The sequence below is a fragment of the Puma concolor genome, chromosome C1 (genome assembly GCF_028749965.1).
Source record: "Puma concolor isolate L17-30 chromosome C1, mPumCon1.1.hap2, whole genome shotgun sequence".
NCBI lineage: Eukaryota > Metazoa > Chordata > Mammalia > Carnivora > Felidae > Puma > Puma concolor.
The window spans coordinates 14,291,567-14,361,671 of NC_141674.1; the positions used below are offsets into that span (position 1 = coordinate 14,291,567).

Here is a 70,105-nt window from a genome sequence, read left to right on the forward strand (position 1 = left end):
GGGCGCCTGGGTGGCGCAGTCGGTTAAGCGTCCGACTTCAGCCAGGTCACGATCTCGCGGTCCGGGAGTTCGAGCCCCGCCTCGGGCTCTGGGCTGATGGCTCAGAGCCTGGAGCCTGTTTCCGATTCTGTGTCTCCCTCTCTCTCTCTGCCCCTCCCCCGTTCATGCTCTGTCTCTCTCTGTCCCAAAAATAAATAATCGTTGAAAAAAAAAAATTAAAAAAAAAAAAACAGCACTTTATTCTCAGTGCTAGAGGCTAGAAGTCCAAAATCAAGGTGTCTGCAGGGTTGGCTTCTTCTTGGTGGCTCAGAGGGAGAAGATTCCATGCCTGTCTTCCAGTTTCCAGTGATGGCTAGCAGTCCTTGGCGTCCCTTGGCTTGCTGCCACATAAGTCCAATCTCTGCCTTCATCATCACTCGGCCATCGTCCCCGTGTCTGTTTGTGTCCGTATTTCTTCTCCTCTTTTCTTGTTTTTAATGTTTATTTATTTCTGAGAGAGAGAGAGAGAGAGAGAAAGAGAGCGCAAGTGTGGGAGAGGCCGAGAGACAGAGGGAGACACAGAATCCGAAGCAGGCTCCAGGCTCTGAGCTGTCAGCACAGAGCCTGATGCGGGGGCTCTAACCCATGAACTTCGAGATCATGGCCTGAGCTGAAGTCAGACGCTTAACTGACTGAGCCACCTAGTCAGCCCCATATTTCTTCTCCTCTTATGAGGACACTAGTCATTTTGGATTTAGGGTTCCCTTTATGATCTAATCTTAACTAGTAACATCTTCAGTGACCCTATTTCCAAATAAGGTCGTATCCTGAGGTTTCAGGAAGGACATGAATTTGGGGGGACGGTACAGTACACCTGCTTCTTTCTTCTTTTTCTTTTTTAAAAAGTTTATTTAAAACTTTAAAACTAAAAGCTGCCTGACCTGGGGCTCGAACACATGAACCATGAGATCATGACCTGAGCCCAAACCCAGAGTTGGATGCTTAATGGCCCGAGCCACTGGGACACCCCACCTGCTTCTTTGCAAAGCATTAAGTTTGCAAAATGTCTTTGTCATCTTCTCCTCTTTCTGGGACCCTTTCATGCCGTTTGAACCCCCCACTCCTGCTATAGTATGTGTTCAGAACACATGATTGAGTAGCTTCATCACTTGAAGAAGCAAGGATTGTCCCAGTGAGATGTCGCTGCACACCTACAAGATGGGCAACAATTTTAGAGTGTAATCACAAATCAACTTTTGGGGAGGATGGAAACCGGTGCGATCACTTTGGGATAAAGGTGTCAGTGTCTCATAAAGCTGGAGATAAGCACACTCTACTGCCCTCCTTGGTTACATGTGCTACAAAAATATGACAGTGCGCATCAGGACACATGTGCAAGAATAAGATGCTTTTTTGGTAATAATCCCCAAGTGGAAACAACTAACTATCCATGGAGCTGCTTTTGCTGTATCTCAAAGGGGTTGGACTATCGTGTTTTCCGTAGAATATAATGGAATACTGTATAGTAATGAATCAATTATGTACACACAATACAGATGAATCTCAGGGCGCCTGGGTGGCTCAGTTGGTTGGGTGTCCGACTTCGACTCAGGTCATGATCTCGCGGTCCGTGAGTTTGAGCCCTGCGTGGGGCTCTGGGCTGACAGCTCAGAGCCTGGAGCCTGTTTCGGATTCTGTGTCTCCCTCTCTCTCTGACCCTCCCCTGCTCATGCTCTGTCTCTCTCTGTCCCCAAAATAAATAAACGTTAAAAAAAAAAAACCACAGATGAATCTTAAAGCATACTAATGAACAAAAGAAGCCAATACCATAAAGCAAGATTCCGTTTATATCAAGTTCCAAACTAGGCAAAATTAAACCGTGTGTTTTAAGGATGTAGGATCAGATGACAACACTTAAAGAAAAGCAAGGAAATGAAATACGTACAAGTGAGGATAGTCCTATGGTTGCAGGGAGGTAAGGGATGTGATCTGGCAAAGGGCTCACCCAGGAGTTGGCTTCTGAGGTGCTAGAATGTTCCTTTTACAACAGTTTATTTGTTACATGGCATTTATGCTTTCAGCACTTTTCTGTGTGCTTGTTACATTCCACACAAACACATGTAAAATATGGGGGAAGAGCTCCTGGGCTTTGGAACTAGACAAAGAAGCTACTTAGTAGCTGTGCTGTTGAGCTCTGGACACATCACCTTTTAAAGGGGCAAAACCAACCCCTCTTGGAGAGGGGAGACTTGAAACAAAAGCGTGTGAATCTCCTTGTAAGAAAGTTCACTTTTAATTACAGGGGAATTGAAAAAAACCTACTGGAATCTAAAAAGGACCTTTATTTATGCAGGTGCTGTGCTGTAAAATATTCTAATCCGCGTTGTTAATGAAGCTGGATTTACAACCTAGTAAACTAAACAAAGAGCTTATGTTTAGTTGAGTAACCAGTTGAGGGTGAAATCTAGTGTGCCTAAGTGACAGTTTTCGCTTTTTTTATTTGTCTTCTATTCAGTGTAAAAAGATGCTGACTCTCTTGCTGTGAAATCACTTTATTCTAAGACACTGTCTTTACCCATCTGAAGTACAAACTTCATCTTTGGGAAACTTGTTTCATATGGTTGGGAGGAGTCCTAGCCGAGTGCCCGTTAGGAACCAAGCACTTGTAGTTTGTAGTTATTAAAACATTTTGTCATGACGTTGTTACCCTTTGAAGACCTCCTTACTTTGTGTTTGTGAAACAAGATGTTGTTCCAGGATCATCTCATATTTTCCCTGCTCCAGCCCTGGAGTCTTAGTTTTCTAAGGAGTCCTAGGTCCCTTAAGTACAGAATGGTATTTATTTGTTTGTTTGTTTGTTTGTTTGTTTTCCCAAGCAGGCTCTGTGCTGTCAGTGCAGAGCCTGAAGTGGGGCTTGAACCCATGAACGAAGAGCTCATGATCTGAGCCGAAATCCAGAGCATGATGCTTAACTGACTGAGCCACCCAGGTGTCCCGAGAATGGTATTTAGAAGCCAAGAGCTAGGCTTGCTTATTGCTACTGATGTGTGCTGTTGCTTTTAGGCTCTCTCAGCAGACAAGATCAGGAAACACACACACACACACACACACACACACACACACACACACACACACACACACATTTATATCTTTCTCTATTAAATTAAACATGAGTTCATTCTGACACATTCAATTCTAATCCAATAGCAAAGAGTTCTTGCAAGGGTTATCCTGTTCCATGTTTGTACCCCCCTTCTCCAGCATTGGGAAATTTATTTTTTTTTAATGTTTATTTATTTATTTTGGGAGAGAGAGGGGGTGGGACAGAGAGAGAATCCCAGCAGGCTCCTCACGGTCAGCTCAGAGCCCGATGCGGGACTCCGTCTCACGGACTGTGAGATCACGACCTGAGCTGAAACCAAGAGTTGGACATTTAACCGACTGAGCCACCTAGGCTCATTTCACCCAGGGAATCTACTTTTAATCATTTCAAATATGCTCGCTTATAATGAATGTATTGCTTTTTTAAAAAATATGTATGTTCCACACTTGTATTGGTCTTTGTTCTCCAAGAGCTATAAAAACTCCAGACTTTTTATTTATTTTATTCATTCAACCAACATGTATTTATCAAGCAAATGTGTCAGATAATGTTCTAGGGGTGGGGCTACAGCAGTGAACGAAATATTGTGTTGGTAAAGGAACCGTGGAAAGAGAGAGTAATGGATAGAAGGCTAGGAAACGGCAAAGCTGGGATCTGAACTCAGACAGCCTGACTCCAGAATTCAGGCTATACCATCTGCCTCTGATTGCTTTTGTAAGTTGCTCTCTGCCTTCTACAAAAGTTTACAACTCTCTTGAATCCAATAAAAATGCCTCTGTCAGTTTCTAAATGTACACAATGCACAGCCTTGTGAATCTCCCACATTTCTTCTCTGAGACTCAGTTTCCAAATTTGGGAAAATGAAGGTAGTCATTTCGACCTGCTGTGAGGATAAATGAAATTATATGAGATGCCTGGTGCTATTTGTGACAGATCATAGGTATTTAGTGAAGTTAATTTTTTTTTTCTTTTTCAACACGAATGCTATACTATAAAATTTCCCCGGAACAGAGAGGGTTTTTTGGTTTTGTTTTTTATTGTTTGTTTGTTTGGTTAACTAGGCTCCACACCCAATGTTGGGACCTGAACTCATGATCCTGAGATCAAGACTTGTAGGCTTGATTGACTGAGCCAGCCAGGTGCCGCAAGAGTTTTTTACTCTAATTCATTCAATCAATCAATCAATCAGTCATTCATTTATACATTTATTCATTCTTACATCCATTCAAAAAGCATTTATTGAGAATGCAATATATATCAGGCCCTCTGCTAGGCATTGTGGATACAGAAATGACACAGCCCTCTTTCCCAAACATTAAAAAAAAATAAATTTCCCAATGCTGGAGAAGGGGGGTACAAACATGGAACAGGATAACCCTTGCAAGCTCACAGTCAAGAGATAAACAAAGAATTGCAACACAATCTGATATGTAGCTCGGATGAGAGTTAGAGAAGTGGTCATGGAGGAAGGCTTCCTGAAGGAAGGGGCTTTGTCACAGCAATGACTGGTACAGCAGTTCTGCTGTTAAAGTTGCCAAGAATAAATGAATAAATTAATGGGTGAATGAATTCAATTCAGTTTACCAAGCACTTCATAGAAGATCCTACTGCCCATGGCATTGTGCTCTGAACAGGGAGTGTGCAGATGGAGAGGGGCAGCTCAGGCCCTTAATGAGCTTCTAGTTTTACTGGCAGACACAAACATCTATAAAGAGATGTTTTGGGGCACCTGGGTGGCTCAGTCAGTGAAGTGTCCTGCTCTTCATTTTGGCTCAGGTCATGATCTCACAGTTCGTGGCATTGAGCCCCGAGTGGGGCTCCATGCTGACAGCTGCAGTCTGTTTGGGATTCATTCTCTCTCTCTCTCTCTCCCTCTGCCCCTCCCCAGCTTGCACTCCTTCTCAAAATAAACTCAAAAAAAAAAAAGAGAGAGAGAGAGAGAGAGAGAGAGGATGTTTCAATAGCATGTAGAGAATTCTATAGGGTAGGCAAGCTGCTTTGATAATAAGAAAACAGAGGGGGTTCTAAGCTCTATTAGTAGATGAAGGGTGACTCTAAGGTTTTAATGTAGGCTTCCTAGAATGAACTTCTTGAGTCTTGGATATATTCAGCAGGTGAATAGAAGTCATTGACAGCTTCGAATCAGAGGACTAATATGGTCAAATTTGTATTTGTGGTAGGATAGGGGGTGCAAAAGGGAAAGAAAGTCTAAAACCAACGACACCAGCAAGGAGGCTGAATTATGAAAAGGAGGCTTGTGGTGGACGTTTGATCCGGAAACAGAATTTGACAGTGGTTGCAATTCTCAGGGAGAGTATGTAGACATCAAGGTTGACGGATGTGCTTCTTGGAACCAACACTCTTTAAGCAGCTGGCAGAGAAAAAGCTGGAAGGACACCTAAAGAGGAGAGTCCGGAGCAGAACCTGGGAGTCCGAATGAATAAGGAGAAGACGCAGACAAGGAGGACCAGGAAGGAGGGCGCAGTTGTGCCCAGTGCTGTATAGAGAAAGGTTCCAAAGCATCCGTTCGATCTGGCCTAGGTGACCTATGCCAGAACAGTCTCCGTGTTAGTGGTGCAGGCGGGAGTCCCACTGCAATAAACAGTGAATGAGGGAGTAGAAAAAGTGAATGAAGAAACCAAGCGCTGTGCCCTCACTTGCCCTGGGAAATTCCAGGGCAGACGTCGGGAGCTGGTGCGGAGGAAGGGCCTTCCCGACAGGGCTCGGGATGCAGCCTGGGAAGCCTGTCAGCCTCCCAGCCCTCAGGTAGGCGCGGCTCCAAGGTCAGGGTCACCTCGGGCCTCCAGGCAACCCGTCACCTTGACGACCAACTGGAAAAAAAAAAAAAAAAAAAACAACAACCCGGAAGGGGCGGAAGCATTCAGGTTATCTCGCGATATGTGGCAGGCCGGGGCCGGCCTTCCGGGCCTGGAGGCCGAGGCCGGCTCTCGCGAGACTTGCCTGGAATCGAAGCGCGGGGCCCGACCTTAAGGAAAGTGGGAGCTGCGGGTGGGGAACATGTCGGACTCCGAGCTCGGCAGGAAGTGGGACCGGTGCATGGCGGATGCGGTCGTGAAGATAGGTGAGAAGCCTCTCGCCCCTGCAGGCCCCTCCCGGAGCGGAGCGGCCGGCTCCAGGCCCCGCTGACCAGGAGAGCGGGAGGGAAGCCCCTGGGGAGGTCAGGCCGACCGGCCTGGTCCAGCCCCTCCGGCCAAGGCGAGCTGCCCGAGCCGGGCGGGGGGTCACTCGGGCGGCGGGGTCCCCGGCAGGAGGACCCTGGGCGTCCGCGCGAGGTGGGAGGGGAGGAGTCTCAGCCCCGAGGGAATAGGGGACGGTCGGGCTGGCAGGTGGCAGGAGAGGTGCAGAGCTCATCGAGTAAAAAGCGGTCTGCAGGGCACAACCTCTTGCCAGAGGCTGGAAATTCTCCTCGGGGGCCGCATCTCCCGCACAGGGAGTGGAGCCGGGTCAGGGTCACAATGCTGTCCTGCCGAGACAAGTGCCTTCTAAAGAAGGTCATGGGGAGCGTTTTATAGACACCGACAGGCCCTCACGGGAGTTGCTGTCATTCCCGAGTTGTATTTATTTGATTATCTGATTTATTGGCATCAGAGTAGTCTGCGCCCTGAAATTGGAGACATAGTGATCTGGAATGAGAATAGCCCAGGGAAATAAGAGATTGGACACTTCTTGGTTCTCGATGTAACTACGCGGAGCCTGTTAACATGTGCTCAGTGACGACACAGATTATGAAGTCACTGCATGGAGGGGAGGGGAAAGACGGAAGCTAATTTATTGAGCGTGTACTAAGTGCCAGGCACTGCGCTCGGTGCGCAACTTAATACATTATCTCACACCGGTAGTGAAACGGGGAGGCAGGTGAATGAATTGGTCCAGGGTCTAATAAATGACGAAGTTTCTAATAAGTAGCAAAGTTGGAAACTTAACTCAGGTTTTCTGGCTTCAAGCCCCATGCTCGCTCTTTGATACTAATTCTTATTATCCAGATTTGATATTTTTGTATGGAAAATTTAAGAGGATTTAAGATTGTGCCCATTGAATGAAAATGTTGAAAGAGATTTAAGATGGTAAGCACCATGAGAACAGAGATGCTTTCTGGTTTATTCATTGCTGTATCTCCTGCCCCTTTCTGGGTTTTCCAGTGCTTAATAAAAATTGTTGAGAATAAGTTAATAAGTGGAGTACTACTTACTAGATCAAAGCTGTCACTTCACCCTTGAATTTACTTACCAGCTGTGTGATTTGGGGCAAGTTGTTTAACCCTCTCGCCCTCTTGTTTCCTCATTTGTAAATGGACAATAGTAATTATTACTATCTCACAGAGTTATTTAAATTTTTTTTTTAACGTTTATTTATTTTTGAGATAGAGAGAGACAGAGCATGAATGGGGGAGGGTCAGAGAGAGGGAGACACAGAATCTGAAACAGGCTCCAGGCTCTGAGCTGTCAGCACAGAGCCCGACGCGGGGCTCGAACTCACGGACCGGGAGATCATGACCTGAGCCGAAGTCGACTGCCCAACCGACTGAGCCACCCAGGCGCCCCTCACAGAGTTATTAAGACTGCGAGTTAGTCTAAGTAAAGGCTTGAGTATGAACCAGTGAAGAATGAGTTATTCTGTAAGTGAGCCAAGAAATACAGTTTTTGTGATTGTAAACAGCTCACATTTAGGGGCGAAGATGTAACCGTGGGTATCATATGGCCACAATACGGGAGGTGCGTGGGTGGCTTAGTGGGTTACGTGTCCAATTCTTGATCTCAGCTCAGGTGATGATCTCCCAGTTCACGGGATCGAGCCCTGAGTTGGGCTCTGTGCAGACAGCATGGAGCCTGCTTGGAATTCTCTCTCTCCCTCTCTCTCTGCCCCTCCCCAGCTTAGATGCGCTCTCTCTCTCTCTCTCTCTTCCTCTAAATAAATAAATAAATAAGAACCAAGCCACAGGAAGTATTACACAGTATGATGGCAGTAGTTAAGAGGGGGAGGCAGACAGCTGAGTTGGAAATTACCAACTCTCGCCCTTCACCCCCATCCTCTACTTTTGTAGCTTTGGGTAGGCTCGCTTCCTTCACTATGAAATGGAGATTAAAAAAAAAAAAAACCCAAAACAGATTTACCTAAAAGGATTAGGAAGATTGAAGGATAGTGAAGTAATAAGATACTTAGCCCGGTGCCTGGCACTTCCACAGTCAGCAGACGGTAGTCGTAATCACTGTTGGTATTGATATTGTTGTGCTGCTCAGGATCACCTGAGGCGGTGAGTAGCGTCACTGTCATTCATGAGGTGGGACACTGGTGGGGGGTGGGGGATACAGGGGTGAAACAGTTAAATGGGGGCACAGTGATACACGATTACAGATAAAAGTTAAAATGAGTGACTCAGGCTCCTTCTGCTGTCGAGCTGTTATAAAGCAAGTAAGTGCCGTGATGGGCTGAGGTCATCCAGCGAGAGTTTGCAAGGAAAATGGGCTTTCACCTGACCTTTGGAGAATGACCTGGACTTGGATAGGCTGGGAGGGTGGGGGAATTTGAACAGAGGCCCAGTTGAACTTTTGTAGAGCAGGACACTGAAGCGTGGAGAGGTTAAGAAGCTAGGTGTGGAGGAGCAGGGGTTAGAACGCAGCTATTCTGAAGTCAGCATCCCTCCTCCCTGAAGAAGGGTGGTTCAGGTGGAGTCAGAATTGTGAAATGTCTTAGAGAAATTCCGCTTTGTCTTAAAGGCTTTTGAGTTGCCTTTGGCTTTTTCACATGCATTCTGCATATTCCACACAGGCTGTCTTAAAAATCTTGTTACTTTCTGCCTCTAGGGCTCATTAGTTCTAGGTTGGTGTAGAATCATGGGATGGTTTTAAGCAACAAATATTTACTGGGTTCTGGGCCAGTCAGTGGGCAAATGGAGAAGCAGAAGGCATTTCATTTGCCTCAACAGGGAACTGATGTGATATCAATGGAATTTTGGTATGATTGTTCTGGCAGTGTTTTATAAAGAACAGATCAGGAGTTGAGGAAGCCAACGGTACTGTGAGTGTGGAGCAGTGAACGCCTGCACTGTTAGACCAGAAAGGAATGAGTATATTTGAGAAACTTCAGACTTTGTTCCCCATTTATAAAATGGAGACAGTAATTCCCACCTCCTCTAGGCTAGAACAGTGCCAGATTTATAGTAGGAGCCCAGTAAATGCTGTTTTCTTCATCTTTCTCTCCAAATGGTTAACTTTGCCTTATTCCATTTCTTGCAAAGAGGACTCCAAGGTTAGAATGTGGTTAAGGGGTGATTCATTGATCAGAACTTGGAAGTAAAAAGTAACAGGACTCATAACTGATCACGGGGGTGGCAGGAGAGAGACCAATGAGAGCAAAGATCGTGATTTTGGTTGCTTTTCTGCTTACATGGTTGAATTGTTTGAGAATGATCATGCAGTTGAGAAGGAGGCTTTAATTTTGCAGAAGAAACTGAGTTCAGATCTGCAGGGCACAGTCCCTTTAGCAGGGGGACTTAGAGATAGGGCGTAAGAGGGATGAAGCACCAAAGCACTTGGGGAGGCTTTAGTCTGAGAGATCTTTGAGACGGTGCAGATGCACACACTCTGTCGTGAGTGTCGGTTCCTATTCCTGTAGGCAGTGAGGTTATGGAACTCTGAACCTCTTTGGCTGCTTGCTTCCTGGTCCTGCAGAACAGAGGTGGAGACTCAGAGCGGCGGCCTGCGGTAAGATAGGTTTTATAGCAGATGCAGGCAGGGAAGAAGGGCCAACAGTGGGCTTTCAGCTGGATCTTGGTAATGTCATGCTCTGGCTTGACCGAGACGGAAGGGAAGCCAGGGTGAATGGACAGCTCCCTTTGTGAGCTCTTCTCTGGCTGCCTTAGACCTGAAGTGTTTTTGTTCTCTTCTCACTGGTTTGCTAAAGAATGAGTATTTTCATTGCTCGTGTTTAGCTTAGAGGTAATACGTCTGAGTTAAAGAGCACATAAGCTTGTACTTTAGACAGTTCTTAAAACAAAACAAAACAAAAAAAAAACCCCCAAACTGCCCTTCAAGGATCTCTTACTCTGAAGCTTGGGCAGTGCCTCAACAGAAAAGTCTCCTATGATTTCGTCCTGTAGGAAGAGCTATATTTACTTACGAATACCTTTCCCCTACCCTTCGCAGTTTTATTTTCCCTGTTAATTTTGGTTTTAAAATATCTATTTTGTGTGCGCGGTAGGATAGGTGGTTTCTAATATGGTTTGATCTAATATATTGAACCCATGAATCAAACAAAACAAAACAAAACACATGCTTCCCTGTAATAGGCACAATAGGCCATTGTTCCTGACACATCTGTTTCTCTCTTTCAGCTCTTGTTCCTTTCTTTTCCTTTCTCCCCCTCACATTTTTACCCTTCTCTTTGGCCTCTGTTCTTATTCCTGCCACTCATATGCATTGCCTAGTTCCTCCATAAAGTTTGAAATTAATGTATCTTTTTTTTTTTTTTAAATAAACTTGTTCGCATTGAATAAGTGCCCTGTTTGTTCTCCTTCACAGCACTGATTTTTCTTAATAGCACATATCACCATCTGAAATTTGCGATTTGTTTCTTTACTTGAATGTGAACTCATGAGACTCAGAGACTTTTTTTTTTTGTTCACTGTTGATCCCCTAACCCCTGGCCTAGAGGAGGCATACAATAATTACTGTTAAATGAATGACATGTATTGCTGAGAATTTTGCAGACTACATTCTCTGCCCATATTTGCTCCTCCTCAGTGTGTTTATTAACTGAATGAATTAGCATTTAAATTAAAAAGCCGGAGTAGATTTCACGTGAATTTCTGCCAGTTCACATCTTTGATCATGTGTCCCTGTGATCTTGGGACTTTTACCAACTTTTTATTTCATCTGGGGATATAAATGATTGTCAGTAGATCTTAATAATAAACTAGTATTAGAGATGCCTGGGAGTTTGTATTTGAACAAGTAGAGGGTGATGTTGGTTTAAGTCGTAGTGCCAAAGCCTTATTGCAGGAAATTAAAAAGGAGTGAAGAATATTACATTTTATGAATGGCATGTTCCATTAGGTGTTTTTTTTTAAGTTTATTTCTTTATTTTGAGAGAGACAGAGCTCAAGCTGGGGCAAGGGCAGAGAGAGAGGGAGAATCTTAAGCAGGCTGCGGTGGTCAGCACAGAGCCCAGTGTGGGGCTTGAACCCATGAAACCGTGAGATCATGACCTGAGCCAAAATCAAGAGTCGGATGCCCAACTGACTGAGCCACCCAGGTGGCCCATATTCCGTTAGTTTTTATATAAATGCATCGTTAATGGTTTTTTGCTAATTTTATGGATTTATTGTGTGTGTTTTTTTTTTTAAGTTTATTTATTTTGAGAGAGAGAGAGAGGGAGAGAGAATATCCCAAGCAGGCTCTGTGCTGTCAGCGCAGAGCCCATCTCAGGGCTCGATCCTATGAACTGCAAGATCATGACCTGAGCTGAAACCAAGAGTCAGACGCTTCACAGACTGAGCCACCCAGGCGCCCCTTATGGATATATTTTTAAGTTTTATCAGATTTCTTGAATGCTCTGGTTTTCTTTCTCCACTCTGTTCACGGGCTGTGGTGTTTGTTTTCCTTGTACGTACTGAGTAATTTGTCTTGTGTGTACCCACATGAATAAATCACACATTCTTGTTAACAAGAATAGAAAGCATTGTGTCCTGCCGAAATAGAGGGCTTAAAAGCTCTGGGACAAGCTGGTGCCCTCAGCTTGTGCTCGTCACTCTGGACTGGACGGGCAGTTGTATGTTTTCTGTTTCCCTGGGAAAATAAGATTCCAGATGAGAAAATCCCAGCTATGAGACTTAGGGAGGTACTTCCCTGTGACTTGAGAATTTCTAAGCCCTGCAAGTGTGGGTCATGGAAGCACTGCCACTGCCCCCAGAGCCTTGTTATAATTCACTCAAGTGCTAGGTCTGTGCCAGGCTATGACCTCACACCAAGCTGATGTCTGTGTGAGTGGCCAGGGTTGCAGATTTGCCTGAGGAAGCTTTGAAGAACATCTGATTCTGGTACTTCCCGGGTTCACATGGGGGTCCTGGCATCCCTAGTGTGACTTGAAAAGTTCTAAAATTGACTGTATCCCTTTTCCCCATGTTTTGTTCCCACTGTGAGGCCAGAGTATGGAATATCTAGTCTTCTAACCTGTGAATTGGTGGGGAGATCTCAAAGAGATCTTAGTTTTCTTAGTAGCAAGGAAAAGTGCAAGCCATGGACATTTGCAAGCACCCTTAGAATGTATTCCATTCAGTGGACTATGGCGGCATTCGCATTTGTGTACTTTTCCTTTCCTTGATTTTTCTTCATTAGAAATAAATATACCAAAAAACAAAACAAAACAAAAAAAAAAGAAAACAATATACTAAGGGGTGTGCACCTGGCTCAGTCAGTAAAGTGTGTGACTCTTGATCTCAGGGGCCTGAGTTTGAGCCCCACGTTGGGTGTAGAATTTACTTGAAGGAAGGAAGGAAGAAGGGAAGGAAGGAAGGAAGAAGGGAAGGAAGGAAGAAGGGAAGGAAGGAAGAAGGGAAGGAAGGAAGGAAGAAGGGAAGGAAGGAAGGAAGGAGGGAAGAAAAGAAAGAAAGAAAGAAAGAAAGAAAGAAAGAAAGAAAGAAAGAAAGAAAAAGAAAGAAAGAAAGAAAGAAACAAGTAAGTACCTATCTGTGCCTCAGTTTCTTCATCTATAGAATGGTAGTACCTTCCTCAGAGGGTTGTTATGAGTAGGGATAAAATGAAATACTCTCTATAGAGCCGATTAAGATATCACCTGTATTTGAAAAATATTAGCTCCAAGCATGTAAATGAAGGTTAGCAGTCATAAGTTAAAATAGGTAACACGTTTGCTTTTATTTTGCTATTGTGGGTAGTACTGAAGCCTAATGATCAGTATTGCAGCTTATATATATACTAGCAATCATTCATGTATATGTCCCCAAACAATTTCATACCAGGCCTTGTGGAAAGCCTGGGGGGTGAAGTGCACAGGTGGTAGGCACTGGCCTTACCCTGGCTCACCTTCTGGAAGAAGGAGTTCCATCTTGGAGAATATGTTGGCATTTAGTAGGTGGACTGGGTGGACAGTTGAATTCTAGGCCTTGGAAACTGTCCAGGCGGTGTCCCAGAGGACAGAGAGGCTTTGACTTCTTCAGGGAATGATGATAATGGCTACCATTTATTGGACACTGTGCCAGATTCTGGCATCTTACGTTACATTTTACATACATTATCTCAATTCTTTAAAAAAAAGTTTTGTTTTTTAATGTTTATTTTAGGGAGATGGAGAGAGAGAGAGAGACAGAGACGGAGACAGAGCATGAGCCGGGGAGGGGCAGAGAGAGGGGGAGACAGAATCCGAAGCAGGCTCCGGGCTCCTAGCTGTCAGCATAGAGCCCGATGCGGGGCTCGAACTCCTGAATCGTGAGATCATGACCTGAACCAAAGTCGGACACTTAACTGACTGAGCCACTCAGGTGCCCCTATCTCATTTAATTCTTATACCCTTATGGGTACTCTCCCCTTTTTTCCCGATTTTTTTTATTGTGATGAAATATACCATCTGAGCCACTTAAAATGTATAATTAAATGATATTCAATACGTTCATAATGTTGTGCGGTTATTGCCACCATCCATCTCCATAACTCTTCATTTTGTAAAACTGTAACTCCTTTTACCCATTTAACAACAACTCCCTCCAGCCCCTGGCAACCTCCATTCTTTCTGTCTCTGATTTTGTCTGCTCTAAGTACTTCGTATACATCGAATCATACAGCCCTTGTCTTTTTGAGACTGGTCTCTTTCACTTTGTGTGATGCCCTCAAGGTTCATCCGTGTTGTAGGATATATCAGAATTTCCTTCCTTTTTAGGTCTGAATAAGATTCCACTGTGTGTGTGTGTGTGTGTGTGTGTGTGTGTGTGTGTGTGTGTGACATTTTGCTTATTCACCTGTCGATGGGCACTGTTGTGAATAACGCTGCTATGAACATGGGTATACAGCTGACTTTGCTTTCAGTTCTCTTGGGTATGTACCCGGAAGTGGAATTGTTGGATCATATTGTAATTCTCTTTTTTACCATTTTGAGGATCTGCCCTCCTGTTTTCCACAGCAGCTGTACCATTTTACATTCCCACCTGTACTGCACAAGAGTCCCAATTACTTCACATCCTCACTGACACTTGTTATTTCCTTCCTTCCTTTCTTTTTATTTTAAAGTTTATTTATTTATTTTGAGGGAGAGAGCGCACGCACACCCTGCTCATGAATGAGATCATGACCTGAGCTGAAATCAAGAGTTGGATGCTCAACAGACTGAGCCCCCAGGCACCCCCCATTTCTTCTTCTTCTTTTTTTTTTTTAATATTTATTTTTGAAAGAGAGAAAACGAGCACCTGGGGGAAGGGCAGAGAGAGAAGGAGACACAGACTCTGAAGCAGGCTCTAGGCTCTGAGCTGTCAGCACAGAGCCCAACGCGGGGCTCGACCTCAGGAGCTGTGGGATCATGACCTGAGCCGAAGTCGGATGCCCAACCCACTGAACCACTCAGGCTCCCCCCCCCCCCTTTTCATTTTTTAATAGTAACCATCCTAATGGGTGTAAGCTAGTATCTCATTGTAGTTTTGATTTTCATTTCCCTGATGATTAGTGATGTTGAGCATCTTTTCATGTGATTACTGGTCATTTGTATGTCCTTGAAAATGTCTGTTCAGGTCCTTTGTCCATTTTTGAATTGGTTTATTGTTGTGTTTTAGGAGCTCTCTATATATTCTGGATATTAACTCCCTATCAGATAGATGATTGGTATATATTTTCTCCCATTCTGCGGATGTCTTTTAACTCTGTTAATGTTGTCTTTTGAATCACACAGTTTAAACATTTTTGTGAAGTCCAGTTTGTCTGCTTTTCCCCTTGTTGCCTGTGCCTTTGGTGTCCGAATGGGAAAAACTCCATTTCTTCTTTATTCCCACACTCGGAGTACATCTGGCACCTGACGTGTGGGTTTTCCACAGCAAGTGGCTCCCTGACCCCGGCTGAGTGTCTTATAATTCAGTTCAATTCTGACACTCACTGGACCCCATGGGTTAGGGCTCAGTCACGTAAGACCGCCCCCGCCTCAGATGCCTGTCACAAGTCCACGCTGTTGCCCGTGCTTCTGGCTGGCTGGCTATGAATCACAATTCCCATGACCCCCTCCTAGGGATTGATAATTTGCTACAATGGCTGGCAGAACTCAAGGAAACAGTTTACTTACTAGATTACCAGTTTATTACCAAGGATATTAAAGACCATGAATGGACAGCCAGATGAAGAGACACACAGACTGGGGACCTGAGGTCCAAAGTGCAGGAGCTTCTGCTTCTGTGGAATTGGGGTGTGCCACCCTCCTGGCACGTAGATATGTTCACTGACCTAGAAGTTCTCAGAACCCATACTTTGGGGATTTTTATAGAAGCTTCACCGTGAAGGCCTCATCAGTCATTAACTCACTTTCCAGTCCCTCTTCCCTTCTGAGAGGATGCAGGGTGGGGCTGCAAATTCCAGGCTTGGCTTGGTCTTTCCCGTGACCAGCTCCCACCCTGAAGCTATCCAGGAGCTCCGAGATTTGCCTCATTGGAACAGACACTCCTATCACCCAGGAAATTCTGAGGGATTTAGGAGCTCTGCCAGGAATTGGGGGCAGAGACTAATATATGTGTTTTTTGTTATTTCAGTGTCGTATCCAAGAAATCATTGCCAAACCCAATATTGTGAAGCTTTTGCCCTGACTTTTCTCTAAGGGTTTTTTAGTTTTTACATTTAGGTCTTTGATCTGTATTGAGTTAATTTTTGCATATAGTGTCAGATAAGGAAGGATCCAGTGTCATTCTTTTGCATGTGGATCTCCAGTTTTCTCTGCACCGTTTGTTGAAAAGACTGCTGTTCCCTACTGAATGATCTTGGCACCCTAGTGAAAAGTGATTTGACCATGTATGCAAGAGTATATTTCTGTGCTCATTATTTTATCCCATTGAGCTGTATGTCTGTCTTTATGCCAGTACCACATGGTTTTGATTCCTGTAGCTTTGTAGTACGTTTTGAAATTAGGAAGTGTGGGCCCTGCAGGTTTGTTCTTTCTCAAGATTATTTTGGCTATTCAGGGTCCCTTGAGAGTCCGTGTGCATTTTAGATCGGTTGTTCTACTTCTGCAGAAAACTTCTTAGGATTTTGATTAAGGATTGCATTGAATTTTAGATTTAGAATTTTAGATTGAATCTAAATTTGTTTCTAGTTAACAAATTGAATACTGCTTATTAGTATTCAATACTATTTATATCTATAATATTTATAGTATTATAATAATACTATTAGTATTAACACCATTTATTCTGTTATAGAATACTATGGTATGGATATACCACATTTTGGTTATCCATTGCCAGTTTATGGACATTTACGTTGTTGATACTTTTTGGCTATTATGGATAATGCTGCTGTGATCAAGTGTACAAGTTCTTACCTGAATGTATGTTTTCATTTCTCTTGGGTGTGTATGTATCTAGGAGTGGAATTGTTGGGTTGTGTGGCAACTCTTTGCGTAGCATTGAGAAAAACCATGGAATGTGGGGCTGAAGACTGACATGGTTGGATTTCTGATTTCAGAAAGATGAATGAGGTAGAAAGGACCAAGGTGAAGGCAAGGAGATCGGTTAGTATATTACTGCAAGTTCATGCCAAAGATGAGGTGGTCCAATTAGAGGAAATCAAAACCAAGATGGGGCCAGAGGAGTGGAACGGAGACAGATGTCACAGATGTCACGGTGTCATGCATTGGTCATATTTATGGAACCTGAAATGCTCATGAGCAGGAGGAGTCAGGGTGATGCCAAGCTTATGTAAGTGGAGAATGGCTTTGCCCTTGACAGGTGGGGAGCCCAAGCAACATTTTACAGTTTATTAATTTCTGGTATGTCTGGAGATGGGTCTCTGGTGATATGCAGCTCAGTCAACAGAGATGAAATTGCTTTTGCCCTGCAGTAATCTTCATGAAAAGAAAGGGTTTGGCTTTATTTCTTCCTTGTTAAGAAAGTAGGACAGAAATGACTTAGCAGCTGACTTGCCTTTGAATTAGCCAGCAGATTTTGTGTATTCCTCCAATAATCGATCAAGTGTAGTGAAATTAATTGTTAAGGCTATTTTTTTAAGGCCACTTTCATGTTTAAAAAAATGCTGTACCGAAAGAGGCCATTGAGTAAGGTCATGGAAAAAGGAGCAAATTATTGTTTGTCTTTAAATATCAGTTCATCTGATAAATGTGGGTTACCACAAAGTATTGGTGGTTCACCAAAAATTGCCTTTTGGTAGCCTGTGTTTGGAAACTGATACGTTTCCATTTCATGGAGTGATATCACTTAGGCTAAACTAAAATACTTCAAAGGTTTTTGGTTGTTTGTAGGTTTGGGTTTCAAATTAGTACATGTTAATTGTTGAATCGGTCACCATATTTTGTTTGCTATATGTATTTCTAAACAGTTTTTGAGAGCAAAAATACTTTTTCCATTTGCGACAGCAATATGGATAATGGAACATTGTGATCTTGCTAGAGGAGAATTTTCTGTTAGTATTATAGAATAATGTAATTAGGCACTGTATGGAACTTGAAAACATATTTAAATTTTTGTTCTGGCTGTGGTTTTATGCTTTCCTAAAATGTGGCCTGAAACCGTTTATTAGTAAATATGCTGAATTGCTTTCTCTGGCAAGTGCATTTCAGTGTTGAATCCAAGTGAAAATACAAATATTTACTTATAAAAGTCTTTTGGTGTGGTAATATTTTTACTACAGCCATTGACCCACTAGTAAAATGTTAGGGCATTGCTAGATTGGATCCTGTTTATTTAAAGGCCAAGAGAGGGAAAGAGAGCGGAAGCTAACATTAAGTGAATGCCTGTTATGTGTCACCGTATTTGTTACACTAACATATTATCCCTTTTCTACCCTCCTAGCAACTCAGTGAGGAAGTTTATATTCTCTCTCTTTTTCTAGCAAGAAAAACAATGCTCAAAGATTTTTATAGAAATTGAGAAGCTGATTTTTAAATCTAAATTAAAATGTAAACAATCCAAAGTAGCCAGGGCAATTTTTAAAAAGAAAAGCAAAGTTGGAAAATTAACATTACCTGACATCAAGACTTACTACAAAGCTACAGTAAACAAAGTGTGGTATTGGAGAAGGGAAACACATCTAGATCAGTGTCCAGAAATAGACCCGTAAATATATGGTCAATTAAAGATGATGCCAAGGCAGTTTAATGGGAAAAAGAAAATCTTTTCAACAGATGTGCTAGAATAACTGGATATCCATATCCAGAGAAAAAAACAAACCTCATTATTGTGCATAAAAATTAACTCGAAAGGATCACAGGCCTAAATGTAAAATGTAAAACTATAAAACCTCCGGAAGAAAACATAGGGGAAAAATCTCTGTGACCTTGAGTTTGGAAAAGATTTCTTAGGTCATGAAAGCAAAAGTCACTAAGAAAAAAAAATGATATGTGGCATTTGGTCAAAATCTAAAACTTTTGCTCTTTGTTTTGTTTTTTTTTTTTTTTAATTTTTTATGTTTATTTATTTTTGAGAGAGAAAGAGAGAGCACGGCAGGGGAGGGGCAGAGAGAGAGGGAGACACAATCCAAAGCAGGCTCCAGGCTGTGAGCTGTCAGCACAGAACCTGACACGGGGCTCGAACTCCCGAATGGTGAGATCGTGACCTGAGCCGAAGTTGGGCACTCAACCGACTGAGCCACCCAGGCGCCCCAAACTTTTGCTCTTTGAAAGACGGCATGAAGAGAACAAAAAGGCAAGCCACAGAATCGGAGAAAATATTTGCAATACATTATATCTGATAAAGGGCCTGTTTCCATAATAAAGAAAGAACTCTTAAAATTCAATACCAAGAAGACAGCCCATTTAAGAAAATGGGTAAAAGGGGCGCCTGGTGGCTCAGTCGGTTAAGTGTCCGACTTCGGCTCAGGTCACAACTTCATGGTTTGTGGGTTCAAGGCCCACGTTGGACTCTGCTGACAGCTCAAAGCCTGGAGCCTGCTTTGGATTCTGTGTCCCTGTCGCCCCCCCCCCCCCCACCTTCCACACTCCTGTTCTGTCTGTCTCTCTCAAAAACAAACATTAAACATTTTAAAAATGGGTGCAGTGTTTGAAAAGAATCTTCACAAATTATTATGCTAATGGCAAGTAAGCACATGATAGGATATTCAACTTCATTGGTCATTGGGGAAATGCAAATTAAAATCGTGAGGAGATAGATCAGCCTCCACACCCGTTAAAATAGTTAAAAAGACTGACAACACCCCCTAAAATTTGACTGGGATGTGGAGCAGCTGGAGTTGTGCACAGTTGATGGGGTTGTATGTTGGTGCATCCACTTTGTAAAACCGTCTGGTGGTTTCTTATAAACATACCATCTAGTCATTGTACTCCTAGGTATTTACCCAAGAGAAACGAAAACGTTTGCTCACACAAAGTGTGAATGTATGTGACTGTATGAATATGCGTAGCAGCTTTATTCATGGGGCCCCCAAACTGGGAAGGACCCATATGTCCATCAGCAGGTGAATGGGTAAACAAAATCCAGACTATCCATAAAGTGGACTATTCGGTAGTAAAAGGAACAAGTACTAATACATCCAGCAAGATGTATACCTTTCAGAATCATTCTGTTGGAGCTAGACACAGAAGACTGTGTGCTGTATTCCATTTACCTGCTTCCATTTGCACATACACTTCTAGAAAACGCAAACCAATCTGTGATGACAAAGCAGATAAGCGTTTGCCTAGGGCAGAGGGTGGAGGGAAGGGTGGACTGCAGAGGGGCACCGGGAAACTTCCAGGGGTGGCAGCACTGTTCGGTTTCACAGACGTAGATGCTTGTCAAACTCATACGCTTTAAATAGGTGCGGTATATTCTGCATAAATTATACTTCGAAAAGTAATTTAAGACCAACAAGATGAAAATGAAAAGTACTCCGTGTTGGTGAGGATGGAAACAAGCAGGACCCTCAGACTCTGATCGGTGAACCTCTTGGGAAAACTGCAGTACCTGCTGAGGGACCGTGTGTCTGCCCTGTGACACAACAGTTTCACGCCGCGGTGTCCACCCGACAAACATGCGTGCGCGTGTTCACCAGACGTCTTATACCAGAATGTTCGTAGAACACTGTTCATAATAGCACTGACTGGAAACTACCCAAATGCCCATCACTGGAATGCATAAGTAAATTGTGGTATATTGATGTGATGGAATACTCTATGGCAACGATAATGAACGACCCACAGCTGTTCGCAAATGTCAGACTAAAGTACTTACTGTGTGATTCCATTTATGTAAGTTTAAAACCAGGCAAAACTACTCTATCCTATTAGAAGTCAGAATATGATTACCCTTGGATAGAGAGCTTTGGATAAGGGAGAACCAGGCAGGCTTCTGAAGATGTTGGTAATTTGCTTTGCTTTGCTCTGGCTGCTGGTGACTTGGGTGTGTTTAGTCTAGAAATCTATCAAATGGTGTCCTTAATTGTGCAGTTTCTATATGTATGTTGTATTTCTTTTTTTTTTTTTTTTTTTTTTTTATTTTATTTTTGGGACAGAGAGAGACAGAGCATGAACGGGGGAGGGGCAGAGAGAGAGGGAGACACAGAATTGGAAACAGGCTCCAGGCTCCGAGCCATCTGCCCAGAGCCTGACGCGGGGCTCGAACTCACGGACCGCGAGATCGCGACCTGGCTGAAGTCGGACGCTTAACCGACTGCGCCACCCAGGCGCCCTGTATGTTGTATTTCAATTAAAAGTTTCTGAAAGACGTGCTGTCACAGAAAGGTGTCCTTGGTAATTATAAAGTGAGAAAAGCAAGTTGTAAAACATCATGCATGATATATGATCCTATTTATATAAATGGAATGATAAACAATAAACTTAATCCAAAATATCTCTCCAGAATGATGATGATGCTAGGTGGGGAGGATCATTAATTTTGCTGTTTTTTTTTTTTTTTTAATATGGAATGCTTCATGAATTTGCATATGTCATCCTTGCACAGGGGCCTTGCTAATCTCTGTATCATTCCAATTTTAGTATTATGTGCTGCCAAAGTGAGCACAATTTTGCTGTTTTTATAACGTAAGTAAATAAATGAGAACAGTTTCTGTTAAAAAAAAAAAAAAAAAAAAAAGCGGGGCTCCTGGGTGGCTCAGCCAGTTTAACATCTGACTGTTGATTTCAGCTCAGGTCATGATCCCGGGGTCGTGGGATTGAGCCTTGAGTTGGGCTCTCTGCTGAACGTGGAGCTTGCTTAGGAGTCTCTCTCTCTCTCTCTCTCTCTCTCTCTCTCTCTCTCTCCCTCCCTCCCTCCCCCCCCCCCTCTCCCTCCCTCTCCCCAACTCACATTCTCTCTCTCAAAAAAAAAAAAGTTATTTAGGGCTACCTGCCTGACTCAGTTGGTAGAGCATGAGACTCTTGATCTCGGGAATGTAAATTTGAGCCCCATGTTGGATGTAGAGATTACTTAAAATCTTAAAAAAAAATTTTTTTTTAAAGCTACTTTACTGAACTAGTAACTAAAGTCACTTCATTTGGGTCCTATAATTGAGAATGATGAATAATCTTTACATGAATATGTGAAGTCTAGTTTTGATATTTAATAGGTTGGTCCTTCAAAGTGAAAATCTGTTTAAGCTTTTCACCAACTTTGAAATTATATTGGTATCTATTTTTTGTTAATTTTTATTATTTTTTTTGTTTTTAAAAATTCCATCAAAATTAGCATATAATGCAACAATTATTTCAGGAGTAGATTCCTTAGTGCCCCTTACCCATTTAGCCCGTCCCCCCTCCCACAACCCCTCCAGCAACCCTCTGTTTGTTCTCCATATTTACGAGTCTCTTCTGTTTTGTCCCCCTCCCTGTTTTTATATTCTTTTTGTTTCCCTTCCTTTATGTTCATCTGTTTTGTCTCTTAAAGTCCTCATATGAGTGAAGTCGTATGATTTTTGTCTTTCTCTGACTGACTAATTTCACTTAGCATAATGCCCTCCAGTTCCATCCACGTAGTTGCAAATGGCAAGATTTCATTCTTTCTGATTGCCGAGTAATACTCCATTGTATATGGATACCACATCTTCTTTTTCCATTCATCCATCGATGGATGTTTGGGCTCTTTCCATACTTTGGCTATTGTTGATAGTGCTGCTATAAACATGGGGGTGCATGTGCCCCTTTGGAACAGCACCCCTGTGTCCCGTGGATAAATGCCTAGTAGTGCAATTGCTGGGTGGTAGGGTAGTTCTATTTTTAGTTTTTTGAGGAACCTCCATACTGTTTTCCAGAGTGGCTGCACCAGCTTGCATTCCCATGTTAATTTTTTTTAATGTTCATTTTTAAGAGAGAGAGAGAGAGCGAGAGACAGAGTACAAGTGGGGGAGGGACAGAGAGTGAGGGAGACAGAATCTGAAGCAGGCTCCAGACTCTGAGCTGTCAGCACGGAGCCTGATGCCTGGCTTGAACTCACAAACCATGAGATCATGACCTGAGATGAAGTTGGGCGCTTAACCGACTGAGCCACCCAGGCGCCCCATATATTGGTATATGTTAATGCAGTTTCTTGTTGGGTGACCTGTTACTGAGTTTGCTCATGGTGGATGTGAGGGCCCATTGTTGCTTTGGAAGGCCCCAGTTGTATAACCTCCGTGAATTCATAAACTTAAAGACTGATGGGTTGTTGGAGCCAGCAAGAACCTTAGGGATTCATTTGGTCCAGTGGTTTTTAACTGTCTTCCACAGCATCTTAGTGGTTGTCTCTGGGTGGGAGTAGGTAGGGAGAGGAAGACGAGGGGACGTGAAGCAAGTGGTTTTCTGGTTGGGCCTCCAGCCTCTCCCCTTTTCCCCAACAGAGCAGCTCCGCTGTGGTCTGTTTCGTTTACCTATTTGGGAAGATAACTCCATTGCTTTCAAAAAAGGTGGGGTGGGGAGTGCTGATAACCACTAGCTTTCTTTAACCCTCTTGTTTCAGAGATAAGCAAATTGATGCCTGGGGAGGTTGAGATGTGTTTTCCAGGGTCTGTTCATACAGGGTAATTTGGAACCTGTTTCTGCCTGTTCTGGATACTGGACGGATTTGTCCAGGAGACTGCTTCTTTCATGGTCTTCTGATCCCAGCTTATGATCTCTCTCCTCCATCCAGATTTACCCACACACTGGGCCCAAACACACACCCTCTCCATTCCCCTACCACTTACCCATAACTTAGTTTGGAGCTTGATTTCTCCTGAATGTGGCTGGTTCCCATTTTAGCTAGAGACCATCCCTAACCGAGAGGTGGCCATGAAAATCATATAGCTTCTACGTTAGAATAGACAGGGGAGTTCGTTTATCACCAGTTTTCAAAATGTGCTCTGTAGAGCCCTACAGTTTGTGGGGCCCCTTTGGGACAAGTATGGGTTTAGCAGGTAGGGTCTAGATGCAACTTGGAGTCCTCAAATAGTAGCTTCAGCTTTATCTATTGCATGTGCTAGGCTACCAGAGAAGATTTCTCTGGAAGGAAGGCTTTCTGCTTTGAAAGGAAGGCAGACGAGAAGGAAGGGAAGCCTTTCACGGTAAGGGTGAGGAAGGTGAAGGACATTAGCTGGAGAAGCATTGTAGGATGGTGAAAAGCCAGGTGGGCTTGACTGTCTCAGAGCCTCAATTTCCTCGTCTCTAAACTTCTTTTTCTTTTTTTTTTTTAAAGTAGGCTCCACACCCAGTGTGGGGCTCAAACTCATGACTCTGAGATCAAGAGTCGCGTGCTCTACCCACAGAGCCAGCTAGATGCCCCTCCTCGTCTGTACGCTTGGGATGCTAGTCCCCACATGGTTGTGATGAGGCTCAGGATAAGATAATAATCTAAATGGGTGTGAAAGCACTTTCTAGATTGTAACCGCCTAGATCAGTTTGTTCTCCACTGGGAGTGATTTACCGCTACCTTCTACCCCCTGGTGGCAACGTCTGGAAACTCCTGCGGTTGCCATACCGGGGGATGGGGCAGTCGGGGTGCTGCTGACACCTAGAAGGTAGGGGACAGGGATGCTGCCAAACATCCTGTGATGTGCAGAGCACCAAAGAATTGTACACGGAAAATGGTACATGGAAAAGAATTGAAGTTGAGAAACCTTGCCCCAGGCTTACGTCTCTATGGCTTACTCTCTATGGCTCCCCAGGCACAGCCCTTTCAGACTAATACTCACACAACACGGGTCATATATTCATACATCTCTAGGCGCGTACTCTTCCAGCAACTGAAATTGAGGTGAGAAATGAAGGGGAAAAAAAAGAAAAGGAATAAACAATCATTAGAATGACCTTAAACAAAGCATAGTACATTGTTATAAGGACCTTAAAAAAACACCACATGCGTGCATATGAGAAGAGCATGGGGTGTGAGGGGTATGAGTCAATGTTAATGAACGACGGGGAGCTGAGTTGCAAAATGGTGTGAGGCATGGCTGGGAGAGCTGACAGATTGCAGCGTTTGTTTAAAACTGTCCAGAATTTCCAGAGTTGCTTCAGTTGTGTATCTTCAGGTAGGATTTTTATTTTATTTATTTTTTTAAACATTTATTTGCGCACACCTGCGAACGAGCAGGGGAAGGGCAGAGTGAGAGAGAGAGAGAGAGAGAGAGAATGAGAATCTAAGCAGGCTCTGAGCTGTCAGCACAGAACCCGACGTGGGGCTTGATCCCACCAGCCACAAGATCCTCACATGAGCTGAAATCAAGAGTCGGACGCTTATGTGACTGAGCCACCCAGGTGCCCCTTCAGGTAGAATTTTAAAACTATTGATTAATACATAACAGCATATATGGGAGGAATTGGAATCTACTGTGTTTACATCAAGTTTCTTTATCCAACTTAAAGCTGCATTAGAATGCTTAGGGTAATTTATAATTATTGTAACACTCTGACATAATTGTTGACAGATTGGTAGACTTACTTTGACACATGTTTACCAGTTGGAACAAGTGTTTCTGATTGTCAGAACCTGCGCATGTAAACCACTCAATTTCTGTTTGCTGGATTTTAAATGATTACCCGAAGCAAATGATTTAAGCAACATAATTCACCTTTTACTAGGAAGCTTTCCTGAGAAAGCTGCTACTTTCTTGGCATCATCTCAAATGATTAAATTGAAATCCATTAGTTGTAGGGTTTTTTTTTTTTTTTTAACCATTTTAGCATAGGCCTAACTGTGACAAACCCTGAACTCACGAGTTTATAAATATCCCACTCTCATTAGAAGCAAAACGGTATGTTACTGCACTGATCATATATCTCCTTGACATTAGACTATATGCTACCAATCTTAGAAATTCCCAGAAAAGATTGGCTGTGACTGTTGAAAAACCACAACTTACTTTTCTCCTTGTTCCTGCTGCAACTTGAAATTCAGTTTAGCTCATAACTTCTATTTCAGAAGACTTTTTTTTCCTTAGTTTATGAAAACTGAATTCTTGGTTTCTTTATGTATGCAAGTCCAGTGATTTGGGGAGGCTTACTTGTGGGGCTTTGTAGAATAATGATGCCTTTACGAAAGAGTGTAGGCCGCTACTGGAATATAAGGTCAGCTGGGTGCTGTTGCCTAGCCTTAGAGTCTTGGGCACCTTATTAGAGCCGGATTTGAATAGCAGAGAAAACGTTGGTTTCTTACAGAAGGCCCTGAAATTCAGGTGAATCCTTCCAACACCTTTTGCAAATGTTCATTTGGGACATTCCCCATTTGCACCAACAATACCTTCATTGCAAAACCGTTGGTATATTTTTCAAATATTTGAGCCCCTCTTCTGTCTCTGTTTGCCTTTGCCCGTGACTGTGTCTTTCCTTAAGGATCTTTTATCCATGAATCATCACGGAGTGTGGTCACTCCCGCTGCTCAGAAGTTCCTGACCCCTGACCAGAGTCCCGCTTTCACCTGCCCTGCTCACCTCGAATATCGTCCCTTTCAGTTCTGCCTCCCAGGGGATGCAGGGAAGGCAGAGGTGGGGCTGTTGAGGAGAGACCAGAGTATGCAAGGTAACATTTTTCAGTCTGATGGACGGAGGAGAGTCGGCGGTCTGGACTTGTCTCCCCCCTGGGCTGCTGTTACAGCTCTGTCCTCGTGGTTTTCCCATCTCTGATGGAGGCTTCTTCACCTCTGTCCCCGTTGTCGCCAGAGAGGGCCGTTGTCAACTGCACATCAGATACATTGTTCCTGCTTAATTCCCTCTCTTGCTTCCCTGCTGCTTATGACAGAGGCCGGGGTCCTTAGTGCGGCACGAAAGATTCTGGCTCCATCTACCTCACACTGGATAATTTGGTAGCAAGGAGCTCCTCGCAGCCCTTTTCCCTTGCCCCTTCTCTAGTCCCCACAGTGGCTGGGGTATCTGTGCACCCTGCTTCTGTCACAGTACCTTGCATTTTGAGTTTGTTTTTTTCCTTAAAGACAAAGATGACTTTTTTTTTTTAAGTTTATTTATTTTAATGTTTATTTTTGGGAGAGAGAGAGAGAGAGAGAGAGAAAGATCGTGAGCAGGGAAGGGCAGAGAGAAGGAGACACAGAATCTGAGGCAGGCTCCAGGCTCTGAGCTGTCAGCACAGAGCCCGACGCGGGGCTTGACCCCATGAACCACGAGATCATGACCTGAGCCAACATCAAGAGTCAGACGCTTAAGTGACTGAGCCACGCAGGCACCCTGCACTTTGAGTTTCTAATTATCAGTTGGCTCTAACTTTGGACGATAATCTTGCTGGGTACAGGGCCTGGCATAGCACCTGGCACACAGTAGGGGCTCAGTTTGTGTGATTACGGTAACGCGCATGCATAGTGTTGGCCAGGGTGAATTTGGGAAGGTATTTCGTTTACTTTGGGGAGTCAAAATTATTGTAATAGCTTTGTGTATCTGTGAGGGGGCGATCAAGGACGTGTCCTTGGGAGTCAGGCTGCCTGGTTCAAATCCCAGATGTGTGACCTGGGACAAGCTACTTAACCTTTCTTTGTCTCAGTTTCTTGGTCACTAAGACGGGGCTGATAAAAGAAGTTTGCTGTGAGGATTAGATGAGGTCATTGAACCCCGAAGAGTAAGTGCTTAGTGAATGCCTTTCACTCATGTCGTGTGGTGTTCCTGAAAATGTTGTACATGTTGCGTTTTTACAGCTCAGTTATATTTTAGATTAAGGGAATTTGGTATTGGGGCGCCCGGGTGGCTCAGTTGGTTAAATGTCCGACTCCTGATTTTGGCTCAGGTCATGATCTCACGGTTCCTGAGTTTGAGCCCCGCATTGGGTCCTGTGCTGGCAGTGTGGAGCCTGCTTGGGATTCTCTCTCTCTCCCTCTCCCTGCTCCTGCCCTGCTTGTGCTGTCTCTGTCTCTCTCAAAATAACTAAATAAACTTAAAAAAAGGGGGGGGGATGGAATTTGGTATTAAAAGGTTATTTGATGGGGGCACATGGATGGCTCGGTTGGTTAAGCCTCCGAATCTTAGTTTTGGCTGAGGTCATGACGTCATGGTCCTTGGGGCCGAGCCCTGCGTCGGGCTCTGCACTGAGAGCACAGAGCCTGCTTGGGATATTGTCTCTCCCTCTCTCTGCCCCTTCCCCACACATGCTCCCTTCCTCTCTCTCAAAAATAAACATTTAAAAATCAAAAAAAAGGGGCGCCTGGGTGGCGCAGTCGGTTAAGCGTCCGACTTCAGCCAGGTCACGATCTCGCGGTCCGTGAGTTCGAGCCCCACGTCGGGCTCTGGGCTGATGGCTCAGAGCCTGGAGCCTGTTTCCGATTCTGTGTCTCCCTCTCTCTCTGCCCCTCCCCCGTTCATGCTCTGTCTCTCTCTGTCCCAAAAATAAATAAGCGTTGAAAAAAAAAAAAAAAAATTTAAAAAAAAAAATTTAAAAAAAAATCAAAAAAAAAAAAAAAAAAGGTTACTTGATGAATGTTATAAATAGCACCAGTGTTTTTCTAGTTATCCAGGTAGAAGTTCTCAGCATTTTCTTTGACAGCCTTTCCACTTTGCAGCCCCCAAACTCCAGATCCGCATACACACACTTAATCGGTCCTTAAGTCCTGTAAAGTCTGCCAGCAAAATGTCTCTTCCTTTCCAAGTGCTCCTGCACACCTTAGTTAGATGAATCTTACTAAAGCACGGCCTCAGTCACATTACGTCTCTTAAGAAACTGTCTGCTGAATTAAGAGCTGTCATGTTTTGGTGCCTTCAGAATGTGCCCTATTCCTTCCTAGCCAGTATTCTCATTCATGTTTAACCTGTCTTTGCCTCAAGTCCATATAACCTTGTAACTGAAATAGAAGCACTGGGTAACAGTTCCCACTTTGCAAAGAATAAACACTATGTGTTGGAGTGATGTACTCCAGAGGTAAATAAACGTATCCCCTGTGTCTTCTGCTCAGTAAATGCTGGTGACTGTAGATGAAATAAATGTGTAAGGAAAAGGAGTTAATGGTTCTTGTTGCTCCATGGAATTTTTCCTTTGAGTCAGGAGTCGGTGACGACAAACATAATGGCTATAACAACGTACGTGTCGGGTATCCTGAATCCCCGGTTCTTCCATTTCCTTTCCCAAAGAGGAGAATCCAGTTGCTGATACTGATGGGGATGGGCAAGAGGGATTGGGGGTGTTGGGAGGGGAGGGACTCACCAGAAAATTCCCTTTTGAGCAGTTGGGATGAATTTGGATTCATTTTATCAGCCCTCAGCCCCGTTTGGATTCATTTGATCTCTAGCCTGTGCACAAAGGGAAATACTTCCCGGCTTGAATTGTTGACTCTTTGTCATTGATTCTAAGTGATTTCAGGTTTTTGTTACCACTCCTGAAAAGTCAGACATCTGTGGTTTCTGTTCTTTCTTGAAGGACCAAAGAGTAGCACAGTCATAAATTACCCGCCAAGAGCCAGAAACACATAGTTCTTGTATGTAGTGATAGGCCAGGTGCCCTGCTCTTCTGCTTACCCAAAGGAAGGAGCCACGTGTGTAGGAAGGAGCCGTGACTTTGGAGTCCGACAGCCTGGGTTTGAACTCTCCTTTTTTAGTTGTGTGTACTTGGGTAAGTCGGTTCCACTGAACTGTTTCCTCTTCTGGACGATGGGACCATAATACACCTTAGAAGGTGCCTCTGTGGGTCAAATGAAATAATATCTAGAAACATAATACAGTGCCTGGCACTCTGTAAGTGTTAGTACCTCCAAAGCACTCACCCCCAAAAAGATGTAATGCATTGCATTCTTTATTGTGTTTCTTGCAACGTAGTGATTCTGCATTTTTTCCAGTCTCTCTTAAATAAAGTCTTTGGAGCTTTTCCTCATTTTCCTACATGCTATGCCCACATGTGAATTTATTAACTAGTTATATGTCAGCAAAATGTGTGCCAAACCTGTTTCTTCTTCTGTGCCTTCTTGGAAAGTTGTATGACTGTCAGAATTCTGAAGTTGGATCGTGTGCTACATACACACATTCATTTAAAAGGACCCTTTTAGTGAGTTTGGCTTCTCTGGAAGCAGAGCACATCAGTAATGACTTCCACATTTACCTTCCCTATCTTGACTTCTTTCTGCTGACTGGTTTGCTTGTTCTGATCAGAATCCCGGGAATTGAGGTCTACCCGAGAAAGTCCTACAGATGTTCCTTCCAGCCCCTGTCTAATCTGGAGAGCCACAGGGAGGTGGAGGTCTTGTCGGATAGCCACCTTCTTCCTCTGTTTCCCACATACCCTACAGCGACGTTGACTTTTGAGAAGCTGATTAACACACACTGACTTTACCATCCCTGGGTCTTTGCAAAGCCCGGCACACTTTCTTGGTTAATTCACATGACTTGGCATTTACACGTGGACACCTGGGACAGTCCGTCTTTGGCTCAAAGCATTAAGTGACACAGTTTGGAGCTGACTTAAAACTGTTTATTTATTTATTTTTTTCCTCATAAATTGGGCCCTGAGCATCTTTCATAAATCAGGAATGTTTCTTGGAAATGTAATTCTCACTAAACTCAGTCCCAAGGGTGCTTCTCTATAAAAGCACATTCTTGTTTGTTCTGTCATAACAAATGCATTTGATGATTGTAATAGCATTGATAGAAACATGATTGAACAGGAAAGCATGTCCATTATAAACAGATCAGTTTGATATTAATCCAGGTTCAAAGCATAAATACAGCTTTATGAAACACAAGATAGCTCTAGGAAAATCTTTATTATATTTGAAGCAAAATGTTCTAGTTAACAATGAGTCTGAAGGAATCCCCTTTATTTATTTATTTATTTATTTATTTATTTGTTATTTATTTATAATGTTTATTTCTTTTTGAGAGAGAGAAAGAGACAGAACTCGAGAGGGGAAGGGCCAGAGAGAGAGGGAGACACAGAATCCAAAGCAGGCTCCAAGCTGTCAGCACAGAGCCCGACACGGGGCTTGAACCCACGAACTGCAAGATCGTGACCTGAGCCGATGTTGGATGCTCAATCAGCTGAGCCACCCAGGCGCCCCAGAATCCCCTATTTTTAGAAAATGTATGTCACGACCTGATATGTTCCTATACAAAATTGCTGATGCAATTTTGCAACTCCCACTCAGAGTTGGGAGAAAGGTTGTGACTTTCAGCTGTGACTCACCCACAGTGTGGTCTGTAGTCAAGCCAGTGGACTGTATTTTAATAGAGGATGAACTATTAAGTGACACTTTGGACCTGTTTTGAGTTCCATTAGAGAAGTAACAGAACTTACCACTTACTGAATTCGAATTCGGTCCCAGACACTGCCAGATATGTTGTATTTTCCTGATACTGCAACTCAGTGAGGTTGTTTTTTCTCGATAGCCGAGTGGGGCGAGGCCAGGCGACGTTAGATGATTGAGCTGACGTCAGAGAGCTAGCTGGGGAGCAGTGGTTGACTCAGGCCCGCCTCGTGATGGCACTGGTCCTCTTGCCACGCCACTTAGCAGGAGACGAAAGCCCTCCTTGTTCTAGAGCCTTTATCTTTTCTTTCAGACATTTAAGAACAGAGTTGCTTGGCACATGGCTTCTAGGGATCTTAAAAACTCGTGTGCAATTCCTGAAGCTTCTCATATTCACAGACTGCCAGTTGCAATGGTACTGAAGTTTTTGCTCATACATTTTGATAGAAGTTATAGAAATTAAAATGGAGATGCTTTGCAGTTTCGCTTAATTTTTAGGTACAGGTCAAATGTTAGTATTGATAACCATACATTAGGCTGATGAATTTAGGAGCTTCATTCAAAGTGTTAAATGTCAGGCGCCTGGGTGACTCAGTCGGTTGAGCATCCAACTTCGGCTCAGGTCAGGATCTCGCAGTTTGTGAGTTCGAGTCCCGCGTTGGGCTCTGTGCTGACAGCTCAGAGCCTGGAGCCTGCTTCGGATTCTGTGTCTCCCTCTCTCTGCCCCTTCCCTGCTCATGCTGTGTCTCTCTCTGTCTCTCATAAATGAAAAAATGTTAAAAAATTTAAAAAAAAAAAGTTTTAAATGTGAGGCACCTGGGTGGCTCAGTCCATGAAGCGTCCGACCTTGGCTCAGGTCACAATCTCAGCGTTTGTGGGTTCGAGTTCTGCGTGAGGCTCTGTGCTGACAGCTCAGAGCCTGGAGCCTGCTTCAGATTCATTGATTCTCTCTCCCCCCCCCCCCCCCGCCCATCCCCCGCTCATGCTCTGTTTCTCTTTCTCTCTTTCAAAAATAAAGATTTAAAAAAAATAAAGTGTTAAATGTAAGTCCACTTATCCTGATGAGCACTGAGTAATGTATAGAATTGTTGAATCACTGTATCGTACACCCAAAACTTCTATAACACTGTATATGTATATGTTACACTGTATATGTATATGTTAGCTATACTGGAATTAAAATTAAAAACTTACAAAAGTGAAAAAAAGTCAGAAGAATAAATAAAAATGTTAAATGTAAGCCAGAGTGAGATCTTAGTTATCATATGTTAAGTTATTGATAGATAAAATGGGTCCCTGGTCTTTTTTGCCCCCCTGTGATCTTTCATAGAAACGCTTCGTAAGTGAATTTGTTTTTGTGTGACTCCAGACAACGAGCTATTCCTCCTTAACTGCAAAGTCCGTTGGCAATTGCAACTTTTACCGGGTTGATTCCGCAGGAGCAGGCATTGCCCCAGTTTGTTCTGTTTAGGGGCTGACATCCAGAGTACATTTCTATCCCCAGACTGCAATGAGATTATGTAGCCTGCTTGTTAATTCTTGCTGATTATGTTTGCTTCTTCATTATTGGCAGTGAAGTAAAGCTTCATGATACGTGGCATGGTGAGAACAAAGATTTTTCTAAATAAAGTTGAAACCAGAAATTGTCTGTATGTCACAGTAATGGCCATCAACATATATTGATTTTCTCCCCTTTATGACACAAAATGTGGCTTAAGGCATACGCAGGTGTACTGCGATTGGTTGTTGTTCTTTTAAATTTGTTACCAAATCTGCTTGGGCATAAGATAGGGCAGTATTTTATATGTCATTAGTGGGAGCGAGTTCCTTGTTTCGTTATTAAGATAGTATCAGATGAACTATTCAGGGATTGCTCCTTCCTAAAAATTTGGGTTTATCTACTAGCCGGTTTTATGATGTCCTTTTGGGCACTGAGCATGCATTGAAGTGCAGAGTTAGATTGATTTGGAGTAATTTCTTTTTGAAAGAATTTGTGCCAATTCTTTTTCCTCTCCAAAAGAAATGGTTTCGGAGTACGGGCTCCTTGCCTAATGTCAATTCCATAAGCCTTCTCGTGTGTGTGTGTGTGTGTGTGTGTGTGTGTGTGTGTGTGTGTGTGTGTTTCCTTGCCCCCCTCCTTCCCCTCTTAACTGGACTTTGCCATGAAGAAGATGTGTACCTATAATCAGGCATTTCTTTAGGTTTATTTGTCATTCCAGACAGCATTGACCAAACGAACAGGCTTGAGTGGGGGGAAGGCAGTTATATAAACCTTATTCATAGTTAAATATTTGCTTCCAGGGAAGGTGAAAAATGCTTTGTACTTTTTCCTTTGGCTTTTTTCCTCTAAGAGAGCTTGTCGTGCAACAACACAAAAAAGTGGCCAAAGGCGGAGAAAACTCTTCTCTTTTCTATGTTGGTTTGTTTTTATTGTAAGACAAACCTTTCATGTTTTATTGTTATGAACTTTAACGTGGCCTCGAGGTGCCGATCTTTAGTGGAAACAGCTGCAGAGTTGGTGTCCCCGGATCAGGTGGGACTTTCTTTGAAGCAACATGTTGCTTTTAAAAGAAATCCAGCATGTGAGAACTTGAGCCTGTGAAACTCATCAGCGGCTGCACCGTTGCTAATCTCTCAAATAACCGAGATAGCTAAGTTTAAGTAAAACACTGGCATTGAAAAATCAGTTTCTGTGTTATTTTTTTTTTTTTTTCTGGAGAGAACAGTCTTATTATTTTGTGTCTTAAAAATATAGAAACGGAGGAAAAAAACCACTCTTAAGAATTGAAGGTGTAGCAGCCCAGTATCAGGCCATAGAGCACCCTCCGTCTTTTGGTCAGTCTGAACTGTGATTTTGATCTCCTGCTTGCAGGTGGATGCCTTTGCTGGGAGCAGAACTGGGTGACTGGACATATACCTGCACTCAAACGTGTCAAGATTTCCTGTTCTGTATGGGTTGATGTTGAAACGTTTCTCATCTCTGATGAGCGATGCTGGTAGCAGTGGGTTACCATCATTCTTGGTCTACTACTTGGAAAAGTTGAGCATCAGAGAGCTTTCTTTCCTTGGGGAAAAATAGGAGAGACAGGCATGGAGTCAGAGGGACAAGAAAAATGCTGGAATATTTTCCTTTTGGGCTTTTGATTTGTTTGCCAGAAAGTTGCCTTCCAGATGGAGAAGACCGAAAGCTCTGATTGTAAGCCATTATGTTTTTACTGGCCTACCTCCCCATCCCATTGCCCGGTTTGAAATCTGTAAGCCAGTCCAAATCCTTTACCTCATTTTCTAGTACCAATTTACTGTCTTACTCATCTTCCAGCTGCAAGGGGGTGAGGCAAGTTGCTTTGAAATTGAACCCTGTGCCATTTTATAAACCAGGCAACAGCATTTTCTTGCCAAGGAGCATCAATCGCGATCGCTCCCGTTCCCTGAAGCTCGTGAAGCTCATCCACCAGGTAGACTTGTGTCTGTGACATGTGTGACAGGATTAGTCCGGGAATGAATCTGAACAAGCCCTTGTGGCCTTGTGTAGACTTGTTACTACCCTGGTTGCCTAGCGTTCTGGGCTGTTGTGTGGGAAGCGCAGTTTACTTTTTGGCTGTATCTTACTCGACTGGCCGTGTAGACATGTCGACACTCCCAGTTTTCCCCTGGGAGGTAGTGATTGTTTAGGGTTTAAACCGCAGGGGACTCCCGTGTCAAGGCACGGTGGGTACGGTGGCTTTGGAGTCGGGCAGACTCGGACCCAGGTCATTACTCTGCCGCTAACCGGTATCCTTGAGCAAGTTATTTCCCGCATCTGAAAAATGGGGCCTAATACCGTATCAAGTTGATGTTTGGTTAAAAGAGAATTTAGGGGCAGTGGCGAGAGAATGTTGGGTACGTGTGGGCCATCCGAAAATGTTAGTTCCTTTTCCTCAAATGATGTCAACTTTGAACAGGTTAACTATTGTGGTCTGTAAGCTCACTAGTTCTCCACCATTTTATTAAATCATATGGAAATTGGGGTGACATGGGTGATTTTCAGACACTGCATTTTATTTTTAATTTAGAGAGGGAGAGAGAGTGCAAGTAGGGCAGAGGGGGGAGGGAGGGAGAGAGAGAGAGAGAGAGAGAGAGAGAGAGACAGAGAGAGAATGCTAAGCAGGCTCCACTCTCAGTGCACAGCCCTACGCAGGGCTCGGTCCCACAACCCTGGGATCATGACCTGAAATCCAAGAGTTGGATGTTCAACCAACTGGCCACCCAGGCACCCTGTAGATACTGCTTCTAATTTATCTTTTAAAATTGTTAGTATTTTTTTTATTTTATTTTTATTAAAAAAAATTTTTTTTTTTTAATTTTTTTTCAACGTTTATTTATTTTTGGGACAGAGAGAGACAGAGCATGAACGGGGGAGGGGCAGAGAGAGAGGGAGACACAGAATCGGAAGCAGGCTCCAGGCTCTGAGCCATCAGACCAGAGCCCGACGCAGGGCTCGAACTCACGGACCGCGAGATCGTGACCTGGCTGAAGTCGGACGCTTAACCGACTGCGCCACCCAGGCGCCCCTAAAAAAATTTTTTTAATGTTTATTTTTGATAAAGACAGAGCATGAGTGGGAGAGGAGTAGAGAGAGGGGGAGACACAGAATCCAAAGCAGGCTCCAGGCTCTGAGCTGTGAGCACAGAGCCCAACATGGGGCTCAAACCCACAACCCATGAGATCATGACCTGAGCCACCCAGGCACCCCTGTATTTTTATTTATTTTTTAATGTTTATTTATATTTGTGAGAGAGAACACGAGCAGGGTAGTGGCAGAGAGAGGGAGAGAATCCCAAGCAGGCTCCGCGCTGTCAGCACAGAGCCAGATGTGGGGCTCCATCTCATGAACCACAAGATCATGACCTGAGCTGAACCAAGAGTCAGACACTCGACCGGCTGAGCCACCCAGGTGCCCCAAGATACTGCTTTTTAAAGTTGAGCACCGAACCTAACGCAGGGTCTGTTGGACAGGGCAAAGTAATGATTTTTAATTAAAATTCCTATCTGTGTAGGATTTAGTCATGAGAAAGAAAGGGACACCGTGGCCACATATATGTGGCAGGGGAGAATTACCAGAAATCATTCCGAGTAAGTAGCATAAGCACTTTCTTCAGGCCACTATCAGCTGGGTGGCTGCTTGGGTGGATGAAAAATTATGTGAAGGAGGTTGCTTGTGCTGAAGTTCTGGGTTTGGAGCAGAGAGGTCAGGCTGGTCGACCGAGGAGTACTCTGAGTGTTTCCACTGCAGTAGCCTCAAGTCATGATTAGAGAAGAAGCTCTTGGAGTTCCCACAGCACAAACTGGAAAACTGTGAAGGCAAAGTGAGGCACGGGGGGCTTTTTTGTGGTGCTTAACTGTAAAGAGGTTGGTTGGGGGCGCACTTTGACCCTGGAGTAGACACTCCATCAAGAGCATCAGAATACTTTTGAAAGGTCTGAAAACAATTGGCAAGTCTGAAAAAATTCAAAATCAGAGTTTGGTTCTCTTCCTTGGTGTGTGTAACTTTTCTGATAATGGCAAAATGAGTTTACCTCAAAGTCTGGGATGTGTATCACTGCAGTACAGGAGGTGATTTTTTGCCCCTAAAACGGTACCACATTTTAGGTAAAACATTTCTTTTAAAGGTTCTACGTTCAGGGGCGCCTGGGTGGCGCAGTCGGTTAAGCGTCCGACTTCAGCCAGGTCACGATCTCGCGGTCCGTGAGTTCGAGCCCCGCGTCGGGCTCTGGGCTGATGGCTCAGAGCCTGGAGCCTGTTTCCGATTCTGTGTCTCCCTCTCTCTCTGCCCCTCCCCGGTCATGCTCTGTCTCTCTCTGTCCCAAAAATAAATAAACGTTGAAAAAAAAAAAAAAAAAGGTTCTACATTCATTTTAACATATCTTACGAAAACGATATAGCTAGCATTCAAAGCTATGATTATACCAATGCTATTATTTATTATTGAAGTTCAAGCCATATTTACTTAATTCAATTGTGCACTGATTTTCTTATCTTTTTTTTTTTTTTTTTTTGTAAAGAAAACGATTGGGGCCCCTGGGTGGGTCAGTCAGTTGAGTGTCTGACTTCGGCTCAGGTCATGATCTCGCGGTTTGTGAGTTCGAGCCCCACATCGGGCTCTGTGCTGACAGCTTGGAGCCTGGAGCCTGCTTCAGATTCTGTGTCTCCCTCTCTGTCTGCCCCTCCTTTGCTCATGCTCTGTCTCTCTCTGTCTCAAAAATAAATAAAAACATTTAAAAAAATTTTTAAAAAGTTAGAAATGAGAAGATCAGCTCTGTACCAAGTTTTTTTTTTTTTTTTTTTTTTGGTACTATGTTTTATAGATGTTCACATTTATGAAAGGTTCATTTTATTTTTGTCACATTACTATTATGAGATTGAACATGTTTTTCCTCCCTCTTTGTAGGTACTGGTTTTGGATTAGGACTGGTTTTCTCACTTACCTTCTTTAAAAGTAAGTGTGACTTTTACTGCCTTTTCAACATAATGTCCTAGTGTGTGCATACACATAGCAGGGATGCTTCTGGAGGGCACATCCACATGGTTGCCAAGCATACACTTACGGGTTTAGGGAGGCCTCTGTCAAATATGCTAGACAAAGAATGTGGACTCAAAAGAGGTCAGGATGGGCTGGGCATCTCTAGACTTTCCCCTGGGCATTGAGTCAGGGTGCCTGATATCTTAAATATGATATCATTTGAAAAGCCTCTACTTTCTGCCAGTGAGTCATTTGGCCAAATCTGCACGCTCAAATATTTCAAATTAATTATACTTTTTTTCTCAAGGAGGTTGAAAATGAGAGTCCCAACTGGTAAGAAAAACAAGTGGGCCAGAAATACACATGCCTTTTAACCAGAAACGCTTTCGTTCTGTGTAAGAACTTCTGATGTTGGTATATTGAACAGAAGCCAGAGGGGTCACTTTGACCCCTTTTCCATGAAGAACTTGAGCGGGGGGATACATTACTAGAGAATCACAATTAATACCTGGTGCTGATATAAAAGAATCATTTACAGTCTTGGCTTAAGTAAGCCTCACAACTTCCTGTCCTCAAAATTCAGTTGGTTCAGTTTAAAATTCAAGCACCTTACCGGAGGGTGGTATTATTTCTGATAAGGTTAAGAAATGAGTTAAAATGAGCAAATGATTAGAACTGATGTATGTTAACTAACTGGAATTTAAATAAAAGTTTGGGGGGAAAAAAAAGAACTGATACAGAAAAGTTAAAATGTTCGACTGTTGTCTACTGTTTTCCGTGTTGTACCACTCATGAAGACCTCAAACCTAGCAGCATAGATACCAGGTAATTATTTGCTAAATTAATAGGTTCACTAAAGGACTCCCTTTCCTGGTTTTTGGCCATTGATTAAACATCGATAGAAATGAATGGCATGTTGTAGGTATCAGTAGGAGGTAATGCTGAATATTTATGGAACCCTAAGCAATGTATTTAAGTCAGACAAAAAACTTTATCTTCTCTTAATCGTTCTCTATTGGGATTTTCCTTTTTTCTGCTCACTAGGAAGAATGTGGCCCTTAGCCTTTGGTTCTGGCATGGGATTGGGAATGGCCTACTCCAACTGTCAGCATGATTTCCAGGCTCCATACCTTCTACATGGAAAATACGTCAAAGTACGTACAGAATTGATATTTCTCTTTCTTTTAAAAGACAAAGAGTTTCTCCTGAGTCTCTGAAGAATTCTTTGGAGCACATATACTTAATAGACTGTGCGTGTCACCGAGCTCCTGATTGCTCTTTGGCGTCTCGTGGTGTTGACCCCGCTTGGGTGCCTAAAGTCTCTCCTTCCACTGTCCCTCGAGATGCACATGTACGTTCACACATAGACTCTCTTGCTAGCAAGTGCAGCTGAAGAACCTGCCTGGAAATGTATCGTCACGGTAAAGTGGACTTGTCTTCACTACCTGCCAGTGGCGCTCACGTGTGACATCGTGGAGTGCCCCGTCCACATCTCACACACGCTCGGGCGAAACCCAGCAGCTGGGACTCAGCCACGACTCTGCTTTTTATTGAGGAGGGGAGGTTCTTGACCGTAATAAGTCCCAGTGATTCTGCCAACATCCTTGTCTACAGACATTTTTACTAATGCGGACACGATGAAAAACTGTAACGTGCCTTGAGAGGGAAGAAAGTAGCACATTTCCTAAGGGTCTCGTGTGTCGCAGCCCTCCCGTCGCCTTACCGTGCTTACCACGGGGTTTAGGGGAAAGGATCTCGGGAGGCCGGGTGCTCAGGGACGCGGGTGTATCTAGTCATGTATCCCCAGGGCCCAGAACGAAGTAGACGCTCAGACAGAAGTGAAACGAAGGAGTGAAGGAGTGACATACACTGTGTAACCCATTAGACGTGTTCGTGGCCCCAGGCTTCCTAAGGCAGAGTTTTTGCAGCAGCACCAGCTGCAGTGAAGAGTGTCCCGTTGCCTGGATGTGTAGAATCGTCTTCCTGGGTCACCGTGAGCTAGAGTCAGTTGATTTGGGCAGCCTTGGGGTGAGGGGGCGGGGAGAGCCCAGAAGCCAGGACACCCAGGCGTGGGTCCTGGGCCACCACCCACTTGCTTCCTGTGTGATCTTGAGTTTTTGCTTCTGAGATTCTGTCTTCCGTCCATAAGAACAGGGTGGTAATTTCTACCCACAGGGTTGCTGTTAGAATTCAGCGTGAACGTGTTTGTAAGCCGTGAGGTGCTGTAGAAGGAGGCACGTTGGTGGGAATAGTTGAGGCCGACCAAGGAAGGGTGATTGGTTGGCTTAGCCGTTGTTCCACCCTGATAACAAGTAGAGCAGAAAATGTGGTGCAATGGAGTGTCCCAGTTCTGGTCAAAAGCTGTAGCCGCAAGGGTCACCGAATCCCAGATGACCGTACCCGCCACAGCTCGGTAGCCTCTCTCTTAGAACCTGCCCAGACCGTCAGCTGCCTGCCCGAGCGACCCGTGTGCGCATGCTCACCGAGAGAGTCAGGAGCCGGGGAGCCTGGCTGCCCTGTCGCCTCCCTCCATGTTAGTGAGCCATCTCCGCAAAGCCAGGGTGAGGTAATCAGAGGGACAGCGCAAGGAGAGGCACAGCTGCATGGCACCCAGGCTGACGACGGGCAGTTTCCACTGCTCCCTGACCCTTCGCTTTCTTGGCACTCGGGCCGGATTTGGGAGAAGAGAACAGAAAGGAACGGGAGACGAGCTTCAGGGCTTTTAATTGTTTAAAAGACTCTCTTTGTTCCGAACTGAGTTGTCATGGGTAATGGCTCAGGCGTGATTATATGCACATTATACATTTAATGGTGGGGAATTACCGTGGAAAATATTGTTCCGATTTTACAGCCTTGTGTGGATTGCTCCAGCACGGCCTTGTAACTTTATCTGAACTTGAGTCTGTGCCTCTCTGTGCTGTCATCCTCCTCTCTGAAGAGAGGAGCGCGGCGCGGGGCTGTTGCAGGGCAGTCACTCTATGGTGGTTGCCTGTCGGGTGCCTGCGCTGCCTTGTGGGCCCTCTTCGGTACCCCGCTTTCTGTGCTTTCTCTAGCCCGCCCTCCCAAGAGATTAGTGGGAGAGGTTTTACCGCCCCTCGCTGAGCAGATGAGAAAACACAGATCTTACTGGGGTTGAGAAACTGGCCAGAGATCCCCTCATTAGTAGGGCTGCTTGATTCCAGAGCCACGCTCTGTCCGCTCACCTGTGACGCACCCTTTGAGGAGTTGTAGCAACGGTTGTGCAGGGACCAACTAGGCAGACCTGTTCTTTCCCTCGCTCCTCCCTCAAAGATTAGGGAGCTGCTCTTAAGAGCCTGGGAGGGGTGTTTATGGTCCTCTTGTGAGACTGTTTTAATTTTTTTTTTTAACGTTTGTTTATTTTTGAGAGAGAGAGAGAGCACGAGCAGGGGAGGGGCAGAGAGAGAGGGAGACACAGATTCCAAGGCAGGCTCCAGGCTCTGAGCCGTCAGCCCAGAGCCCGACGCGGGGCTCGAACTCCCGAACCGTGAGATCGTGACCTGAGCCGGAGTCGGACACTTCACCCGCTGAGTCACCCAAGCGCCCCCTCGTGAGACTGTTTTAAAGCAAGCTGGGTGTTGAGGTTTGGGCCCGTTGGTCCCTTGGGTTAGAGATGGCTGTCAAAATGCTGTGTGCGCACTTCTAATCAGAGCGTCCCTCCTCTGCAGGGGCAGGAGCAGTGACTTCCACCTGAGAACATCCCAGTGGGAGGAAAAGAGAAATGCTGTCTACGCCTCAGGAATACTGAAGTGCCCTGGAGTCAGCTGACATTCTTCTGGAGCAGTGTTATCAGTAATGCTTTCAACTCCAGCACTGTTTATGTATTTGAAACCAAGTCTGTTTCTTGTTTTGCATTTTCTCTCTGGAAATTGCGAGGAGGTGGTCTTAAAAGAAATAAATTAAAAATAGGCGGCCCAGTGCATTGCCTGCGTTTCTTTGCCTCTGGTCTTTGAGCAGGAGGAGGACTGTATTTGGACTGCCAGCAGCTGTCGCCTTGGGTCCCAACCTCCCAGCCTTCCTGAAGCCACAGCCACCCTGCAGCCCGTCGTCCCCCCCGCCCCATCCCCCACCATGCGTAGTTTTCGGAACCACTTCTACCTCGTGTAATGGGTGCGCGGAGGTTGCTGCTGGGTTGTCTGCTGACGATGACAGACGTCTGGAGGAGCCTTGCCTTGCAGGAGCAGCTCTTTAAGATCTGTGTGTTGTCCTCACCAGGGGACCTGGCAGGGCACGTCTCAGTGTGCCCGGTGCACGAGGTCAGAGAGCTGGCTGTGTGCAAGGGTGTGGAAGCGGACCGCGTCGGTGGCTCACTCCATCAGCCACGGCCGATTCCCACAGCTTCGTGGAGCTGGACACAGTCCGGGCTTCAGCCCTGGGGGCTTTGTCCTGGGGGGCGGGGAGAACTCGTGGCCGGCCCACCTGGCTGGAAGGCCACGTTTGGGGTTGACTCCACACAGCAGCTGAAGTTTGAGGACGGAGGGGCCACTTCTAATGCCCCTCTGTGAGTTTATTCCTTTGGTTTCACCTGAACCAGGGAGGCTGGATGCAAAAGTAATACAGTAGCAATTTCTTCTGAAAATGTATGGAACCCAGAGGGAGCTCAGTCTCTCAGATCGCATTTCTCTCTTCAGGATAAAATTAAGATGGGCAGAGCTTGATCCCACCTGTGCCTTTACCCTGTACGTGCTGGCGGAGCATCCTGAGTGAGCCAGGTACTGCTCCAGGCAGCAGAGATAGACGAGAAAGTAAGACACAGGCCCCCCGCCCTCGAGGAGCTTAGAGTCCGCTGGCAACCAGACACGCAGACCCTCGACACGAAGCGGAGGAGTGCGGAAAAAGTGCAGGGAGAAGCCAGGAGAAGGAGCAACTGAGTCCCCTTTGGGTGGCCCAGGGGGCGAGGGAATACCGTGGACTCATACTTGACGTCGACGGGGACGTTCCAGACGGATGAGGAAGGGCGGGAAGGTGGCTTACGTGAAGGCTCGGAATCCCGCCGGGTATGGTAGCCAGGGGTGGGGGGGGGGGGGGGGGGTTGGGTAGTAGGGTAAGCAGGTACGTGGCGCCGGAGCGTTCAGGGCCCGGAGAGGTGTGGAGGGCGAGGCCCGGCGCTGGAGTGGAGCTAGCGTCTGACCCCCGTTCTGAAGCACCGATCAGACGGTTCCTGCAAGTGTTGTGATGAGTAGACTCGGGGTAGAAATACTCTCTCATTTAAACCTCCTTTCATCCTTCACCCCACGCCCCCTTTCCAGAAAGGTGTGCTGAGCTCTGGGCCAGACCGGGCAGCCGCAGCTCTCTGCCCTGCAAACTCTCCAGGCTCCTGTCCTCTCTGCGCTTTTTTGTTTATTTGATTCACTTAGAGCCCCAAGTGGGCCTGAGCCCAGGACCAAAGGTCATGGCCATGGCTTGCCTTAGCCTAGCCGTGCTGCTGTTTTGCATTCTGCCCCCTTCGTTCCATGATCAAGACAACCCGTGTCATTAAAAGAAAAATAACTTTGCAACCTGTTTCATCCCTTACGCTCGTCTTCTCCATATTTGCTTTAAAAGTTAATATTTCCGGGGCGCCTGGGTGACTCGGTTGAGCATCCAACGTCGGCTCGGGTCATGATCTCGCAGCTCATGAGTTCAGGCCCCGCGGTCAGGCTCTGTGCCAACAGCTCAGAGCCTGGAACCTGCTTCGGATTCTGTGTCTCTCTCTCTGCCCCTAACCCACTCGCATTCTGTCTCTGTCTCTCTCAAAAATAAATAAACATTAAAAAAAAAAAAAGTTAATACTTCCCTCCAATTTTTCCATCTCTATTCAGGCAGAGGGAAGAATAACAGGTCCCGTCCCGAAAAAGGAAAAAACAAAAAAAACAACAACAAAAACCCCAGGAAACACAACATGCCCTTTGATTCTCTAGATGCGTCAGAAGAACACGGAGTAGAAACGGACGGTGGAAGCTGGCTTCCCTGTCTCATTAGCTATTGGCTCGGACATTCCATTTGGAGGATCCGTCTGCTCAGCATCCCCGAAACGCCGCTTGTGTGTTTGAGAGTCTGGTGGGCTCTGGGAGGGAATGGTTCTGAGCAGAGGCTGGCCACAGGAAGCACTGGCTGTTTGCTTTCATCCCAGGGTACTTTGTATTCCTGCCGCGGAGCTCTTCGCGGACGCTGGCCCAAAGCACGGTGCTCCATCTTGTCCCCACTCCCTGCCCCCATCTCGGATCAACCTTCAGAAAGCTCCAGCTTGTTGGCAAAGGCACGCATTCTGTTTTACTTTAAGTTTCATTAGAAATTCAAGTCCTCCGGGGCTCTTTTCCCTTGTGGGGCTGTGAAACTTTGACTCTGCTCCTCGTCTGCCCTTCTGGAACCAAGTAGAAGGAAATTCATGGGTTTGGGGAGAGAGTGATGGGAACCCAGCTGGGCACAGGATGCTAGGATAAAGCTGTGGCGCCCCGAAAGTGGCCTGCTCTGCCAACATATATAAATTCATACAGTTTGAGCTTGACACTGTATAATTTGGCCCAGAACAATATGTATTTTGAACTCATTTAGGTGAATGACTTTGGCATTCCAAGTACCCACTGGGGGAGCCTTTATCAGGCTGCATTTGCCTTATGCAGAAGTGTAGGCCTTTGTTCCGAGAAATGGCCTCAGCACACACTCCAATGGGCTGTCTCCTTAAGTGAATGTCATCTTCTCTCATCCATTTCAGAAGATCCAAGGACGCAGTCTTGAAATCCTGCTTGTACGAAATGCAGAGACCGGTAACGAAGGAGATACCCATGCAGAATTGGCTTTTAGTTTCCCCAAACCTCACTGTTTACATTTTTTTTTTTTTTTATGTAACCAAGCCATAATTACATTTTGCTTGTCGTGGTTCAACCTGATTGTATTGTTGACGGACTATTTTTGAACCTGTCCAAATAAACTCTGCAAAGTATTTCCACAAGGATGTACTCCGTGGGGCCGGAACAGCCTTCATCGTGAGTGGTGCGGAGACAAAAACGGTTTCTTGTTGCATGCTTGCTAATTACATAAATGCAGAGGGGTGGAAGGGAGAAAGTGGAAATTCTAAGAACCAAGAGGAATGTTCAGTTTAGAATAACAAGCTCATCTGGAAGCTATCACCACTTTTTTCTCGAAGCGTGCCGCACGCTCTGCTTCGCCTCGGACACCGAAGGATGAGGTCAGGGTGGACACAGACCTGGGCGGGAGCAGGACGGAGCTTCCCTGGTTCGCTGAGCAGCCTCTGTGTGGAGCCAGCGTGAGGGTCAGGGATCCCCGTTCCAGTCCGAAAGTGCCTCGAAGGAAGAGGGCAGGTGGGGAGCAAGGGAGAGGCAGGACTGTGCGGGGAAGAGCAGAGGTTTGGAGTCAGAGGAGCTGGGTCCAGTTCCCACTCCCCCACCTACTTGCCACGTGACTCTCTGATCTGTAAAGGGAGAAGAAAAAATAATAATAATTCCTACCTACAGGCTTTGAGGGTTGAATACATGTGCTCGCACCAGTACTGGAAAGAGGTTGTTGCTGAGTCAGAATGGAGTACAGGGTATCATTTAATGGTGGTTGGGAGACTCTTCCGGAGTCGAAAGGGCGTAATCCTTGGGCTCAAGGAGTCAGTTCTTAGAGGCGGTATTAGCAAGCTCTGAGAGCCTGAAGTCTCAGATGAGCTGCTTGTAATAAAACATACTAGAAGTTGTTAGCAAGCACTGCATCCGCGTGAGCGTGAATACTTTTTCACGGTGCTCCATTGAGATACCCATGAATATAGCCACCGCAGCATCTCCCCTTGTGAAACCACTTGAGCTAAAACCCACGTGGGACGCTAGGAGGGAAGGGGGCCAGGGGACACTAAGGAAATAGAATGGGGCCTTCCGACATGAAGGCACTGTCAGTGAACAGTTTCGTTCAGGATAATCGGCTTCAATTGTGCCAGCCTTACACAGGAGCTCGGAGCTGGGAGCTGGAAGTGGGGGAAGGTGATGTCAGGAATTCTTGGAGGAATTCAGGAGTGGGCAGGGGAGGAGTCCTTAATAGGGAAAGAAACCGGGGCTAGAAAAAGGAGCTCATTATCAACGGTGAGCCCGAGTCGTCTTTCCCTCTTCCTGGTCCAGCCAGTCTGAGCCAGGCAGGACTTCATTTGATCACTTCGAGTGAATGTGTAGTAATAGAATTTACGGGGCACATACTTGGTGCCAATCAGTGTTCTAAGGTTTCACATACATCACGATGCTTAATTTTTATAATATTCTCTATGAGAGAAATACTGTTATCACTTACAGGTGAAGAAACAGATTCTAAGAGGAGAATTTAACGTGCCCGAGGACAAACAGCTACGAAGTGATACAGGCAGGATTTGTATCTGATTCCAGCTCACAACTGCTCAGTTAAACACTGCTTAAACCAGGAGGGGTCATTCAGAGGGGCTTACGGTGTTTAAATCCGATTTGACACACTTGAACTAGTTGAAATCGATCAGTTTCCTTGGGTTTAAATTGAACAAGTTGATCCAGTTTCAAATTGCTGTATTTGTTTAAAAAAACAATTCCTATGTTTATTAGACAAACACAATGGTCAATCAGAGTTTCAGGCTATCAGTTACTGATGAGTTTTGCTAAATCCTTGCAAATGTAATAAAGCATCATGGTATTTGACTGACCTGTGTATCTTTAAAACTGAGCACTTTTACTTTTTTAACTTTTTTTTTTTTTTTTAAGTTTATTTACTTAGCTGGGGAGGGCAGAGAGAATGGGAAAGAGAGAGAATCCCAAGCAGGTTCTGCACTGTCAGTGTGGAGCCCAGTGCAGGGCTCGAACTCACAAACCGTGAGATCATGACCTGAGCCAAAATCAAGAGTTTGGGGGTGCCTGGGTGGCTCAGTCGATTAAGCGTCCGACTTCCACTCAGGTCATGATCTCACGGTTCATGAGTTCAGGTCCCGTGTTGGGCTCTGTACTGGAGAGCCTGGAGCCTGCTTCGGATTCTGTGTCTCCCTCTCTCAAAAATAAACAAACATTTAAAAAATAAAAAAAGAAATCAAGAGTTAGCTGCTTAACTGACTGAGCCACCCAGGTGCCCCAGGGTTGTTGTTTTTTTTAAACATAATTCACACATAGTGAAATGCACCCATCAGCTGGTAGAACATGAAAACCCTTTTTATAATGTATATACTGGTGATATTTACTACCTTTATATTTTAAGAGGCTAAATATTTTTGTGACTTGATGTGATATCATTCTACATGTACAGAAAGTTGTGACAATAGGGTACTCCTTTGTACTCTTTACCCACGTTTACCAATCATTCATATTTTCCCTCATCTACTGTGTCACTCTGTGTATCTGTGTGTCTATAGAATTTTTTAGCCATATGAGAGTAAGAGGGAGACATCATGCCCATTTACACACAAATATTTCCGTGTATGTTTTCTAAGATTAAGGATGGTCTTAGATAACCACAGTACAATGGTCTAAATCAAGGAATTAATGGAGCGCCTGTCTGGCCCAGTGGATAGAGCGTGGGACTCTTGATCTCGAGGTCATAAAAATTTGAGCCCCGCGTTGGGTATAGAGATGATTTTAAAATAAAATCCTTAAAAGCAATAAATAAGTAAATCAGGGAGTTAACGCTGCCACGATGGTATCATCTAATCCACAGTACGTGTTCACATTTTGTAAGTTGTCAAAATAATACAGTATCTTGCTTTTTGCCCAGTCCAGGATCACGTTCTGTTTTTAGTTGTAAGGTCTCTTTCTTTAATCCAGAAACGTGCATCAGCCTTTCTTCTTGCTCTTGACATATCTGAAGAGTAGAAGCCAGTTACTTTGTAGAATGTTTCTCAGTTTGGGTTTGTCTGGTGTTTCCTCATGATTCAGGTTTTGCAGTTTCGGCAGAGACACGATGTGTCCTTTTCAGTGCATGATATCAGGAGGCACACAATGTCTGTGTGTCTTAACAGTGAACTTTGGTTTCATGGTGTAAGTGGTGCTTGCCTGGTTTCTCCACTGTAAATTTATTATTTTTCTTCGTAGTAATAAATTGTGAGGAGAAAATTTTGAGACCGTAAATATCCTGTTCCTTATCAAGCCATCATTAGTTTTTAGCATCCATTGGTGATTTTCAGAATTCATTATTCCTTATGACTTGATGTCACTATGAGGAAGAACTTTCCCTTCCCCCCAATTTATTTGTTCATTTATTTCTATCATTATGGACCCACGGGTTCTCATTTTATGAAATTGATTATAATCCACGATTGTCAATATTTATTACTCAGATTGTCCAGCTTTGTGTATTAGGAGCTCTCCAAGCTGGCACCAGTTTTCTTTAAGGACAAGATAAGTCCGGACTATTCCAGTATTTTCTTTACCCCAGGCTCTGAATCTGGCCATTTCTCCAAGGAGCTCTAGTTCCTTTTAGGGGAGACAGGAACCAAGATCGACAGGTGTGCACATTGCTGTCCGTGTGCCATTGTTCCTGGGCCTTTCAGCGGAGCTAGGAAATAGGGGGGTGTGTGAACCTTGAGTTCATCCTGATAATTGAAGTCCAAAAGCTAGGGTTTTGTCTGGCCTTACCCCATCCCATTTTGTAACTCTCTCATCTAACGGTGAGAAACCTGGCTTTAGGGATGTAATTTCTGTTTGTTTTTTTTTTTTAGTGTTTATTTTTGAGAGAGAGACAGAGACAGAGCATGAGCAAGGGAGGGGCAGAGAGAGGGAGACACAGGATCCGAAGCAGGCTTCAGGCTCCGAGCTGTCATCAGAGCCTGACCAGGGCTCGAACTCACGGACCGTGAGATCATGACTTGAGCCAAAGTCAGACACAACCGACTGAGCCACCCAGGCGCCCGTAAGGATTTAATTTCTAAAAAGCAGTATTTATTATCAATGAGATCTACTTGGCTTCTGTGTATACACGTGTATAGATGTGTGGAAACACGCAGTGATTCTCTGAGAGAGAGTCAGACTGAGAGTGCTGTCTGGGCTCTTGGCATGTCCTCTCTCCTTACCTTCTACCTTTTCTGCCGTCTCCTTCTCTGGATGCGATCAAGACCCAGAGTACATTTTTCTTACCGTAACATTTATGTAACAGTTTTATCCCTACTAGTTTTCAGTTAGGTACTTGAGTTTAATGTTTCATATATTTTCAAAACCCCTAAATTAACTTGCTTTGTCAGTGGGTGGCCCTGCCTGACCATTTGTATGGGTCAGTGACTTTCAATTGGAAGAAGGGCTTCCCCAGATGCTTACGATAGGGCATCCTGTGTTCTCTTCTGAGCTGCTTCCCTGGGTCAGACTTTCGTGAGAAAGTCACTCGATCTCTCTGGGCCTCATTGTAAGCTGGTTGTAACGATCCCTTCCTGCCACACTGTACAAATGTGGGGTCATGCACCCTGCTATTTTGGAGAAAGGTGAAACAGCCAGCTAAATATTACTTTATGATATAATCAACTATGTGCCAAATTATGATCAAATGAAATCATCTTCCCATTTATGTATTTATTTTTTTAAGTTTATTTTGAGACAGAGACAGTGCATGTTGCAGAGGGGCGGAGAGAGAGAGAATACCAAGCAGAGCCCGATGTGGGGGCTCAAACTCACAAAACCGTGAGATCGTGACCTGAGCCGAAACCAAGAGTCCGATGCTTAAGCAACTGAGCCACCCAGGCGCCCCTCCCTTCCCATTTAGAATGGAGGGATATCACTTGTGACATCACACGACAGACTCGTCTACCACACAAATAAAGCAAAGGCCCACCGCGGTTCCGGACTTTACTTCGCCTTCTCTCTGTGGTGGACTTCATGGATAAAACTCTAGGTCTTGTTTTACCAGGAAAAGCTCCCCTGCGAAGGAGTGTAAGGTAATTACAGAGCCTTCCTTGATCCATTTAGATACCAGGAGGTGAACGTTAGAACGTGGCGGTCAGGGGCACCTGGGTGGCTTAGTCGGTTAAGCGTCCGACTTCAGCTCAGGTCATGATCTCTCAGTTCATGAGTTCGAGCCCCCCTGTCAGGCTCTGTGCTGACAGCTCGGAGCCTGGAGCCTGCTTTGGTTTCTGTGTCTCCCTCTCTCTGTGCCCCTCCCCTGCTCATGCTCTGTCTCTCAATAATAAATGTTAAAAAAAAAAAAAAGAACACGTCAGTCAGTAGCCACATCCCTCAGGGTTTCTCGACTCTTCTCCTTGGACCCCAAAAATGAGCCTTAAACGTCTTTTTTGGCCTGAAACTGATCTGTAAAGCCTTACTCAGTCAAGGCAGGGGAGTCTTGGGGATTTCTTTTACCTTATCAGAATCTCTATAAGACTTTTGGTGGCCTCTCAGCCTCCAGCCTCACCCCCTCCCCCCCCCCCCAGTTAATTTTTTTTTTTTTTTTTTTAATTTTAGAGAGAATCTTAAGCAGGCTCCACACTCAGCACAGAGCCCAGCATGGGCCTTGATCCTGTGACCCTGGGATCATGACCTGAACTGAAATCAAGAATAAGGGGTTCAACTGACTCAACCACCCGGCTGCCCCTGTGTTTTGTTTTTTAAAGAGTTTTAAAGATTTTATTTTTAAGTAATCTCTACCCCCAGCATGGGACTCAAACTTACAACCCCGAGATCAACAGTTGCACGCTCTACAACTGAGCCAGCCAGGCACCAGCCCCCCCACCACTCCACCATTTTTAAGTGTTTTAGGCACATTATTTCAGTTCAGAAATTTCCAGTGGCTCCCCACTAATGCACAGAATATTGGTCCAAATTTCTTAGCCTAGCATTCAAGGCCCTCCACCAACCAACTCCTATCTCTGCTCCTACTATATGCCCAATGCCCCCTCCATGAAGTAAGTTAAAGTCTAAGGGCAAGAGCTCTGGAGCCATACTTTTGGGGTTTGGATTCCAATTCTGACACTTCTTTGCTCTGGGGCCCTGGAAGTTACGTAACTCTGTGTGTGCCTCACTTTCCTTATCTGTAAATGGGGATGATGATAATACCCTCAAAAGGTTATTATGAGAATTAATTCATAAATCTATGAATTCATTAAGATAAGAAAAGCTTTTTGAACAGTGCCTGGTATCTGGTAATGTTGGACAATATTATTATTTCCCCCCTTTAATCTGTTCTCCATGTGGCAGTCAGTGTTAAAACATAAATTGGGTTATGTCAGTCATCTGCTCAAAACCTTCCAATGGCTTTTCATCCCATTTGGAGAGAAAGCCAAAGTCAATACAGTGGATGCCAAAGACTCTCTTGGCCCTCCCAGTACCTGTCTGACCACCGTCTCCCTCGCTCCTCTGCCCTAGTCATTCTGTCCTTGCTGTGCCTGAACACACTGGCACGTTCCTACCTCAGGGCCTTTGTACTTGCTGTCCTCTGCTCATGGTCTCTGACCACTCTTCTCCCAGGGACCCGCAAAGCTCACACCCTAATCTCCTAGTCTTTACTCGATGTCTCATGCTCAGTGAGATCTTCCCTGACCACTCAGGTCTGTCTTTTTTTTTTTCTTTCAATGTTTTATTTATTAATTTTGAAAGAGAGAGGGTGTGTGTGCAAGCAGAAGAGGGGCAGAGAGAGAGAATCCCATGCAGGCTCTGTGCTGTAAGCGAAGAGCCTGACGTGGGACTTGCTCCCACAAACCTTGAGATCATGACCTGAGCCAAAATCAAGGGTTGGACACTTAACCGACTGAGCCACCCAGGTGCCCCCATTCAGGCCTTTTTTTTTTTTTCCCCCTAAACTGTTTATTTATTTATTTTTGACAGAGAGAGAGAGAGAGAGAGAGAGAGAGATGAGAGAGAGAGAGAGTGAGAGAGAGAGAGAGAGAGAGAGAGAGAGAGATGTGCCCGTGCACCAGCAGACAGAGACAGGGCAGAGAGAGAGGGAGACAGAGGATCCTAAGCAGGCAGAGAGCCTGATGCGGGGCTTGAACTTACAAACCATGAGATCATGACCCGAGCCAAAGTCAGACCACTGAGCCACTCAGGCACACACATACACCCCCATTCGGGTCTTTCTTTTATATTATTATTATTATTTTTAATACTTATTCATATTTTTGAGAGACAGAGAGCGAGTGGGGAAGGGACAGAGAGAGACACTCATACACAGAATCCGAAGCAGGCTCCAGGCTCTGAGCCATTAGCACAGAGCTCAACGCGGGGCTTGAACTCACAAGCTATGAAATTGTGACTGGAGCCGAAGCTGGCCACTTAACCAACGGAGCCACCCAGGCCCTACACACACCCTAACCCACTGCTCTGCTTTATTTTTCTGGCACTTCCTACAGTCTGTCTGTATCTTTACCTACAATGTTTGTTGGTTGTCTCCTCCCACTAGAATGTAAGCTCCCTGAGGGCAGAGATTTGAATTTGTTTGTTTTCTTGCTGCATCCTTAGCACGTGAATGGAGCTGGCACAAGGTGGGCGATCAATAAATATTTGCTGAGTGAGTGACTAATAGTATATTAACTCTGTTTCAATCAAACTAGTTATTTATTCCTGAAACACATTTTCCCTGGGGTGACAAATGCAGCCACGCTTCATCTCACAAAAGCCAAATGTATCCATTTGGTGGTGGCTGTATGGAGGCGCTGTGTTAAGAAGGATTCTGAGGTTCTATCTGGGCCAATTTGGAAGGTGTTATGTTACTATTGTATGCTGTGGAGGTGAGGGCCACACATTTGTCAAACGCAAACCCCTTTCCCTGGCTTTTTCTTTCTTAGTATGGACTGCTTGCTTGACTTGCTCAAGCTTTACTCCTACCTCAAGCCCCTGTTCAAATCCTGCCTTCTCCAGCAAGCCTCTCCTAGGCATGTCAGCCCCCTGGGACTTTGCTCTGCTGTTTCTCATTGTTGTTGTGTCTGTCGTCATCTCTTACGGGGCAGGCATTACGCCTTCTGTCCCTAGTACCTGTCACTGTGCTGTAGGTTTAGTAAGTGGCCAATGAAATACGTTGTTTCCATCAAGATTTTTGTAGGGCGCCTGGGTGGCTCAGTCGCTTAAGTGTCTGACTCTTGGTTTTAGTTCAAGACATGATCTCAAGGTTCGTGGGTTTGAGCCCCACATTAGTCTCTGTGCTGACAGCTCAGAGCCTGGAGCCTGCTTGGGATTCTCTGTCTCCCTCTCTCGCTGCCCTTCCCCTGCTCAACCTCTCTCTCTCTCAAAATAAATAAACATTAAAGAGAAAAAGGCTTTTTGGGGAGGTAAATAATATACTTCTGCAAGTTAGCTTAAGAGTGTAAGATACTCGAGAAACTCAAAAGACAGGTGCCTATCAACAATGTACAAGGCAGGAACCAAGCCCTTAGCTTCTTCAGTAGCCAGAATTCTCTAGAATTCCACTTCGACCGTGATTCAGCTGCCTAGCATGGGTCCCTGTGCCTTAAGGTTCAGACTCCTCAGAGAGGATGTGACTGGCCCAGCCTGGGTCCACCCTGTTCAGGCCAGGAGGGCAGATTCAGGGGGAATGAACTTGGCTGCTAGGGAACTGTGTTTGTGTGATATAGTTGGAGGCCTAACCCTAACCCTAACCCTAGTGGAGGAGCTGGACAGACACTCACCCAGATGATATTCTTTTGTGTCTCCTTCTTCTCCCCCAATTCCCAGGTTCCTAAGGGAGGGGATTTGTTTCAATGAATTCATCTGGAGCCTGGAAACCTTAAGAAAAAAAGCTGTTCTGTGGGATATTAAATCCACACAGAAGGACCAACTCTTGAGGAGGGAGAAGAGCTCTCCTCTCTGTGGATACACGTGGCCCCTGGGAGCTAGGAAGTGGAAGGAATGTCAGAAAACAGCAGACAGGGGACACGGCCAAGGAATTGACTTGCCCATTGTGGCTCACCGCCACGGAAACCTTGTTTACTGTGTTTACCGTGGATGGGCAGCAGGGTGAGGGATTGAGGCACACGCCCCTTCTCTGACCACCCAGCTCTGGTGCCGCCACATGGAGGCGGGCGGGTGGGAGGGAGGGATGCTGGGTAGAAAGCAAACAAGTGTGGGGGGGGGGTGGGGGGCAAGTGGGTGGTTGGGGACAGCCCCTGGCCCCCCATCACTGGCAGAATGTTCACTGTTACAGCTGAATTCACAGTCATGACCATCATGCTGTGCTGCCTTCCCGGAGGGGAAAAGGGACGACCACTGGGATCAGATGGACTTGCGTTGAAATTTCTGCTCCCAAATTCCCGGAATTCAGCGCTCATCTCTGACCCTCTTCTCTCCCCCGACCTCCCCCATTCTCAGCACTTGATCCCTCGTTTTGATTCTCGGCCTCCCACCCCTGCCTACAAAGGGTAGTTCAAATTTGGATTCCATGGAGGTCAAGGGCCCTCCCCTGGGCCTTCTCTGAGCTTTCTTTGAGCCCAAGATGGGGCTCAGAGGCTTCCTGAGCCTCCACGGACAGGAGGAGGATGAGGAGGCAGGAGGACACAGCCCAGGGGATGGGCTCAGAGTCAGAATACCTGATTCTGCTCCCGCACCTGCTGCTGACTCACTGGGCAGACTTAGGCAAGTCCTTTTCCTCCAGGGGAGAGGGCAGTACAATGTTAGCAGCCACCGCTTCCTGAGGGGGGGAGCACCTGCCAGGCTCTGTGCATCATGTGCGTGGCCCCCGGTAAGCCTGCAGTTGGGTACTGTGAAGATTCCTATGTCACAGATGATGAAACCGAGGCTCAGGAAGTGCATTAGTTGAGTTAAGGTGGGGAAGCTTTGTGCGAAAGCCTAGATGCGGTCCAGGGACCCTGACCCCCGCCTTCCCTCCGCTGTATACGAACCTGCCTAAAATAGCCTTCAATTGTCTGGAGCACGTGCTGTTTTCTGGCAACTGTGCCAGCACTTTGCATCCGTTTATCTCCTTGAGTCCTGGCTCCCTCACATCACAATCGTACCTTAAACGGCACCTCTGAGCCATCTTCTGAGGCTTCTCCCATCCCATCCCCCACCCCCCCACCCCCCCCACCCCCCCCCGCTTGCTGAGTTCCTTGATTATGAGAAACCCCTTCATCCGCTTACTTGTCTCCGCTCCCTGTTGCACATCACAGGCGTCTCAAGGGCTGCAGTGTCCTCGACACGTCTGTGCCTGTGTGGCACACAGTAGGCCCGATAAATCTTTGTTAAATAAATGAGTCCTGACAACAACTCTACGGAGTACCATGAGCTGCGTTTTACGGAGAAGGAAACCGAGGTCCAGGCAGGAAACAGCTTGCCCAGAGCCCCAGAGTCCGCGGGTGATGGAGCAAGGAGTCCGACTCCAGCAGGAAGGCTCCAGCAGCTTCCTCGATGAGCCCTTGCGGCCCCTCCCAGCTGCAAATGTGGAAGTGTGGACGCGCTTGGTCTTTATCTCCTAGAAAAGGGAGGGACCTTGCTCCTCCCGGGCCCCAGTACCAACCCTCTTGAGTGGGCAGGACTGGGAAGGAAGGCCTTGTGCTTGTTTTCACTCTCCAGGAGAGTGCAGAGGTTTGCACCCCTGTCGAGGCCAGGCTGACGGGATTAGAGGAAACAGCTGGCCCGAGCCCGTGCCCTGCGGGAGGGAGCTCACATTCCCGGGACTCAGGGAGGGAGCAGCTCCCCACACCCCAGTCACATTCCAGGTCGGTCATTTTCTTGAGCCCAGATGTTTGCTAATGAGCTGGGGAGAGAGGCTTTCAGCCCTCTCCCCCAGCTCTGGGCCCCACATTACTCGGCCCCAAGAGGCTGGCCCAGGGCCAGCAGGCTCTGGCTTCGGGCCCGTGCCCTGTGCCAGCCAGGCCTGTCGGGGCAACTGGCACACTGTTGCCAACCAGGTGCATCTCCGTGAGCCCGGAGACTCTGACGTGACAGGTTCTGCCTTTCCTGTGGGGGCCCCCGTCGCCCAGGCTCCCGGTGGGGTAGCATCCCCACCGCAGCCTGGTGGGGGGAGGCTCGGAGGCAGCCAAGAGGGTGTGGCAGGCAGAGGAGCACAGGCTTGGGACTTGTCAGGTCTGGGTTCGGGTTCGTCTCCGTCTTCAAGTCACACGTAGTGGTGTGGTCTTGGGTAGGTCGCCGAACGTTCTGGGGCCTCGATTTTTCTTACCCGTTAAATGGGGATGACGTTGAGACTGGGGTAAGGATTCCGTACGATAAGGCAGGCCTCGTGCTTTGCACACTACCTGGCACGTAGGGGCGGCTGTTGATATTACTGACAAGTCGTTTTCCAGACCCCCTGCCCACACTGCAGTCGTTCTGCGATGGCCAGTCTTCCCCAGACATGTGTGACTCGACACCAAGCCCCGTGTCCTTGATGAGGTGGTCGGGATTGGTCTAGAACCTCCCTGGGTTTGAGAGAGTGGCGGCTGAGCCGTCAAGGCCTTCTAACCCCAGGCTCTCTGTGTGATCTGACAATCTTATTGGGCTACGCAATTAGCTTCCCACAGTGCCCGAGAGGCTTCTTTCGAAACGCAGGCATCCCCTCCCCGCCCTACCCAAGGTCTGCATCGAGAGTGGTGGTGGCATTTCCTGAGTGCCTCGAGTGTCCCAGGCAGCAAGGCCAGGCTTTGTGGGACAAGGTCATCCACCAGACCGTAGCTGGCCTCATCCCCTACTGTGTGATTTGAGCCACTCACTCAACCTCCCTCTAGGTTTTGCATCTTTCTTCTGTAAAATGGGGACAACGATACTGTTGATCTTACAGAATTATCTTACAACGGGGACGAGGCACCCACCGAGGTGCTCAGTGTGTGTGAGCTAGCATGACTGTTATTGTACCTACAAATACACATTGTCAAGAATATGCATATTATATGCCGCATGATGGTTATTATGGTTGTTCTCCTGGGAACACTTACCTATGGCGAATCGAGCCAAATACAACAGGTGATCACTGCCCTCAAGGGGCCGGACCGTCTAATGGAGGGAAGAGATGTGCACTAACAGAGGTATGTAGTCCATGCTCCAGGATTACACCTGAGGAGGGAGAAGTTTATGCTACCTGAGGGCCTTGGAAGTCTTCCCAATCTGGTGCTTGAAGAATGCTTTCACCAGGTGAAAGGGGGAGAAGGGTACCCCGGGCGGAGGGACCAGCATAAGCAGGGGCTAGGAGGCGTGCGCATGCGCCTGGGTTTGGACTCATCGGAGCACACCTCGGAGTCCCCAGCAGGCCACCAGCAGCCACCCAGGATGCTCTGCAACCCGGGAGACCGATCGGCCGCGAGCTTCCAGCCAGGCTGGGGCAAGATACTTGGGCACGCACAAATCTGATAGGAAAGCACGATCTCCCAGTCCCACGATTGTGTTCTGGGCCGTAACTTTCCAGGAGCAAAGCTGTTTTCTCGTTCCACCGAGAGCACACGGAATAGATAAGGCACGACCGCCACCCACCCGGGTGCGGACCGATCAGTTGGACCTCCGAGGCGGAGTCGCGCGCTGGGCCTGCGCTCTGCTCTTCCCGGGAACCGGACAAGTGAGTCTCTTCCCGGCGCTCCGGCGCCGTAGAGCCCCTCCGGGGGCTCTCACACCCTTCTCCGCACGCTTAGACCAGCGCCCGAGCTGAGAGGAGGCTGGGCGGAGGGCGAGGGGCACCAGGGTACCAAGAGCCGGACGTGCCCCCCGGGGTGGTGCCCGGGAGCGGATAGGTGGGGCGCACCGCGGGACTGTGGGGCGAGGGCGGTCGCCCGGAGCGCCACACCCTCGGAGCAAGACTGCAATGCCCGGTCCCCACAAAAAGGAACACCTCCATCTTTCACCCCGAGGCCCGGCCCGGGAAAAGTTAGGCGGGGGGGAGGGGGGGGGAGTCGGCGCGCACAGAAAGCCGGCGGAGGGCGCTTTAGGACGGGTCGGGGCGCCGGGCTCTCGGCCCCCATCCCCGGGACGCCGGCCGGGGCGGCCCGAAGCTCCGCCGCGCCGTCGGGTCTCCGCGAAGGCCGGCCGCGGCTCGCAGGCGGGGACAGGGGCCGGGCCGGGCGGCCGAGGCGCCCCCTCCCGCGAGCCCGGAGGGAGCGGCCGTGCGCGCCCGCCCGCTCTTTCTTTTTCGCGTCCCTCCCTCCGCTGCCCCCGCCCTCGCTCCCTATTTGGAGCGGAGACACCCCTGACGTCGGAGCCGCTCGGCTCGCCGCTCCCCCGCACCGCGCGCCCGCCCGGGGCCGCAGACGGCGCGCAGCGCAGCCCAGCCGAGCCTCGCGGGGCCGCCGCCAGCCCTGCCGGCCGCCTCCCGAGCCTCCCGGGGGCGCCGGGCCTGCCGCCCCCGCCGCCCGCACGCAGCTCCGCAGGACCCGGCGGGCGCGCCGCGCTCCCCGCCCGCCGCTGCTGCCGCCGCGCGCGCGGTAAGTCCCGCCCGGGCCGGCACGCGGGCGCCCGGCTTCCAGAGGCTTCGGCCGCAGGGGCAGCGCCGCGCCCCCGGGCCCGCCGGGGCACGGTGCGGAGGCGCCTCCGGACGCCGGGGCCGGGGCCGTGGGCGCGGGGCGGCTGGGGGCACCGCTGCGCCCCGAGCCCGTCCCCGGACTCGCCGGGGGGGTGGGGGGTGGGGGTGGGGGGTTCCAGTCCTTGCTGGGAGTTTCGGCGGCCGCGAGAGAAAGGGAGGGAGGTGCGTGGCGAGCGCACGCCGGGCGGGTCGAGGGCGGGTCGGGCCGCGCGGGCGCCGGGGCAGCGGCCGGGGTTCGGCCGCGGGGCTCGCGCGTCTCCTCGGCTCTGCCCGGGCCTCGCCGCGCCGCGAGCCGCTCCGCTCCGGTACGTTTCTGCCTCCTTTTTGTCCCTCTCCTTGTCTTTCTGTCTCCCCATCCGACTGCCTGTGTCTCTCGTCTCTCTGTTTCCGTCCCTTTCTTTCTGTTTCTTCTCCCCTTCTGCCTTCGTGTTGGCTCTCCCTGGGTTCGTGCCTCTCCGCCTTTCTGTTCTCTCTGTCTCTCCGTGCTGCTCCTCTGGGCGAGTCTCTCCATGTCTCTGCGTCTCCCTGATCCCCCACCCTCAAACTCCGACAGTCCCCCAGTATGGGCGGCACGAACCGCCCCCCCCCCCCCATTGGGGTTCTTGAATAGTTTCCTAGACCCGGTAAAAGAAGAGAAACCCTCCCCCTACCTTCCGCCTGCCCTCGGGGCCTGGCCTGGGTCATCCCCCTGGAATTGAGTCTGGGGCAGGGGGAGCCAGCCTTTCCGGGGGCTCAGTTTTCTTAAGAATTCCACCCCCGCGAGGCGGCCTGGACAACGGGGCCGGCCGTGCCGCCGGCCACCTGCCCGCCCCGCTCCCTGGGCGGGGCGATTCTGATCTTTTACAAGCCGCAGTAAAGGGGGCGGCTGCCTGCCTTGGCGTGGCCAGGGGCTTGGCAGGCAACGGAGGAGAAGGGCACATTTTCAGGCTTTCTGAGGCCCTCGCCCAGCTGGAGGACACCAGCCTGTAACTACGGGAACCCCAGGAAAACAGAGGTCAGGGCTGGAGGCCAAAGGCTGGGCGCTGGTGGGGGAGGGGGGTGGGGAAGCAATTTGTCAACAAGGAGCCCCTCACCCTTTGTTACTGTGGAAACCATCAGCCTCCAGAAACTCCCCCAGATGCTGGGACTGCTTGGGTGTGGTTTGCCTGTAGTTGGGGCCAAAGAAAAGACGAGAGGAGCATTTCCTTGGCGACCCTTGCCCCTCTCCCCCCCAGCCCCTGCAAGCTGGACCTCTTTCTCCTGGGCCTGCCCTGTTGGAGGGGTGGAGGGGGGAAGTAGGTGGTCTACATTAGCCACGGATATATCCTCATTCTTTTGACGTGAGGTTTTAGACCGAGTCTGGCTCTTTCTCCCCACCCCCAGCCCCTAGGGTCGGTGGCTGCAGAATGGGCAGGGGTGCTGGTGAGGTCTGCAGTAGGACTTCTGCTGAGCAGATGTGCGGCCAGCCCTGCAGCAGCTCATTAGCATAGATTTGTTTTGGAGACAGTTTTTGGTCTGTGGGCAGGAGAGTCTGCAGGTGGGAGGGCCGTGGCCTGGGTGGGGAGGTTGGGGTGGGGTGGGGGTTTGTAGCCTCGAAGGTGGAGCTGCCTGGCGTGATGGAGGGGCAGGCCTTTGGGGCATGGGCTTGGCCCTGTGTGTCCACCCCCTGGACAGGCAGTTCATGGCCTTGCCAGCGCTGACGGCCGAGGGAAGGAAGGAAGCCACCCTGCGGTGAGATGGGTCATGGAGTCACAGTGGCCTTCAGCAACACGCCGGAGCCGGACTGTCCTTGAGGGAATCTGCTAAAATGGACTTCCCCGGGCCATGCTCCCTGTTGTGGAGGGTGCAGGTGTGAGGCTTACGGAGGCAGAGCAGATGGTCAGTGGCTCCGTCTATAACTACTAGACTCTCCGCGCCCAGGCACACAGTGAGTCAACAGATGAGCTTGGGCCTGAACTTGTCCTTGGACCCCAGAGCGGGCGCAGGGGAGCCTGCAGAGCTGAGCGAGGCTGGGGTCTGACGCAGCTTGGCGGGCCTCCCAGAGCGACCTTGCCAGCCGCACCTTTCACGGAAGTCCTGGAAGTCCCGGCGTTCCTTCCAAGACCTGCAGGGACTGCCCCACCCTCACCGAGTCCCAAGCCTAGGGCTGTGGCCACAAAGGCCACACCCTCTGCACCAGCAGTGAGGACAGCCTGGCAGCCATGCCCAGCTTGCTTTCTCCAGGAGGGGGTTTTAGGGGGCTGATCTCTCCAAGACCCTGTTCCTTCAGTCAGTGGCCCCCGGGGTGAAGGTCTGAGTGGCCTCTTCCTCTCAGCTCCCACCCTGGCTAGTCAGTGTGCTGGGTAGTGCTCCACAGTTTATAAAACCCTTTCTGAGCCATCATCTCGAATGGTTGAGTTTCCCCTAAATCCACTCCCCCCCCCCCCCCCCCCCCCCCCCGGGTGGCTGCAACTCTGGATTTCGGTATTTTCAGGACCCGCCCAGGATCTGGCGGGAGGGGGTGGGGGAGAGGGGAGGGCGAGGGGCATCGTGTGGGAGGCAGGAGGGTGCGGGCAGAGTTCAGGGACCCCAGGCTAGCACTAATGGTGACCTCAGGATTTATCCCGTGGTGGCCACGCTCTCCAGACCTTTCCACGCACTGCTCAATTCGATGCTCCCAGCTGGCCTGTGAGGCAGGTGTTATCGTTGTCCCCGCTTTGCAGATGAGGACATCGAGGCACAGAAAGGTTAAAGTGGCAGAGCCAGGATCTGAACCTGGGTCTGTGGCAGTCCGTTGTGGAGAATATGTTGTGGAGAAACCAGATCTTTCTCTCTGTGTGTGTGGACAGGAAAAGAAGGAGAGGGAGGGACTTGGGTCACCCTGTCCGATCAGTTTGAAAACAACACGCGACAAACCCCACGTGCTTGCCACGGGAATCGCGACGTCTCCCGAGTGCTGAGCACCACAGTTCAAGCGTCCATCCGGGTCAGTTGGGGCCCAGAGTGGGAAGGGTTCCCGGAGGAGGTTACGGAAGCAGGAGTTGAAGTTGGCGAGAGGCTTACTTTGCTAACCAAGGATTTGCCAGCCCCGCCCTCACCTGCTTCCACACCAGGCTGCTTGCTTGCTGGGAACGGTGACACCAGGGGCCTGGGTGTGTGTGTGGCCGGTGGTGAGTGGACCATTCTACCCAGGAAATCCTCATGTGCCTGGCCTGAATGTTCAGATTGACTCAGAAGAGGAAACGGGCAGCCAAGTTTCACTTCTTATACAGAACAGACTCTTTGCTCTCTATAGGGTTTCCCAGGGGGTGTGGGTGTGGGTGTGGGTGGGCTGGAGGAATTCCTTGAAAGCCAGGCCCCTCCAGTGACTTGAGGACTTGATTCCAGGCCCTAGAATCCAGACAGCAGGATGGTGACTGCCGTCAGCAGTGCTGTTATGGGAGATCCTTTCCTGGGGAGTTTGGGGCGGGGGCCGTGGCTCCTAACCTGGATGGGCCTCAGAATCCTGTGGGAGCACTTGTAGATGCCCAGGCCACAGCCCGGACCTGTGGGGTCAGAATTTCCAGGGCTGTGGCCCCGGGACATCTGGGTTTTGGCAGACATCCCCGGGAAGATGCTGGGTTCTGGTAGGTGTGGAGAGAGAGGACCCCAAAGACCCTCCCATGAAGCCTATTCTTACTGCCCCACCCCCTGCCCTTCCCCAGGGACCTTCTGAACCAAGGATCCCCAGAAAACCACTCAGTGGCTCCCCTCTGTTCGTCCACTGCCTGTGCCTCAGTGTGAGAGATCTGGGTGCTCACCTCCTTGATCTGTGCCTCAGTTTCCACGGTGCTGGAATGGGTCAGCCATTGTCCCCTCCCTTCCCACTGGGAGCTTCCTTTCTGTCTTGTTGGCAGCCTCAGATGTGTCTGGTGTTTGCAGGTCCTCTGAGGATCTGGGGGGTTTGGATTTGGGTGGCAGTGGGGTGAGGTGCCTCCATTGAAGCTTCTCCATGATACTGAGGAAGAATTGTATCCAAGGAGTCAGGGGTCGGCCATGGCTGCATGCTCGACAGTGGGGGCGTCTCATAGGCGGTGGTGGGGGGGGGGGCTGTCTCGTGAAGGAGTGGGACTTGAACTCTGCTCCGAGGGGGTGCGAATAAGGATAAGAGACACAGCCTGCAAGGGCAGGAAGCCCCAGGCCTTTTGCCAGCTCCAGACCATTCCCTGGATTCCCTGGATGCCTTCTCTTCCTCTGTTCCTGGCTTTGTCCTCTGGGAGCCTTTCCATCTGCAAAGGTAGCTGGTGGTTACCTTGCTTCTGTCCATGTTCAAATCTTGGTGTTCGTAAATCCAAATTTTGTAAGCTTAAATCTCTTAACCTCCCCGTGCCTCAGTTTCTTCATCTCTAGAATGGGGGAAATAGTAGTAACTATCTTGTGGAGTTGTCATAAGGACGTGTAAATGACTACGGGTAAAAGTGCCTCGAACAGTGCTTTATCCGTTAGGGATAAAGCCCCCCCCCCCCCCTTCTTGCTTTTGCTTGTGCGGTGCCCTCAGCCAGCAGCTCCCTCCTCTCCCCATCATTGGTAACTAACTGTCATCCTGAATTAAATCCAGAATCACAAATCTCTCCTTCCCTCCGCCCCAGCCATCTCTGACTGCCCATCCGAATAACTACTTCCTCCAAGCCCACCTCCCTCGACCTCCCTCTTTAGGCTCTGAGTTCTGAGTGGGCATAGGGTCTGGGCCCCCAGCTCCCCTGCCCTCGCCTCTGTCTCTACCCGCCTAGAAGGTGCTTAGTGAACTGAGTGTTGACCTGCTGGGAACTGCATGCCTCAGTGGAAAAGCATTGCTTGGCCTGACTTGCTGGGGGGCCTTGGGACGACTCCTTGGTGGGTGGGGGAATCCCTCTTCCCACCCTGGCGTTCTAGGAGTCCCCTGACTTGTGGTGTGACCTTCAGGGAGGGAGGAACAGATGAGAATCTGTGGGTGAGGCTCTCATCTGAAGAAGGAAGGTCCCCCTACTGTGTAAAAAAAATCAGCTAATTTGCTGCTTGAAAAAACAACAAAAAAGCATAAACCAACAATAACAACAACAAACTCACTAGCAAAGAGCCCGACCCAGTGTGTGTGTGGGGGGCAGCAGGGGTTCCTGGGGGTTGGGTGTGAGAGTGGGCCGAGGGTGGGTGCGTCCTGATGACAAGTGTCTGTGGGAGAGGCTAGCCCGGGGTCCACCCTGCCCCGCCCCCCTGCTCCAGTGCCCCACCCTCTGCTGCCTGGCCCGCCTTTCCCTCGCTCTCCCAGGGGAAGAGGGCTGGCCCGAGCTGGGTGCCCGCTGATTGCATCTGCCCAGTCGTTCTCCCCAACAGGGCCCTGCTCCCCATCTTAGGGTTGAGGCCGGCACAAGCATGCAGAGAGATGAGCTTTATTTCTGGAAGTCACACAGGCCCTGGTGGGAGGGCCAGACTTGAACTAGGAGACTCCAGGGGCCCGTGCTTGTGCTGTGAGCTGGGCAGTTGGCTGGAGATCAGGGCTGCTGGCCTGGGTAAGCAGAGTGTGGCTCCAGCCCCCTCTGAGGTCCCGGTTGGGCCTCGCAGGTTGGCTTATGGCACGACAACCCCCCCCCCCCGCCCCCCCCCCCCCCCCCCCGCCCCACTCCTTCCCCTCACGTTGTGGGCACAGCTGGATTAGTTCTGGGCTATGTACTGGGGACGGAGACTCACTTTCTGCTATAACTTGACCCTAATAACCAGTCCCCATGCTCCAGGCCCCTGATTCCCAACAAAAACTCACCCTTGCCCTGTCTCCTAATAAACGTTGTTTTATTAACCCCACCCCCAATCACAGCTCTGCCCCCCTGTAGCCTGGTTCCAGCCCATGGCCTCCATTCCAGCCCCCACAACCCCCTCACCAAACTGAACTGCAAAGCAGACCCAGCTGGGCTCCAGGCTGCTTCCAGTCAACCCCAGTCTCAACTCCCAGTGAACACCACTCCCGGCCCCAGTCCCCTCCTGGCCTGGACCCGATCTTCCTGAGGACTCTCCATAGGGTCAGGTATAGGACAAAGTCCCCAGACCTCTCTGAGGTCTCTGAGGGGCTGGTCCAGCCTGGAGAGGCCTAGGGAGCTCTGGCCTCAAGTGGGCCTCCAGGGCCCCCTCCTGGGGGGCTGTGGTCAGACCCTGACTCAGAGGCCAATTCCCTGGACACGGGAGAGGACCTGGTGGGGTCAGGAAGCCTCCTGGATGTGCAGCTTGTTGAAAAATTAGTTTGGTTGCCAGTTAGGAACAAGCCCATTCTGTTTTGTTGGGATGTGGTTGTACTGAAAACATGGGCTTCGCTGCCCATCTTATGAGTGAGACCGGAAATGCGTGGGTGAGAGCTGGGGTCATGACACAAACACATTTGGGACGGGGCAGAACACCCTTCCCCCTTCCCCACTGGCTGGAGCAGGGGTCACCCAGGCACTGGGGTCCAGTGACATGGGGCTTGTCTCTTCTCCTGGAGACCTCCGGCAGGGAGAAGGGGCTGAGCAGAACTTTCTGGGTGGAGACAACAGACAGAACAGCCCTGCAGGCTGGCCCAGGCTCTCCTCGAAAGCCCAGCGGAGCCAGCCCACCTAGGTTTTCCCTCCTTGGGGCACTTCCGGGACACTCCCTCCCCCTTCCTGGGCTTCTCACCAAGGACCTGCCACTTTCTGCAGGAGGTGGGCTGAGGGTAGGGTCGTTCTGAATGCGATGTTCCCCTCCGGTGCCTGGGGGACAGCACCTGGCCCCTGATCCCGAGTCAGCCACCCCCAGGCCCCTCTTGGGGGTGTCTGAAGACACCGAATCCGGGACCGAAAGCCCGGCTCCATACCAGAAGCACCTCGGGAGCTTCCTAGAGGCTCACTCCGATCTAGAACCTCACCCCACAAGCCCCCAGGGGATTCTCATGCTTCACCAGGTTTAGAAACCAGTGGTCCAGGGCATTTCACTCATTTTTTTGGACGGGGACGCTGAGGCCTGGGTGTCCAGGGTCGCACAGGCACGAGCACTCCTGGCTCCCTGTCCAGTGCCCTTTCTCGTGTCCTGTCCCCAGAAACCCCCTTGCAGGCACTGACCTCGTTTCCTAGCCGCTCTGAATCCTCCCTCGTCCACACGTTTGGAGGTGGGGGAGAGGGCGAAGTCTACAGAAGATGAAGTTGGGGAACAAACACCGGGAGAGCCCCCTCTGAGTGGAATCCTTCAGACACACGCTGCCCTGCAGCGCCATCTTCTGGCAAATTCTGGTATTACTGTCTCCTTCCGTCCAGTTTACAGAGAGGGTCCAGCGCTGGGCTTGGCGTGCCTCGGAGGTTGGGATGGAGCTGGGAGACGAATACACATTCGTCTCAGGGCTTGAGGCTCTGGTGGGGCAGCCAAAGAATAAATGGTCTGGTCCAAGGTTAGCTCTTTCACCCGACGCCCAGCCAGCCAGGGCGGCCCCAGACTTCACGGTGACGGACGAAGGTTTTCCTGGTGGCTGACCCCCGGGGCGGCATGCCCTGGAGACGTGCTGGGTGGCCAGCCCCTGGAGGGCAGGCGCTGTGCGGGCAGTCTTTTGTGTTTCCCGGAGGGCCCACAGCATCACAGCAAGGAGGGAGCTAACGCTTGCTCAACACTCACCACGCGCTTGGAGACTCTGCGTCACGTTGGGCACTCGTCCTTTGCCATCCGGTCTCACCATCCCCATTTCTTAGATGAAGAAACTGAGACACAGACATAAAAGGTGACTTGCTCAAAGCTGCACAGTAAGTTGTGAAAGTAACGCACGTGGAATGTGTGTTACCTGCCAGCCTCACTGCCGAGGGCTTTGCAGCTCGTCTTTGTGACCCCCGCCCCATGCACATCTATCAGCAGCCCCGTTGTCGAGGTTCAGAAAGGAGAAGTAACTTGTCTGAGGTCGTGCTTCGCTGGTAAGCGGTAGAGCTCGGATTTGCGCCCCGGCAGCCAGGGGTCAGAGCCCATGCATGTAACACCACCGTCTGCTCTGCCCACGGCCTGCTGGGCCCTGCTGGCCTCACCTACTGTCTGCGCTCCGTTCCAGGGCTCTAGAGGCCACGGGCATGATGCTTCGGGTCCTGGTTGGGGCTTTCCTCCCCGCGATGCTGCTGGCCGCCCCACCGCCCATCAACAAGCTGGCACTGTTCCCGGACAAGAGTGCCTGGTGTGAGGCCAAGAACATCACCCAGATCGTGGGCCACAGCGGCTGTGAGGCCAAGTCCATCCAGAACAGGTGGGAACCCCGGGGGTGTGAGGGGAGTGGATGCGTCCAGAGGCCCGGAGGGAGGCGGAGACAGGGCTGGCCGCCCGTCCCTGCCTCCGCCATGGTGTCACGGGCGCCGTGACCGTCTCCTCCCACAGGGCCTGCCTAGGACAGTGCTTCAGCTACAGCGTTCCCAACACCTTCCCACAGTCTACGGAGTCCCTGGTTCACTGTGACTCCTGCATGCCGGCCCAGTCCATGTGGGAGATTGTGAGTATGGCTGCCCGCCCCTGCCCAGCCTCCCCGCAGAGACTTCCCGGGCCTTGGCCCCAGTGCTTATGAGTAAGGCCCCACTGTGTGCGGGGTCCAGGGCTTGTGCTGGGGATACACGTGTGGTCCTTGCCACGTGATGGCTTATGAGTCTGACACCAGCGTGTACAGGACAAGGGATCTCTTGAAGCTCCATTCTGATGTCAGTCACATTCTGAAGTCCTTTTAGTGGTTTCCCACTGTCTTAAGATGAGACCGAACTCCTTGTCGTGACCCACAGTGCCTGGCATGGCCTGGCTCACCAGTCTGTTGAGCTTTGGCCTCTCTCATCTCCTTTACTAGCTCGACACTTGACATCAGTGTACTTTCTTTCAGTCTCTCATGCCTACTCTTCTTGCTGCCACCACAGGGCCTTTGCACATGCTCTTTCCCTGTTTGCTTCTCCTCCTCACCCAGTGAACGTCTGTTTATTCTTCCGCTTGTGGCTCAGCAGCGTTTTCTCGGGGCCCTATCCCACCGCCTTGACCGCTGTGTGCCTCTGCTTTGACTCCTGTCACAGTTTTCCATCTGCATTTGGGTGATTTTGACAAATCTGTTTCCCCCACTAGACTCTGAATTCTTTGAGGAATCGTGCCTGTCCTTGTGTCCCCAGAGCTGGCAGGGAGTAGGTGCTCCGTGGAAGGAAGGAAGGAAGGAAGGGAAAAGGAAAGGCCGTTGGAAAAGTGTGACCTTCGGAGAAGAGCAAAACCCTGGAGGGCTCAGTAGGGCTGACCTAGGCTGGGCTGGGGGTTTGGGATTGGGCTCCTTGAAGAAGTGATGTCTGAGCACAGATCCAGAGGTTGCGTACAAGTTAACTGGGCCAGTTTGGTGCGGGTGGTAGGGGTGGGTTAGGCAAGGACCTTTCAGGCAGAGGGAACAGCATGTGCAAAGTCTCAGATCAGGCAGCTCAGAGTTGGCGGTGGGGAGGGGCTCAAGGTCAGGGGCAGAGAGGTCAGCTGGAGGCAGCCTGAGGGTCCTGCGGGGCCTTAGTAAGGAGTCTGAACTTTTCTTTAAGTGCACTGGGGAGCACTGAGGGGAATTTTAGGCAGGGGCAGGCCATGTTGGGTTTTCCCCTCAGGCCTCTGTGAGGGAATGGTAGGGAGGTGGCAGGACTGGGTGTGAGGAGACAGCTTGGGTGGGACCTGCAGGGGCTCACCCCCACCCCCAGTGGAGGGGCCCACAGAGCTAACTGGGGTATCTCGGGTGGGCTCAGGGATTCTGGGGTCTCTGGGATTGCTGGTCCCTTGAGGAATGTGGCCCTCGGGGCCTCCCTGCCAGCCCCGGGCCTTTGGAAACATGTCTTCTCTTCTCTCCTGCCCTCCCCAGGTGACCTTGGAGTGCCCCGGCCACGAGGAGGTGCCAAGGGTGGACAAGCTGGTGGAGAAGATCCTGCACTGTAGCTGCCAGGCATGTGGCAAGGAGCCTAGTCACGGGCTGAGTGTCTACGTGCAGGGCGAGGACGCGCCGGGCTCCCAGCCGGGCACCCGTCCCCACCCCCACCCTGGAGGGCAGACCCCTGAGCCCGAGGACCCGCCCGGGGCCCCCCACGCGGAGGAAGAGGGGGCTGAGGACTGAGGCCCCGACTCTTCCTCCCCTCTTGTCCCCTGCGGAATGTTGGGTGTCACCCTTGGGGGAAAGGTGGGGAGAAAGGCTGAAGCCCCCCTTTGTCACTGGACGGACTTGGATTCAGACTTGGACTTGGAATGCTCTCTGGTTGCCGTGGAGATCCGAGGGGAGGGGTCGGGGGCCAAGCTGCACAATTTAATATATTCACGAGTGAGGGGAGGGAGCAGTGGATCTTCAGGGTTCTTTTTCGGAGGGCGGGGGGTTCTCTTCCTTTCTGCCTCCTAGTGATGTGCCTTTGGGAGGGGGAGGAGGTTGGCCACGCTGCTGAGGTGGGTGCGCGGTCCTCACAGCCCCTAGTGGGGCCCTGAGCCCGGCGGGGGTGGGGGGGCGCCTTGCCAGGAGCAGCCTTGAGGGAGGGGCTGGGTCCAGGCTGGGGGGACCACAGGAGAAGCTGGAGCTCCACAGGCTCCCCCAAAGGCCTCCCGTGCCCAGGGCAGCTGCTCCCAGGTGGCACCGAAGTGGCCCTCCCTCGATGGCGTGCTTGGGAGTCAGGTCTGGGCAGGACCCTGCTGACTCATGGCCCTGGAGCTGGGAGCCAGGCTCTCTGGGCCTCTCTGGCTTCCTTGGCTTTCCAGGGGGTGGAGGGAGGCAAGGAAGGAGCCTTCCTGGGCCAGGGAGAGGGGAGGGCTCCCAGACCATCACCAGAGTGTCCCTCCCTCTCCCCCTCCCCCCCCCCCCCCCCCCAGTTCTGGGTCCCTCGGAGAGCTGGTGGAGCCAGCCTTTCCCCTCCTGGGGAGCGCTTTCTAAATATCTGACGGTGGGGAGGCTCCAAAGAGGGACCTGGGTGGGGTGGACTCTGGCTGAGCCTCAAGAAACTAGGGAGAGGAGGGGGTGGGTCCTTGGTGGCCAGTGTCCCCATAGCTCTCCAGCAGCTCTCCACCCATCACCTCCCTCCCAGCTGCACTTTAACCCAGAGGGGGAGTGGGGTCCTGGGGACAGGGCAGGCGGGCAGTGAGGAGTGCCCCTCGGGACCCCTTCCCGCCTGTGTCTGCTCCTCTGACCCCAGGGCGGCTGGTAGCTCCCCCAGCCCCCTGCCTGGGGGTGCCCCCGGCCCTCACGGCTGTTCCGACAAGAGCTTCTGGAGCTTGTAACCAGCAGATTGTTTCCCTGACGGACCCTGAGTTTTCTCATGAATAAATTCGTTCAATGCTTGTGTTCTCTTCCTTACTAGGGGTGGGGGTGGGGGCTCTGCTGACCCAGGGTACCCCCAAGGGGCCCTTGCTGAGGCCTAGGGGGAGGGGGTCGGGCTGCACAGTGAGCCCCCCCTCCCCCAGCACACCCTCCCTGGGGCCTAGTGACCCTCTCACTTTCCTGCGGTGTTGTGCGCTGTGGCTCCTGCTTTCCTGGCTCCCACCTCTTTCCTTGGGCGCCCACTTCTGTGGGCCTTGGGTGGGCCACCAGACCAGGCACTTCCAGTCTTGACCTTGGTCCCTTGGGCTTGCCTCCCGTCAGCCCTCTTCATCCTCACAGTGAGCCGGCATCAGCCCTTTCCTGGACCCCAGCCTAGCTCGGCCCAGAAGAAGGGGAAAGAAACAAAACCAGTGGTTCTAAATGAATATACGAGGTGGGGTGTTGTACCTACTACGTGCCAGGCCGGGCACCTGACCACCTCACAATGACCCTATGGGTTTGGTATCATTGCCCCCCCATGCCATTTGGTTCCCCCCACATTCTCCATTGAGACACCGCGGAGCTGGTGGTGTGGGTGAGGACTCTGACCCTTTCTTCCTCACACACATCGCTGTAAACACCATGTACCAGGCAATTTACATATATTATTTCTAATCCATGGAAAATCCTCCTTTTGCAACTGAGCGCGTTCATACCCTGGGAAGGCTGTGCCCAGGCTGGGAGGCAGCGGTGCCGGGAATCTAACCTTGCGCCCTCTAGCGACAAGGACTGTGTACTACACACGTGGTTTCCCCAGTGGACACAGCCTTCCCTTCTTGGCGGCTCTGCGCTGTCGTGTACTTCCCAGCTCCAGGACGTCGCTCCTTGCAGTTGTTTGGACATACCCATCCATGGGTATGACCTGGACTTGGATTGGAGAGAAGTATAGCTCCTGTATGCAGACTTTAGTGACCCCTAGTCTGGTAGGGACAAGCCCTGGCCATATTAGTAGCCATTCTTTACAGCTGGTGGTGAGGACTGACGGGAGGGCACAGAGAAGATGCTGCGGCGCTTCCAAGGACTCAGAGACCAGGTCCAAAAGAAGGACTTCCTGGGACCGTGTCCTTGGTGCTGGACCTCTGAGGCCCAAGGACCGTCTTGGCAGGATGAATCTTGGTCAGGAGCCGCCTCCATCCTGTGTGT

The 70,105-nt window shown here is 48.7% G+C and overlaps 2 protein-coding genes and 1 non-coding gene across 3 annotated transcripts; 2 read left to right on the plus strand and 1 right to left on the minus strand.

Annotated features, from left to right (window-relative positions):
* The first annotated feature begins 5,996 nt into the window (after positions 1-5,996).
* On the plus strand, positions 5,997-41,288 carry MICOS10 (mitochondrial contact site and cristae organizing system subunit 10). Its single transcript, XM_025935152.2, has 4 exons — positions 5,997-6,164; positions 37,282-37,329; positions 38,398-38,507; positions 41,040-41,288. The coding sequence occupies exons 1-4, from the start codon at positions 6,101-6,103 to the stop codon at positions 41,052-41,054; spliced, it is 237 nt and encodes a 78-aa protein (XP_025790937.1). The 5' UTR covers positions 5,997-6,100; the 3' UTR covers positions 41,055-41,288.
* On the minus strand, positions 21,163-21,269 carry LOC147577818 (U6 spliceosomal RNA). Its single transcript, XR_015255696.1, has one exon. It is a non-coding gene; the product is annotated as a U6 spliceosomal RNA (small nuclear RNA).
* A 16,093-nt stretch (positions 41,289-57,381) lies between the features above and the next one.
* NBL1 (NBL1, DAN family BMP antagonist) lies at positions 57,382-68,943 on the plus strand. The gene is made up of 4 exons (XM_086715858.1): positions 57,382-57,598; positions 65,699-65,887; positions 66,016-66,127; positions 67,493-68,943. The coding sequence occupies exons 2-4, from the start codon at positions 65,718-65,720 to the stop codon at positions 67,739-67,741; spliced, it is 531 nt and encodes a 176-aa protein (XP_086571984.1). The 5' UTR covers positions 57,382-57,598; positions 65,699-65,717; the 3' UTR covers positions 67,742-68,943.
* Positions 68,944-70,105: the final 1,162 nt, after the last annotated feature.

Excerpts from the sequence above, each read along its gene's own strand:
- MICOS10 (XM_025935152.2), top strand. The coding sequence starts at position 6,101 with ATGTCGGACTCCGAGCTCGGCAGGAAGTGGGACCGGTGCATGGCGGAT. Across the intron at positions 6,165-37,281 it reads GGATGCGGTCGTGAAGATAG|GTACTGGTTTTGGATTAGGA; the intron begins GTGAGAAGCCTC and ends CCCTCTTTGTAG. Across the intron at positions 37,330-38,397 it reads CTCACTTACCTTCTTTAAAA|GAAGAATGTGGCCCTTAGCC; the intron begins GTAAGTGTGACT and ends TCTGCTCACTAG.
- NBL1 (XM_086715858.1), top strand. The coding sequence starts at position 65,718 with ATGATGCTTCGGGTCCTGGTTGGGGCTTTCCTCCCCGCGATGCTGCTG. Across the intron at positions 65,888-66,015 it reads GCCAAGTCCATCCAGAACAG|GGCCTGCCTAGGACAGTGCT; the intron begins GTGGGAACCCCG and ends CTCCTCCCACAG. Across the intron at positions 66,128-67,492 it reads CCCAGTCCATGTGGGAGATT|GTGACCTTGGAGTGCCCCGG; the intron begins GTGAGTATGGCT and ends TGCCCTCCCCAG.